We start from the raw sequence: 72,089 nt of genomic DNA, 5'->3' as shown, positions 1-72,089 counted from the left end.
GGTTCTCTCAAAGATTATGTGGTGGAGTTCCGCCGATTGGCGAATCGCACTAAGGAGATCAGTCCGGTGATGCTGAGAAGCTGTTTCATTGGTGGGTTGAAGTCCGAAGTGCGTCACGACTTCAAATTACTCCATCCATCCGATGTTCATGAAGCAATTGCCTTGGCTTTTCAAGTGGATGCCAAATTGGCAGACATCAAGGTTCGGAATTTTTCTAAGAACCCAAATTCTTTTTCCAACAATTTCACAAATCAGAAATCTTCACCTCTGTTAATTAGTCATAGCTCTTCTTCTAGCAAAAATTCTAAGCCTAGTAATGTGAGAAAAATGTCTTTTGAAGAACTTCAAGATCGTCGTAAGAAGGGTCTATGCTATTCGTGTCCGGAAAAATGGGTTAGGGGTCATGTTTGTGCGAATCAACAATTCCTGTTATTAGATGTATTGGCTGAACGATCTGTTGATATGGAAGTCACTGATTGTGAGGATCAAGAAGATCAACATGTGGAAATCACAACTTGTGCAGTCTATGGTATTTCGGCCCCTCAACATATCCAAACCATGAAAGTTACTGGTTTAATAAAAAATTGTCCTGTGATTGTCTTGCTTGATTCTGGAAGTTCCCACAATTTTATTAGCCTATCTGTTGCCAAGAAATTAGGCTGGAGTGTTGATGCCAATAAATCTTTTGAGGTCATGATAGCAAATGGGGGTACTATTTCGAGTAAGGGTTGTTGTTCACAGGTCAAATTACAGATTCAACAGTATGAGTATACTTCTGATTTTTATGTGTTACAACTGGGTGGCTGCGATGTTGTTCTTGGAGCACAATGGCTTAGAACTTTAGGTCCTATTCTTTGGGATTTTGACAAATTAAAAATGGAGTTCAGTTTAGGGCAGAAACATTATTGTATTTCCAGTTATCCTCCCCCCTCACCAATGACAGTTTCAGCATGTTTAGTGGAAAGATTGCTTTCTCAGGGTCCTTTTGGTATGATTCTATATTTTGTGGAACCGGAGACACAAGTGGCTGTGGTTGGGACTCTTTCTGACCTTCAACAAACTGAATTAGATGCCTTACTCTCTCAATTTGCTGCTGTATTCCAGACCCCTACCACTCTACCTCCTTCACGATCTCATGACCACCGCATTCCATTGTTGGAAGGCAGCAAGCCTACAAGTGCAAGGCCTTATAGATATGGTCCCTTTCAAAAATCGGAGATTGAAAAATGTGTACAAGACTTGCTCGATTCTGGTTTTATTAGAGCTAGCAACAGTCCCTTTTCTTCACCTGTTCTGCTAGTCAAAAAGAAGGACAATAGTTGGCGGATGTGCATGGATTACAGGGCCCTCAATTTGTTGACAATCAAAGATAAGTACCCCATTCCATTGATCGATGAGTTGCTAGATGAATTGTTTGGTGCTCAATTTTTTTCCAAGTTGGATTTAAGAGCCGGGTATCATCAGATCAGGGTTCATCCGAGTGACATTGAAAAGACATCTTTTCGTACTCATGATGGTCATTACGAATTCCTCGTCATGCCATTTGGACTTAGAAATGCTCCGGCTACTTTCCAAAGTTTGATGAATGAGATTTTTCGGCCTTACTTGAGGAAGTTCGTCTTAGTTTTCTTCGACAATATTTTAGTCTATAGTCCTTCTTGGGCAGCTCATTTACACCATTTATCCTTGGTTTTAAGGATTCTTCAGACCCACCAACTCTTTGTGAAGAAGACAAAGTGTGATTTTGGTAAATCCCAAATTGAATACTTAGGTCATGTGGTTTCCAGGGAAGGTGTAGCTGCAGATCCAGCTAAACTTCAGTCCATCCAAGATTGGCCCGTTCCTAAGTCAGTAAAGGCTCTAAGAGGATTTCTTGGCCTTACCGGTTATTATAGGAAGTTTATTCCTAATTATGGGAAAATTTGTGGACCTCTCATTGTGCTTACAAAGAAGGATGCCTTCAAGTGGACTAATGAGGCAGATGTGGCTTTCCAAACTCTCAAGGCTGTTATGGTTTCGCCTCACGTACTTGCCTTGCTGGATTTTTCCAAGGCTTTTACCATTGAAACAGATGCTTCCAACACTGGGATTGGTGCTGTTTTACATCAAGATGGTAAGCCTATAGCCTTTACAAGCAAGGTTTTAGGTCCTCGAGCTCAAGCCATGTCTATCTACGAAAGGGAGATGCTAGTTATCGTCCATGCAATCAAGAAATGGCAGTCTTATATTCAGGGAACACACTTTATTATCAAAACTGATCATCACAGTTTGAAGTTCTTTTTACAGAATAGGGCACACACCCCGTTTCAGCAGAAATGGATCTCTAAACTTCTTGGTTTTGATTACGAAATACAATATAAACAGGGTTGTGACAATGTGGCTGCTGATGCTCTGTCTCGAATGCATTCTGAGGTAGAATTACATGTCATTTCCTATCCTTATATGGGCTGGTTAGATGATATTCGAAGACATGGGGAACAAGATCCTTGGGTTGTCTCCAAGATTAAAGAATTGTTCTCTCCTGGTGCTACAACTTCCCATGATAAGTACCATTTTGACAATGGCTTTCTCAGATACAAGGGACGAATTGTTTTGGGCCCATCGAGTTGTTGGAGGAATAAGGTCTTCTATGAACATCATTGCACTCCGGTGGCAGGACATTCTGGTTTTCTTAAGACCTACAAACGCATTTCCAGATCGTTTTATTGGCAAGGCATGAAATCCGACATTATGCAATGGGTGGCAGCATGTCAAGTATGTCAACAAAATAAGAATGAGACCATTGCTTGTCCGGGGCTGCTCAATCCTCTCCCTATTCCTTCTACTGTTTGGACAGATATCGCTATGGATTTTATAGTGGGTCTTCCTCCTTGTAAGGGAAAAACTATTATCTTTGTGGTGGTCGATCATCTTTCGAAGTATGCTCATTTTTTGCTGATGTCTCATCCCTACACTGCTCACTCAGTAGCTCAGTTATTTGTTGACCATATTTTCAAACTTCATGGAATGCCCTCAACAATTGTAAGTGATCGAGATCCTGTTTTTCTCAGCTCCTTTTGGAAGGAATTTTTTACACTACAAGGATCTCGGTTGTGTATGAGCTCCGGTTACCATCCTCAAACAGATGGTCAAACGGAGGTTACTAACAGAGGGTTGGAAACATATTTGAGATGTTTTTGTAGTCATCAACCAAAGAAATGGGTTCCATGGCTTCCTTGGGCGGAATGGCACTACAATACTACTTTCCACACCTCTTCAAAGCTTACACCTTATGAGGTTGTTTATGGTCAACCTCCGCCTACTGTGCCTACTTATGAATCAGGAGCAACAAAAATTGATCTGGTTGATAGGAGTTTACAAGAACGAAACAGGATTTTATCCCAGCTTAAAACTAATCTTGTTGCTGCCCAAGTACGCATGAAGCAGCAAGCGAACAAGCATCGCAGTGAAAGATCTTTTGAAGTGGGTGATATGGTATTTCTCAGATTAGTACCTTATCATCATCAATCTCTTGCTAAGCATCCTTTTCATAAACTACAACCGAGGTTTTATGGGCCATTCAAAGTATTACAAAAGGTGGGATCAGTTGCTTACAAGATAGATTTGCCTGCAAATTCCAAACTTCATCCAGTTTTCCATGTGTCTTGCTTAAAAAAGCAATTGGGCACTGGTCTTGTCCCTGCAACTCCTTTACCGGTGGTAACCGAGGACGGCATAGTGGAGGACTATCCCATGGCAATCTTACAACACCGGGTGCTCCGCACTGGTACTTCATCTCAAACTCAAGTTTTGGTGCAGTGGAAGCATCATTCCAAGGAAGATGCCACTTGGGAAGACTTTGCGGCATTCAAACAGAGATTTCCTACATTCCAACCTTGAGGACAAGGTTCGTTTTTAAGGGTGGGGTATTGATAGGATACTGTTGGTGATATTTGTACAAGGTTGTGATAGGTTGATATTGTTAGTGAGAAGTGTCTGGGAATCATTGATTGAATGTTGTGGTTGTTAATTGATGATTAGTTAGGAAAATATCGTGTAACTACCCTAGCTTGCAATCTAGTATAAATACTGGATAATTGTGCAAATGCAGGACCATGATTTGTAACAGAAGTTTGTTAGTAATACAAGAGGAATTATCAGCATATAAGTAAAGGTTAGAACAAGGGTTCTATTAAGTATGGGTGGACTTAAGGTACTTGGGGCTTGTTCCCCCACTCGAGAAATCCTGAACTAGGCCATTGATCTCTTTCGAGATAATATCCAAAAAGGAATGGGAAAAATCTCTTTCAAAACCGTCAAGGCCTAGAGCCTTTAAACACCCTATTTGGAACAAATCATCCTTGATCTCGTCATTGCTAATTGGCTTTGTATCATCATCGTTCACCTTCTCTGATATTATTAGAATAACATAGTCAAGGATAACCCCCCAATCTTGCTAACCACCAAACATGAACAAGTTGATGAAATGCTCCTCCACTGTGTGCCATGTAACATTCGCCTCCTCCATACCCTTTGAATGTTTTGCAATTTTTCAATTGTATTAAATCGTCTATTCTATATGGTGGTCTAGTGAAAGAACTTTGAGTTAGAATCCCCAACCTGCATCTATTTGATTCGAGACCTAGTTAAAACTTTTTTTCTCTTTCTTTCAATTTGTTAATACACTCTATCAAGGCCTTAATCTGCTCACCATGTTCCTCCCAATTATCTTGGATGCAACCCAAATAATGCATTGGATGATCAATTTCCTCCCTTTGTTAAATTTTCTTCTGCTCTATTTCATCAAATTTTCACTCGAAAAGTTTAATTCTCGTTGCCATTTCTCCAACCATCCATACCTACTTTGAATACTCCAACTCTTTTCAACAATCTGTTGACTTTTGTGTATATATTCCTGTAATTTTGGGATTCGTAGTTTATTATGATTTTATGTAAATTATTTATTTCCTTAGTGATAGGATTGTAACATCTTATAAATCCATCCTTGAGAGATGAATAGAGAAAATAAAAAAACAAAACAAAAGCATTCTCTTATTGGCACCAGAGCTTAGGTTAAACAGAAAAAAAAAAAAAATCAGTCGCGTAGCCAGTTGTGCAACGACGTCCGACTAGCGAGCGACGCCGTCGTTGCTGACCGATAACTCAGAACCACCAGCCGTGCAACCATTTGTGCAACGCGCCGTCCGACCATTGAGTGACGCCATAGTTGTTGGACCCTAGTCTGCCGCACCGATCTTTGCATTCACCTACCACAACCCGCTGGGCCATTTGGCTGCCCAAGATCGAATAGCCCACAAACTTGCAGGTTGCTGCTATAACAGTCGCATCTGCATTCTCGCCATCGTACCACCGTGCCGCACTATACTTGAACCGTACCCGCCGTCTACCAACCACGGCTGCTTCTTCAAAGTCCCAAACTCGATACCACACTCTGCTACAGATCCGCACTCACCAACTGTTGTTTTTCGTTCCGTCGTTCACTGAACTTCTGCGGTTTTTTTTTTTTTTTTTTTTTTTGGCGAAAGTTCCGCAATTGTTTGTCAGAAGAGGAAAAGGGAAAAGAAAAGATACCAAAAAAAAAAAACAAACAAAAACAATTTTTTGGTTTTTTGGCCCACACGGGCACGACATAATTGATTGGGTCCTTTGGTTTATTACCATTAATTGGTTGTTTGTGGTTGTTAGGCTTCTTTCTTGTTGGCCCGTGTTGATTGAAGCTGCTTGGAAACGGCAGTCTGGAGTCATACCGCTCCCAATCGATTCAACCGAATCGAACATGAGAATAAGACTATGCGTACCATGTTTGCTGATGCGAACGTAGATTTTGAAAATATAGTTGAAGAAGTGTCTGCCTCTACTAATGCAGGTATCAATGGTAAGGCTTTAAAGGTTTCTGCCTCTGTTACGAATAATACATGGATAATTGATTCTGGTACTACTGAACATATGACTTGTGATTCTAGACAGGTACAAACCCTAAAACCGTCGTGAGTGGCACCAACGGTAATCCTGCCCCTATTATCGAGGAAGGAACTATCTACCTTTCAGATACCCTTAGTCTTGATACCGTGCTTGTTGTTCCTTATCTTGATTATAATTTATTATCCGTTGCTTAAATAACCGTCGCCCTAAATTGTCTTGTGATTTTTTGGCCTTCTTTTTGTGTCTTTAAGGATATTCGGACTCGCAAGACGATTCGTTATGGTATTAGAAAGGGGAAGCTTTACTACTTAGAGCTAACACCGAGCAGTACCTAGATGTTGATTGAAGCTCTTACTGTGGAAAAACCTCAAAGGGAGCAGAACAAAGCTTCGGAGGTTTGGCTGTGGCATCGTAGACTTAGACATGCTTTTTTCGGTTATTTACAGAGATTGTTTCCTAGCCTATTTCTTAAGAATGATGTTTCTAGCTTTAGATGTGGTGTTTGTGAATTGGATAAAAGTCATCGTACTTCATTTCCGTCCAGTTTTACAAAAAGTTATGTTCCATTTATGATAATTCATTATGATGTTTGGGGACCATCTAAAACTACTACATTTGGTGGTGCTTATTGGTTTGTTACTTTTATTGATGATTGCACACATATGACTTGGGTTTGTTTGATGAAGTCCAAAAGTGAAGTTACTTCCTTGTTCCAGCAATTTCACAAAATGGTGCAAGTGCAATATAAGTCACGAATACAGGTTCTCAGAAGTGATAATGGTGGCGAGTATGTGAACTCTAAACTTCGTACTTTTTTGGATCATCAAGGTATCGTTCATGAAACTACATGTCCTTATACTCCACAACAAAATGGAGTTATAGAACATAAGAATCGTCACCTTCTGGAGGTTGTTCGTGCTTCCTTACTCAAGGGACATCTCTCGTTGTCTTATTAGGGAGAAGCTTTCACTTCAGCTGTGTATCTCATTAATCGTGTTCCATCCTGGTCAATTGATTTTCAGACACCACTTCAGGTTCTCTCTTCATGTGTTGATGCTCTTACAGTACTAAATCTTCCACCTCATGTGTTTGGCTGTGTGGCCTTTGTTCATCTCCATAAATAGCAAAGGAGTAAGCTTGAACCTCGAGCCTTATGCTGTGTGTTTGTGGGTTATGCCTCAAATCAGAAAGGATATCGCTGCTATCACCCTCCGACTAAGAAGTTGTTTGTTATTGTGGATGTTGCATTACATGAAAACTATCTGTAATTTGCCCATTCCAAGTCTGGACTTCAGGGGAAGAATTAGGTAGAAGTTCAAACTCTTGATTATACTATTCTTGATATAGATATTGTGAGTCATTTGGATTTAAGTGGTGATGTCTTGGAGACATGTGGTGATAATTCACAAGAAAATAATGATATGAATAACTTGGAATTAAGTGGCGATGTCTTGGAGTCAAGTGGTCATCTTCACATGAAAACAATGTTGAAAACTTTGAAATAGACGAATCGACACAGTCAAAAAATTCCCTACCTTCCTCACCATTGGACAACTTATTGCCAGTTTCCTCACCGTTGGACAGCTCTGTGTTGCTAGCTACCTCACAGTCGGTCTCACCATCTTTGAACCCTAATATCCATAATCAATCGTCTTCGCTCTCGGATGCACCACCACCATGTCGTCTCCCTAACCGTGTCAACCGAGGTATTCCTAAACTTACTTATGAACCAGACCCTAAATGCAAAACTAGGCACCCAGTTAATAGACCTAACCCAAAATCTAATGTGTTATACCCGTTAAGTAATTATATGTCTACCAGCCACCTTTCAAAATCAAATAAGTCATTTATATATCAATTATCTACTGTATCTATTCCTAACAATATGCAGGAGACTTTAGCTGATCCATGTTGGCAAGTAGCAATGAATGAAGAATTGAAGTCTTTGAAGAAGAATGCTACCTGGGAGATCACAGACTTGCCAGCTAGTAAAAAACCTATGGGATGCAAATGTGTCTATACTGTGAAATACAAAGCTGATAGGACGATGGATCGCTTCAAGGCAACACTGGTAGCAAAATGGTAAACTCAAAAATATATAATCGATTATAGAGATACATTTGCTTATGTGGCCAAGATCAACAAAGTCCGTGTTTTGTTGTCCTTGGCTGTAAATCTTAATTGGCCTTTACAGCAGTTCGATTTGAAAAAAGCCTTCTTGCATGGAGATTTGACAGAAGATATTTATATGGATCTTCCACTAGGATGTAATTCTCCAGATAATTATAAGAAAAAGGTGTGCATGTTGAAGAAATCCTTGTATGGTTTGAAGCAGTCTCCTCGAGCATGGTTTGGAAGATTCACAAAATCTATGAAATCGTTTGGTTACAGACAAAGTAACTCCGATCATATTCTATTTTTGAAAAGGTGAAATATGAAACTTACTTCAGTCATTGTGTATGTAGATGACATGGTGGTAACAGGGAATGATCCAGAAGAACGTGCGGCCTTGCAAAGATACCTGTCTACAGAATTTGAGATGTAGGACCTTGGATCCCTGAAATATTTTCTAAGGATTGAGGTGTCAAGAAGTAGTTCTGGAATTTTCTTGTCTCAGAGGAAGTATATTATTGATTTGTTGCACGAAACTAGAATGTCAGCTTGTTAGCCAGTAGCTTCACCATTAGAGGAAGGATTGAAGCTTAGCATTAATCCTAAGCAAGTGCTAGTATACAAAGGAAGATACCAAAGGTTAGTAGGGTGTTTAATGTACTTGGCACACACAAGACCAGACCTTACCTATGCCTTAAGTGTAGTGAGTCAATACATGCATGATCCTGGAGAACAACATATGAATGCAGTGATGAGAATCTTGCGGTATTTGAAGGGAAGTCCAGGAAAAGGAATTTTGTTTAAAAGAAATAACCATCTTAGCATTGACGGTTATACTGATGCAGATTGAGCAGGTTCAATGAATGATAGACGCTCAACATCAGGTTACCTTACATTTGTTGGGGGTAACTTGGTTACATGGAGAAGTAAGAAACAAAATGTGGTTGCTCGTTCCAGTGTAGAAGCTGAATACAGAGGTATGGCCTTGGGGATTTGTGAAATTTTGTGGCTTAAGCTTTTGCTAAGGGATATGGGTATAGAACATGCTCAACCCATGAAATTGTTTTGTGATAATAAAGTTGTCCGTGACATTGCACATAACCTGATACAACATGATAGAACAAAGCATGCTGAAGTTGACCAATTCTTCATCAAAGAAAAAATGGAAAGGAAGATAATTGAGGTACCGGCAATAAGAACAAACGATCAATTGGCAGATATCCTCACAAAGGCTGTTTCAAGTCATAAGTTTTCAAGTTGGGTATGTGTGATATATATGCACCAACTTGAGGGGGAGTGTTGACTTTTATTCCTATAATCTTGAGATTTGTAGTTTATTATGATTTTATGTAAATTATTTCTTTCCTTAGTGATAGGATTGTAACATCTTATAAATCCTTCCTTGAGAGATGAATAGAGACATTCAAAAAACAAAACAAAAGCATTCTCTTCTCAATCTCCATACATCCTTCTTCTGTCAGTCAAAAAGCTTCAAATCTAGACAACTTCTTCCCTCTAAAAGCTCTTGGTTCATTGTTGACAAATAACAGACAATGGTTGGAAACCCTCACTGCACCACGAATGACAGAAGTATTTGGCCAACACCCCTACCATATTTCATTTAGTAAGCCTTTATCAAAGCACTTTTGAACCAGACTATTATCCCGAATACCTCGCCACGTAAATCCCGGCCCACTAAAACCTAGACCAACTAACTCCATTATTTTCATTAATTCTTGCAAAAACTGAGGACAAATGTTCGATTCCTCACTACCACTATCTTCTCGCAATCCCACAAAAACTCATTCCAGTCTTCCTTACAAAATTATGGTGAACCAATCGGCTCCAAGACCTCTATGAACCATCGTTAAAAATCCCTTTTTCGGCTTTATAAAGGTTACCATACTAATAGGATTAAAAGCACACCACAAAGTAGCACACAAATGTCCTATTGATTTTCCTTATTAACACTAAGATTTGTCAATTGTAGCATATGAAAATAAGGGTCTTTCCTGCAGAAGATTGTTTTATCTAACTACTTAAAATGTCACAAAAACTGGGCTGCTGTCACTACTGACCAGCCACCGAAAAATAATTATTAGACCGACTTACACTTATCTAAAGTCTACGAAATTTTATATGCAGATACTAGACACATAGAGCTACACTCACACAAAATTTTGGGATTTTTGGAGTTGATTTGATATTTAAATTAAATGGAACAAAAATAAGACAGAGACAGATTTTTAAGTAGTTCACAAATTAAGAAAAACGAGTTAGGGGAATTGCTATCCACCACCAAATAATCATGCAAACATGTTATGTTTCATTCAAATTCCTTTCATTTTCAGATGAAGATGCTCAAGTTGGCTCAATGTTAGAACCCAACCTATTACTCTTTCTTATGTAGTATGTTAAGAGAATGGCGTTTTCAACTTAAACGTAGTCCCTAACATGCAATCTAGAAGGGTGTGTTCATAGATTTAACAAGTAGAAATCATTAAGAACGAAAAGAGTTTGAGTCATCACAAGGCATCGTAAGTACTGGCGTTGTCTTACTTATCCTAGAAATTGGTTCATATGTCAATCGCAATTAACAAGTACTACTCTAGAACATATGTAGGTCCTCATTCGACAAGGGTAGGCACACACATATTCATAGCATTAGAATTCTAGATATGCTTACTAAGTATGCATCCATAGAAAACACATAAAAAATTCATCAATGAGACAAGTAGTGAACCAATTTTCATCCATTCGTAAAAGTAATTCAAACGAAATGTCATAACAAACTTGCAATCATATTAGGGGTTTCAAAACAGCCCCTAACTACTAAAAATTAGTTACACATAATTCTCAAATTAAACCAAAAGAAAGACATGAGTTTGAGAAGATAAAACCGAGAGAAGAGAATGCCAAGATTTCCTCCTTCCTTTCCTTCCTTCCCCAACGCAGCAGCCTTGCCTTTTTCCCTTGCTTTGCTTCTTTTTTTTCTATCTTTTTTTTTCACTCTTTCTCCCTTTTTGTTGCTGCAACTTGTAGGTCTTTTCTTCTTTTCTGCTGCCACAGTTTTTTCTCCATAACTCACCCCACTAACAGCCATTTAGTGATGACAATAAGTGGGAGGAAATGCTAAAACAATTGTAACTCTTTGGGCAGCCTTTATGCCCATTACTCTCACTTAATTTTTCATTTCCTCTGATATTTGAATAGGTGTTAGCTGGCTTGTTCTTGGCTGCATCAGTTTTGGCTGTTAGTTTTATGGGATTTATTGCTTTCAATGCTTTCGTGTCAGTTACAAACTGCTCAGCCTCCTGGGAACCTTTCAGTGTTAGAATGACCATAACTTTTTCTAGAAAAATGATATTAACAATCCGCGAAATGCTCCAAAAAATAGACATCCTTAGCTTTCCAAGCATATAAGGATCATTCTCTAATTCATTCTGAGCTGTCCGCAACTTGCTTCCAAAGTCAGCTGACCTGCACAGGCAGTTTTGACGAATTTATTACTTAAAACTCCACTTGTGTTATTTTTCTTTTACTTGACAAATCCTACAAAACACAAAAACAAAGTAAATAACTCAAAAATATAAGGAACTAACTATTGGAAGAAAACATGGGTGTATGGTGACCTTTACTTTTCCATGTTTTCCTCACCTTTACTTTTCCATGTTTTATGCTCCATGTTTTCTGCTTGTCCTCCCTTTCTTTCGGCTTCTGTTTTTCTTTTCCTTTCTTCCAAAGCTCATTTATATGAGCTTCCCTTGTACATTGTTTTTACATAATACAAAATATAGACATTCAAAATTCAATATGGTATCAGAGCAGTGACCCTAACCAGCCTGTCTCTGTGATGTTCTCTTGAGAGATTTGTGAGCTTCTTGTCCTTCAATCATGGCTGAAGAAAGCTTAGTAAATTTGGAAGGAGACGGCTTTCATGCTACTCCACCATCACCACACTCAGATATTGATATCAACCCAAATCAACGTCTTAGTTCTGTCTTGCTAAATGAGTTTAACTATCTTCCATGGGAGAGAGCAGTTTCTCTTGCTCTGGGAGGACGATCAAAGCTTGGTTATGTTAATGGTGCTATTCCAATGCCTGAGACTACCTCACCGGAGTATGATGCTTGGCTATGCAAAGACCAGTTGGTCATGTCATGGCTACTCAATTCCATGGATCGTAAGATTGCAGAAATTTTTAGCTATGCTGAATCCTCCATGACTCTTTGGAAAAATCTCAAGGAAATGTATGGAAATCAGAACAATGCGGCTAGAGTGTTTCAGTTAAAGAAGGACATTGCTGGTTTGCAACAGGAAGGGAAGCCATTTGTGCAACATCTTGGAAAGCTGACCACTATGTGGAACGAGCTGAATGTGTATCGACCACACACCATCGACGCTGCTGTGCTAACTAAAAGAGCCGAGGAAGACAAAATATTCCAACTCCTAGCAAGTCTGAGTCCTGAATTCGAAGATCTTCGAAGTCATATCCTCATGAATCCCGACCTGCCTTCTTTTTCAAGTGTGTGTGGCACAATTCAAAGAGAAGAGGTTCAAAGGAAAGTCATGACCTTGGACATGAAGGCAAATATACCAGAAGCTAGGGCTTACTTCTCTAACCAAAAACTTGGTGAGGAGAGAGGCTACAAAGGAAAGAAAACTGGCTTAAAATGTAGCCATTGTGATGCTGGTGGGCACTCAAGAGATCGATGCTGGATTCTTCATCCAGAGTTAAAACCAAAGTTTCCTAGGGATAACAAAGGTGTCTCGAAAGGCTCGTACAACCCTTCTTACAAGGCAAATCATGTTGCCACAACTTCTTCTGATGGAGCACTGAAGTTCACCACTAATCCAGCTGCACTGATCAACGAGTTTGCTATGTTTCTTCACAAGAAACAAGGTCTTGGAGATAGTGAAGGACCACTAAATCAGTGTGACAACAATCAAACTGCACTACTAGGACAGTTTGCTGGCTTCCTGGCTGGAAATGAAGGCGTGGTACAAAGGGACATCTCAGGTATCTTACACTCCTTCTCAACTGCTCTCAACATTGGTAATGTGCATGATTATTGGATTATAGATTCTGGAGCCACTGATCATATGACTAACAAGTCTACAAACTTGCATAAATTTGAAAAATTTTCTATTCCATCCCAAGTGTCAGTTGCCAATGGAAAAAATGCTATGGTTGTGGGAAAAGGAAAAATACATTTGATCTCAAGTGATGTCGAGTCTGAGGCTCTTTATGTTCCCTCATTCCCTTTTCAACTTTTATCTGTTAGCAAGATCACAAACTCATTAAATTGTCTTGCCATTTTCTCTCCCAAAAATGTGATCTTTCAGGATGTAGTCACCAAGAAGACGATTGGTGAAGGATTTTTCTTAAATGGTCTCTACTATCTTTCCAAGCATATTCAAGTTCCCAAGGTTTTTCAAGTCACTTCAAGCTTAGCTCAAGAACAACAACTTTGGCACCAACGCCTAGCACATCCTTCTGAAAAAGTTCTATCCACCTTGTTCCCAAATATGTGCAAAGTTACAAGTCCTTGTGATGTTTGTCATTTTTCTAAGTTTACTAGATTACCATTTACTTCCTCTTTGTCTAGGGCTAGTAAACCTTTTGAAATTGTGCATTCCGATGTTTGGGGACCAACTATAGAGTCTTTTGATGGATACAAATATTTTGTAACTTTTGTGGATGATTTCACAAGGATTACTTGGTTGTATCTTTTGAAATTTAAAAGTGAAGTGATGGAAGTTTTTCAAGATTTTCATAGACTTGTGGCCACCCAATTTGCTTCAAAAATTCATATTTTACGATCAGATAACGGCACAGAATATATGTCTCATAACATGTCACACTACTTGAGCACGCATGGTATATTACACCAAACAAGCTGTGTTGGAACACCTCAACAAAATAGGGTGGCCGAGAGGAAGAATAGAGATCTACTTGAGAAGACTATAGCTCTTATGTTTCACATGAATGTGCCTAAAAAGTTTTGGTCTCAAGGAGTCCTTACTGCGGCATATCTCATCAATAGATTGCCTAGTAAAGTGTTGAATTTTAAATCACCTTATGAGGTCTTGAAAAATAGAAAGATCAACTTTTCCCATTTGAGAGTCTTTGGGTGTACATGCTTTGTTCACATTCAAACTCAAAATCGTGACAAGCTAGACCCAAGGGCTGCCAAATGTGTCTTTCTAGGTTATTCATCTACCCAAAAAGGTTACAAGTGCTATAATTCAACAACTAGAAAAATGGTTGTTTCAAGGGATGTTAAATTTGAAGAACTTGTTCCTTACTTCTCACAATCACTGGATTACTCTAGACAGGGGGAGCATTTGATGGACTTATTTCCTTTTCCATATCCAAACGGAGAAGATGCAACATGCATTCCTAGTGATCATGTGCCGGATGATGTTAACCTTCACTCGGTGGAACATCTTGAAGATGAAAACCCTTCCTCATCAGAGATTCACACTGCACCCTCCAGTGATCCTTCCAACCATGATGTTGTTCAAATACCTGTAGTTCAATCTCCTACAGTTCGTCGCAATCCTGCACGAGAAAGGAAACTTCCATCCAAGTTGCATGATTATGTGACCTACACTGCCAGGTATCCCGTGACTGATGTTATTGATTATAGCAAAGTCTCATCTTCTTTTGCTACATTCCTAAGTGCCATTAATGAAGCTCGAGAACCTCAAAGTTTTCAAGAAGCCAATCTTCACAGTGAGTAGAGAAATGCTATGGCATAGGAGCTTCAAGCCCTCCATGAAAATAACACATGGACTATAGTGAAACTTCCAAAAGGAAAGAAGGCAGTGGGGAGTCGTTGGGTGTACAAAACTAAGTTTCATTCAGATGGCACAATCGAAAGGAATAAGGCTCGCTTGGTTGCTCGAGGTTTTACACAAACCTATGGCGTCGATTATAAAGAGACATTTGCTCTGGTGGCAAAAATGAACACTGTTAGAGTATTGTTGTCGGTTGCAATTAACAATGCATGGCCTCTCTTTCAAATGGATGTTAAAAATGCTTTCCTGCATGGTGAACTTGAAGAAGAGGTTTACATGAAGCTACCCCCAGGTCATCCTCAATCAAACAATCCAGAAATGGTGTGCAAACTCCATAAATCCATTTATGGTCTCAAGCAAAGTCCACGTGCATGGTATGCCAAGCTCAATCATGTTCTGGAAAGGGTTGGTTTTTGTCGAAGTATTGCGGATTCTTCCCTATTTGTTCATTCTAGCTTAGTGGGTAAACTAGTTGTGCTCATTTATGTTGATGATCTAATTGTGACAGGTGATAATATGTCAGAGATTATTGCTCTTAAACAGTATCTCAACAACAAGTTTGCTATCAAGGATCTTGGCACTCTCAAATACTTTCTGGGCATCGAGATGGCACACTCTCACAAGGGTTTCTTCCTCAACCAACGCAAGTATGTCATGGATCTTCTTCACGAAGCAAAAATGACAGATTGCAAGCCTGCTCGTACCCCCTTGGATAGCAACTTGAAGCTAAAAACTCACGGTGATCCAGTTCCCAATTTAAGTTACTATCAAAGAATGGTTGGCAAACTCAGTTATCTGACTATCACACGTCCTGGTATATCATATGCTATCAGCATTGTTAGCCAGTTTATGCACTCTCCAAGCATGGATCATTTGAAGATTGTTCATCGTGTGCTACGTTATCTTAAGGGTTCCATTGGTAGAGGAATTCTTATGCGCAACAATAGTCACACTCAGATCTCAGGCTATACCGATGCTGATTGGGCAGGCAATTCTCTCGATCGCAAGTCTACCACTGGGTTTTGTACGTTTGTGGGAGGCAACCTAGTTACCTGGAAAAGCAAGAAACAAAGTGTTGTTGCACGTTCTAGTGCAGAGGCAGAGTATCGTGTTATGGCGTCCACTGCTTGTGAACTTATTTGGCTCAAAAGCCTTCTGTTGACTTTAGGTTTTCCTCATCAACAACCTATGTCCCTACACTGTGATAATCAAGCCGCGATGCACATTGCATCGAATCCTGTATTCCATGAGCGAACTAAACATATTGAAGTTGATTGTCACTACGTCAGAAATCAAGTTCAGTCCAAGGTGATCGACACTCACTACACGCGCAGTCATGATCAACTTGCGGATATTTTCACAAAAGGATTACCCTCTGCTGATTTTCAACGTCTTTTGTTCAAGCTTGGATCAATTAATCCCTTTGATCCAGCTTAAGGGGGAGTATTGGAAGAAAACATGGGTGTATGGTGACCTTTACTTTTCCATGTTTTCCTCGCCTTTACTTTTCCATGTTTTATGCTCCATGTTTTCTGCTTGTCCTCCCTTTCTTTCGGCTTCTGTTTTTCTTTTCCTTTCTTCCAAAGCTCATTTATATGAGCTTCCCTTGTACATTGTTTTTACATAATACAAAATATAGACATTCAAAATTCAATACTAACTAAGAAAGGACAAGTGAATTTGATATAAAATATATATAAATATGAGCTTATCACATACATTCATGATGCTTGGATCCAATCGCTATTACTTCCAACTCACACATTTGTATGAATTATATTTTTTTTGTGAAAACTAATATCATTACCTCAATTGGGTAGTTCCACCAGAGACTTAATCCACCAGCTGCACCAATATGAGGCACCTTAAAACCATAGCTATAATCCATTTGTCGTCTTACACCTTCGATTCTACGGCTTTTCATTTTCGTTTCTGGGAGAAAACCATAGAGGTTCTATGTCATCTTATGAGCCTATGGAGCCGTGTCTGACACAAGACCATTCCATAGTAACTATATCATTGAAATCTTGCGATTGTTTCAGGACAGCTGTTACTGTCCCAGGTTTCCCTACCCCTACTTCTTGCCTGCATTCGCAGTTTCTCTTAAGATAGGCCAATATATCCTCACCTTGAGCGACCGACACCTCTTGTAGGTCATAATAAACTCCATTCAGCTTCTAAGCATCGCTCCCTCAACCTCTTGAGGAACTACCGTCACCCTTCTTTGCTTTCTTCTAGTGCGATTGATAGCTACCTTTCTCTTTTTTATCTGATTTTCGTTTCAATCTGATGTCCTCAAAAAATTTTGGAGAAGCAGCTCTACCATCTAGGTGGGACGTCATCTCCGTCAGAGCAGTTGGAGTGACCTCATGTGGTGTGGATCCCTCAGCCCTACTCACAGTCTAAGGTATATTGTAGTGATCCACATAGTCGACCCTAATCGAGTTGTTTTGAATCACTAGAGTAATCCACTTCTCACAATCCATGAGCCTTGGTTGTTCTGTCACCCAACCTTGAGTTATCGTGTCTCCCAACTCTTCAATAACCAATCACAATATTGGCCTGGTCTTGCAGCCCAAGAAACTGCAAGGCTTAGCTTTCGAGTATCCCACTTCCACAACGAAATGGTGCATACAAAGTGATGCAACCCTTCTATGATGACTTGAAGAGATCGTTATTGTCGCTCATGTTGTTGGTACCTACAAAAAAGGTTCTAGGAGAAATTCCTCGTACTGTGAGCCACTACTTGGGTCTTCACTTCTCCGGTAGGGCCCCCACTACAACTATTGTTCCCTATACGATCAGCTGATCGTGTGTTACCCCCATTCCTCTGAAACTCTGCTCTGTGGTACTTCCCTACCGCCTTAGCATGCTGGTATTCACCTTGGCTTGTCACTACGAATTTTCTTGCATATCTCAAACTTTCCATAACCTACTGCACCTCCACGGCTGGACTGAGCTGATATGATCCAAATCTCTAACCCCTTAATCAACCTACAAGTCATAGAGGATAGAGAGGGAAAGGGAAAGAAGAGAGAAAGCAGAGCTTTTGAATTGTTTTTTGGTTTTGTATTTCTGTTTGTAAATTCTAATCTCCTTACAATTGAGGGAGCTCAGCTCATTTTATAGACTTTACACCTTTAGTGCCAGCTGACATTTCTAACAGACTTCACTAAAATATTAGGAATAAGCCTAACAAATCCAATATTAAACTCCTAATAGTGATTAAGCCAATCACTAAATCCTAAGTTCATAACATTGCCTACCCCTTAAGAACAACCTTGTCCTCAAGGTTAAATTGAAGAACTGGTTGTACTTCTCAATCGCTTGCTTATCCCCAATGAAAGGTGTAATTGTTCTAACAGTACCAACTGCTAGTTCTACTATATTAAGCTTGTCCCTGAATCCTGTGAGCTGAAGAATACGGCTGATCTTGTGTTGCGTATTGTTAACCTTTGTGAATTCCCTAGTAGCACGTTTGAGATCATCTTGGACCTCATCTTCCAAATCAAATTGGCTCATGCCCTTCCTGTCTTTGAGATAGTAGAAATCAATAAGGTCATGGGGTGGTGCAATCAATATATAGGCCTTAGCTTTACTTTCTTTTGTCTCCCAGAGCTGCCTATTTGCTAGCATTTTCACAATGCTCTGTCTAAATGACTCTAGCAATATCTTCCTTACTTCACCTTTGTGGCATAGTAAATCGATGCACAACACAATTCTATCTTGAGAATCATTATCAATCAGATGTGGCAGTACTAAAGATTGACTCAGTTGCAACATAAAGACCATGATCAACGATGCATGTGTGGTTGCTTTGTTTGCTACAACCTTTGAAGGCTGAATCTCTTCCAATTTCACAACAAGCTTCGTTAATGTGCAAACCGTAATCATCTCAAGGGAAAAATCACTATTAGATGATGTAGTCTTTTAAATTGTACAACTGAATTTTGTCAGTGATGCAAAGCAGCTACTCATGGAAGAAATGAATTTTGTGTGTTCGAGATGCTAAGGCCCATCCATCTGGTTTGTTAACTTGAATTTAGTAGTTTGCAGTTGGCGCATCCATCTGAGAGATTTAAAGGAGTTGAGCAAATCTAAAATTTCAACAATCTCCTTACAATTGAGAGAGCTCAGCTCCTTTTATAGACTTTACACCTTTAGTGCTAGCTGACATTTCTAACAGACTTAACTAAAATATCAGGAATAAGCCTAACAAATCCAATATTAAACTCCTAATAGTGATTAAGCCAATCACTAAATCCTAAGTTCATAACATGAGCAATCCGAGTTGATGTAGCCAATCCTCTCACACCGATAACAAAAGTCTTGGAGACGTTCATACCGGAATTTCAATTCAAGAATCAATATTCCCGGACCGTAGAAGCCAACATCCAGTGACGAAGGTATTTTTTTGGTATCAACCAAGATCCTGACCCTTAGGAATCCCCGAGCATAAGTCATATCTTCAAACTCCATGAACTCGCCTACTTCCCTTGCCTTCGTGTTCAGATTTAAGGGGACACCCTTTGTTTGGTCCCATAAAGGGATCAAGTTTAGCTTCACTTCCTCCAAAGCTGTCATTGGGTCATCTTTTCACTGAAAAGTTATGGTTCATGACTGCCCAAGAATCTGGTTCTCCATCTTTTCATCCCTAAAAATGATGACGAAGGTGTTATCCTGGACCTAGTTGATTTTGACTTCCTCTGTTATCTAAGAAGTTCTTCTAGACAGTTAGTTTGGCCCCCAAATTGTCTGTTTGTATACACTCTGACACCTTACTTTCTCCAGTTGGTGGAGACTCTTGAAGCCTTATAAGATACAAACCCAAAGAATAGATCTTGCGTAAAAGCCAAGTTTGCATTGTAAACAGAGTGGAGAGTAGTTTGATTGACTTAAAATTGGGAGTAAAGGCCATTGTTGGACAATTAATGAAAATATGTTGGTGGGTGGTAACTCTTTCTGAATAAGCAACATCTCATGTTACTCCCACCATAAATGGCTCGAGAAACAGAGGACAAAAGGTCTCGTGAGGAAGAAACTAAGTGGAACGAGGAATAAACTTAGTTGGTCTGAGGATTTGTGGGTATTAACTAGGTGAGTGGAATGAGTGAAACAAGTAGGAAATAGGAATCGAAATAGACTCTCACGACAGAGATAAGTACTCTCAATTAGTGAGAAATTATATTGTTTTGATCTCTAAGCATTCGATAGTAAAAACTGCATGCAAAATGAAAAGAAAATGACGATTTCGGGTGTCTAGAGTAATTTCAATGGAGCAAGATTCTAATTAATTGTGTCAAGCCATATGCATTACAGTAAGAAGATGAGATACAACGATTTTGAAAATCAAATTGACATGGGAATGTTTTTAATGGATTTTAGGACAAACTTAACTACTAATTTTTATAATTTCCGTTTTTTTTTTTCTTTATTAAGGGCTTAAAATCCGTTATTGTTAGGATTTTAGTGGGCTTTCCTTGCCATGCCGTCGGTTTTAAAAGGAGGATTATTTCTTCTACTTAATTTAATTTTTGGTTTAATTCAAATTTTTTATATTTTTCATTAAAGCTTCTCAATTAAAACTAGTTTCAATTTAGTTAGTGAGACTTTTAAGATCATTTCATCTTTGTGGGACGATATCCGTGCTTATTTGCTATGTTATCATTCGATTTTTATTCTTACGAGTACTAAAATTTGAGCCTTAATGAGAATAATTTTGGTTTAATTTTCGCAACAAAGAGAAAAGACATGAGGAGTTTATTTTGTTTTTAGAATGACACTAATGTGTTTAATCAATTTCTCGAATGATATTGATTAATTAATCACTGCAGGGACTAAAATAATAACGGTAATGCTAGGGAGATTAAATTTATAGAATAAATGTTATAAACTAAAATAATAACGGTAATGCTAAGTTGATGATTGAATTATTGATTAGTGTACGTATTTATTATTAGTTACGCATAAAGTTCAATTGGTACGAAATGACTGTAGTGACCAAACAAGAAAGGCAGAGAAGAAAGTGAAGTGGAGGGCATGAGATGGAAAAGGAAGAGGAAAGTATGATAGCTGCGAGGTGTGATAAAAGCTGCCGGGTTGCAGTAATAAGCTCTCACTTTGTTACTCCTCCACTCCCCATGGCTGAGAAGGAGGCTGCTCTCGCCGCCGTTCCGTCAGATGCTCCTCTCTGTTTGGTTATAATTTTTTAGGACTGAAAAATGTTGAACTAAAGAATCTTATATCTGGTTCTTGTATGTTAATGATTTTACGCTACTCCTTTTTCGGGTTCTTCACCCCTTGATTTTTTTCTTTATTTTGAACAAGTCCTTGCTTTTAGGGACACTAGTCCCCAAGCTCCAACACACATTTTAATCATCCCCAAAGTTAGAGATGGATTAACTGGACTGTCTAATGTATTTGCTTGTACAGAATGAACTTTGTTTCTTTTTGTTTATGCGATTCCCGTCTCTTTCTCCCTATAGGCGATTACAGTAAGCAATAATGCTCCTTATTTAATTTCGGCTGTTATAAATGTACAGTATAAGCAAAGACTTCAGTGATCAGTGTCTTTGTTCTGCTGCAATCTTGTCCAGTTTGACGTCGCCTCTTTGCATGATTTTACGAATGAAGTGATATTCCTCGTCTCTGTGCTGCAACTCTTGTGGTTTGTTTGATCTTTGCATTGTAGCCCCTCCCCTAGTATTGTGATGTAGCACAACAGGAGAGCTTGCACATGCTATAACTCCTAAATCTTAGAAAGTGTTGAAAATGCTGATGGGTAGTGAATGCCCACAGTGTTTTGGTGGAGTTTTTCAATGCCCTCACAGATTGGTTTTTAACATTTGAATTGTTTATGACTACACGTACAAATTGTCAATTCCCATAACAGATTGAAAACTGACTTTGGGAATGCAGGATATCATATTGTCAAAAGTGTGTTGTAAATTTCAAATGTAGTAATACGAGTTACTCTATAAATAGAGCACTCAACTACAATCAAAAGATACAGAAAATATAATAAGAAGAGAACGAGAGAAAAGATCAGTAACATCATCTATTCCTCTGTCTTTTATTTGTTATCCTCTTGTGCTATAGTTTTAGTGTGACATTTTACATCTACCTCGCACCTACCATTAAAAAGGTTCTCTCTAACTTTGACCCATTTATAACACGTTATCAGCACGAGTCTCTAAATATAATTATTCTCTCATCTCTCTTCACCGAACGAAAGAAAGAAAAAATGTTTCCCCTAAGGTTTTTACTGTTCATCTTCTTCCTCTGCCTCAACTGCGCGGTATACCCTCGCGACGAACTGTTTGCCCCATGCCTGCTCTTAGTTCTCAATCTAACGGTTACATACATCTTTGATTACTTGTTTGGTGTAGAGATTGATTACTAACCCAGTATTTATTTATGTTAATTTTACTACAATCCAAGATGGTGCGGTATAATCGCCCATCTTGAACTGCAAATTTATTCTTACTGTGATCCAAGACGGTGCGGTATCATCGCCTATCTTGGACTGCAAATCTAATTTTAATGCAAATTTTAGGTGGAGCGGTATAATCGCCCACACTGCTCTGCGTATTTAATTTTCCTGCTACTTGAGTGGTGCGGAATACTCGCCCATTCTGTGTTACATTATTTCAATGAGAAAAGTACGATACAATCGCCCTCCTCATTCACCCTCAAAATCTCGAGCCAGAAGTTTCGAGTGCTTATCACTTTGGCCTGAAGATCAAAATGAAAAATTTGTAAGAACTAGAAGTTTTAACATCATATTCCTTCAGGAATACATATTATTGCAAGTTCTTACACATCTCATTTTCTTTCAGAAAAGAAAATGGCGAACTTGGCGAAGCTTGAATTTGCTGCCCTGGATATTACCGGGAAGAATTACCTGACCTGGGTACTAGATACCAAGATCCATCTGGAAGCAGGGAATCTTGGAGATACCATTAGGGAAGAGAGCAGCTCATCCTCTCAAGATCGGGCAAAGGCCATGATTTTCATTCGTCGCCATCTTGATAAGGCGCTAAAGAGCGAGTACTTAACAGTTGAAGATCCGTTAGCTCTCTGGAATGCCATGAGAAACAGATACAATCACCAGACAACGGTGACTCTTCCAAGGGCCCGCTATGAGTGGACTCATCTGAGGATTCAAGACTTCAAGTCAGTGGCAGAGTACAATTCTGCGTTGTTCAGAATTACCTCTCAGATGAAGCTCTGTGGGGATATTATTACTGAGGAACATATGTTGGAAAAGACTCTCAGCACATTTCATGCCTCCAACATGCTCCTGCAGTAGCAGTATAGAGCGCGAGGCTACACTGAGTACAACCAGCTGATATTTGTGCTTTTAGTAGCTGAACAGAACAATGAGCTCCTAATGAAAAACCATCATTCTCGACTTACTGGATCTGCATCATTCCCAGAAGTGAATGATGCTTCCCTCGAAGTGAACGCCACATCCTCTAGTGGTGATAATCATAAATGAGGACGTGGCCACAAGCGAGGTCGATGGAATAGGAAAGGCAAGAACCATGGAGTTCAGTTTCACAACCAGGTTTCGAGGTATAATTCAGGCCCGAGCTTCAAAAATGTGAATCGCCACAAAGGCAAAGCTCATATGAACAATGCTCCCAGGAACTCTGAAGGAGTCTGCCATAGGTGTGGTGGCAATGGGCATTGGGCACATACTTGTCGTACCCCAAAACATCTAGTGGATCTGTATCAAGCCTCCCTCAAGGAGAAGAGTGTCGAGACCAATTTTCTCGACCAGGCTAGACCAATGGATATACCTGATCCAGTGTTTGACTTATCAGGGCAGTTGAACACAACCCACCTAGATGTTCCAAACTTTATTATGGAAAGGGGAAATGAAGTATACCGGTCCGATTGAATCATTGATGTACTTTTATTATGCTGAACTTGTAGTATTTCAGATTCAATAAAAGTGGTATGTAAATTTCTTGTTATAACTTGCTTTTAACTCTGATTCTCTTACTCAGAGAGAATGGATAAAAACTGTGGTTATTCTCACAACATGAGAAATGGCGGAGATATTTGTCTTGCAGACAATGCAACCACACATACAATACTTCGTGATTGAAAGTATTTCTCAAGCTTAATACTTACAAGAATAAGGGTAACAACAATATCAGGACCTTCAGATGTAATTGAAGGTTCAGGGAAAACCCAGATTATGTTACCAAATAGAACAATATTGTCCATACAGAATGCATTGTATGCTACTCGATCTACTCGAAATTTGTTGAGTTTCAAAGACATACGTTTAAATAGATACCACATTGAAACAAAAAGTGCAGAAAATGTGGAGTATCTATGTATTACCTCCAATGATAGCCAGAAGCGTATATTGGAGAAGTTGCGTGGTTTGTCGAGTGGATTGTATTATACATACATAAAGACAATTGAATCACATACTGTCATGAACCAGAAGTTCATTGATTCCAAGGTTTACATGCTTTAGTATGACCGTCTAGGTCATCCAGGATCTACCATGATGCGTAGGATTATTACCAACTCTAATGGACATCCATTAGTGAGCAGACACATTTCTATCTCAAATAATAACCCTTGCGAAGCTTGTTCTCAAGGGAAGTTGGTAATTAGACCATCACAATTAAAGGTTGATGCTGAATCCCCATCATTTCTGCAAAGAATTCAAAGGGATATTTGTGGGCCTATTCAACCATCATGTGGACCATTTCGATATTTTATGGTTTTGGTTAATGCATCTACCCGATGGTCACATGTTTGTCTCTTGTCTACTCAGAATGTAGCCTTTGCGAGACTTCTTGCTTAAATAATTAAGTTACGAGCACAGTTCCCAAATTATCCCATTAAGTCAATCCGACTTGATAATGCTGGTGAATTTACGTCTCAAACCTTTGATGATTATTGCATGACATTGGGCAATGATGTTGCACACCCTGTTCCTCATGTCCATACTCAAAATGGTTTAGCAGAAGCATTGATCAAGCAGCTTCAGTTAATAGCTCGCACTCTGCTTATGAAAACCAAATTGCCAGTCTCTACATGGGGACATGCCATCTTACATGCTGCATCATTGGTTCGATTAAGACCTATAGCCAACCATCAATATTCTTCAGTACAACTCGTGTTTGGACATCAGCCAAACATTTCACATTTACGAGTTTTTGGTTGTGCTGTTTATGTGCCTATTGCACCGCCACAACGCACTAAAATGGGACCTTAGCGTAGACTGGGAATTTACGTGGGTTTTGATTCACCATCTATTATTAGATATTTGGAACCCCTAACAAGTGATATGTTTACAGCTCGTTTTGCTGATTGTCACTTTGATGAGACAGTCTTCCCGTCGTTAGCAAGAGAAAAGACCGTTCCAGAAGAACGGAAAGAGCTGACATGGGTTGTTCCCACCTTGTCTCATTTTGATCCTCGCAGCATTCAATGTGAAAATGAAGTGAGAAGGATCGTTCATCTTCAAAGCATTGCCAATCAAATGCCAGATGCATTTAATGATGCTATGAAAGTGACAAAATCACATATACCAGCTGCAAATGCACCTGCAAGAATTGATGTCCCTGTTGGACAAAATAAAGTGGCAGCGAATGATTCATCTGGTGCACGCCTGAAGCGTGGTAGACCCTCAGGTTCAAAAGATTCAGCCCCTCGAAAGAGAAAGTCGAAGGCACAACTGAATCCAAATGAAATCATTCAGGGAAAGAAAATGAATGATAAATCCATAATTCATGATTCTGGACTTCCAGAAAAAGAAAATGTCCTTGATGAGACACATGTCCCTGAAGAGACAGAAGTACATGAAAGCAAAGAAATCTCCATAAATTATGCATGTACAAATGAATTGTGGGATCAGAATGAAATAATCATCGATGATATGTTTGCATTCGCAGTAGCCACTAAAATCATCTTAAGTGATGATATTGAGCCCCACTCTGTTGATGAATGCAAACAGAGACAGGATTGGCCTAAGTGGAAAGATGCAATCCAAGTAGAATTAAATTCCTTGGAAAGGCGGAATGTTTTTGGACCAATTGTCCAAACCCCGCCTAGTGTAAACCCCGTGGGTTACAAATGGGTATTTACAAGGAAACGCAATGAGAAAAACGAGATCGCAAGATACAAAGCACGACTCGTTGCACAAGACTTTTCTCAAAGACCTGGAATTGATTATGAGGAGACATACTCTCCTGTAATGGACACAATTACGTTCCGTTACTTAATAAGTTTAGTGGTTTCAGAAAGACTTGACATGCGATTTATGGATGTCATCACCGCGTATCTATATGGAGAATTAGATACTGACATCTATATGAAAGTCCCAGAAGGACTTAAGTTGCCTAAAACAAGTAACAAACCACGAGGTATGCTTTCGATCAAATTAAGGCAATCATTGTATGGGCTGAAACAATCTGGACGAATGTGGTATAATCGTCTCAGTGAGTATTTGATTAAAAAAGGGTATATCAACAATGTCATTTGCCCTTGTGTGTTCATTAAGAAATCCAATTCTGGATTCGCTATAGTGGCAGTATACGTTGATGATATGAATCTAGTTGGAACTCCTGAAGAGCTCAATAAAACTGCTGAATATCTGAAAAGCGAATTTGAAATGAAAGACCTTGGAAAAACAAAATATTGTCTCGGCCTGCAGATCGAGCATTGTGCTAGTGGAATTTTGGTCCACCAATCAGCTTACATTGAAAAACTTCTGAAGCGATTTGGTATGGACAAGGCTTATCCACTCAGCACGCCAATGGTCGTTCGTTCTTTAGACATTAAGAAATATCCATTCCGTCCAAAAGAAGATGATGAACTGGTCCTTGGTCCACAAGTACCATATCTGAGTGCAGTAGGTGCTTTGTTGTATTTAGCACAATGTACTAGATCAGATATAGCTCTTTCAGTTAACTTGTTAGCAAGATGTTGGTTTTCTCTCTGATCCTCATAAAGCCCGCTCACAAACTGGATATGTGTTTAAGAATGGAGATACAGCAATCTCATGGCGCTCAACCAAGCAAACATTAGTTGTTATATCTTCAAATCATTCAGAAATACTTGCTTTACATGAAGCAAGTCGTGAATGTTCTTGGTTAAGATCAATGATCCATCATATCCAGAATTCATGTGGTCTAACTTCGAAGACAGACAATCCAACTGTCATCCATGAAGATAATGCAGCCTGTGTTGCCCAAATGAAGGAAGGATTCATCAAGGGCGATAAGACTAAACACATATCTCCAAAGTTTTTCAGTGCACATGAGCTTCAGAAGGCTAAAGTTATTGAAGTTAGACAAATCGGTTCAAATGAAAATCTGGCAGACTTGTTCACCAAATCTCTACCAAAGTGCACGTTTCAGAAGTTAGTGCAAAGCATCGGATTATGTCGACTTACCAAACAGCTAAATTTGGAGTATGCGGAATCAGGGGGAGATACATATCAGGGGGAGCATCCATGATACATGCTTATTGTACTCTTTTTCCTTCGATTAGGATTTTTCCCACTAGGTTTTTCCTATCAAGGTTTTAACGAGGCAACATAAGCATACTTGACACTATATCAACGATCCAGGAAAAGTTGTACTCTTTTTCCTTCGCTATGGTTTTTTCCCACTGGGTTTTTCCAAGCAAGGTTTTAACGAGAAAACTCATGTTTATATGTGGGCATCCAAGGGGGGGTGTTGAAAATGCTGATGGGTAATGAATGCCCACAGTGTTTTGGTGGAGTTTTTCAATGCCCTCACAGATTGGTTTTTAACATTTGAATTGTTTATGACTACACGTACAAATTGTCAATTCCCATAACAGATTGAAAACTGACTTTGGGAATGCAGGATATCATATTGTCAAAAGTGTGTTGTAAATTTCAAATGTAGTAATATGAGTTGCTCTATAAATAGAGCACTCGACTGCAATCAAAAGATACAGAAAATATAATAAGAAGAGAACGAGAGAAAAGATCAGTAGCATCATCTATTCCTCTATCTTTTATTTGTTATCCTCTTGTGCTATAGTTTTAGTGTGACATTTTACATCTACCTCGCACCTACCATTAAAAAGGTTATCTCTCTAACTTTGACCTATTTATAACAGAAACATTAATTTCTGGGAGCCAAACAACCTCATTTTGCCTTTGAAACTGAATAGTTTTTGGTCTCCTAGTGCAATAATACCCAAAAAATGACTAGGAATCCTTATTTGACCAGAATAGACTGTTGTAAAAGCTGTGGGAATTGAATGCCTACGTGGTTTAGTCAAAAGTGAAAAAATAAGGAGGACTAAAAATAGTGGTACTGTCAGATTTCATTGTTGTTGGATGGCATGGTTTTCAATATGCATTAATTTCCCTTGTAGACTTCTGCATGTAAATGGCTCTATATAAAGAGCATGCAGTGTATGATCAAACAACACACAAGATCAAGAGGGAAAGCAATAATACCTATTTCTCTCCCCTCTCTTTACCTGCATTATTTGTGTGATGCAGTTACGAAAATAAACAATGTGATACATTGCACCCATTCCAATTCTCTCTAGCAAAGGTTTTCTCTCTCTTACTTTTCCCTATTTATAACACGTTATCAACATAACTCTCTAACCAAGAGCAAAGCTACATAGAGCCAAGGAGGGGCGGCCGCCCCTCCACTCATCGGAAATCTCCATAGGCAGTAAGAACTATGCCCCTTTGCTCTTCTGAACTTTTTAGATTTCTGGGTTTGGTTGTGTAGCAGCGCTGCACTGGTGTGTTGATGGCTGCTATGTTTTATTTTTTGGAGAACGAAATTGGGAAAAAAAAAAAGTTGCAGAGTGGCAGAAGTTGTGAAGAAGATGAAGGTTTATCTATTTGATATTCGTACACCTACACGGCGTTGTTTGGCAAAAGAAATTGGATTTCCCTCTACTGATCTTTTCTTTACCCTTTTTCACTTGAAATTGATTGTACTTTTTTTTTTTTTGTCAAACGATAGATTTTTGTTAGATTAAATTAGAAGGAAAACTAATGAAAATGGCTTGAAAACTTTGAGTTTCAATGATAAGGACAAAATAAAGGGTAAAGTGAATAGTACCAGGATTGACTTTTTTAATATAAAAATGTGGTTTTTCGTTAAACTGAACAGTACCGGGAACTTTTCATTAAAGTTCCCTAGATTAGATGTTAGATTAGCCACCGACGAGATTCGAACTCTAGCTATCATGCAAAGGCTCAACACCTTTCCACTACTGTGGTTAAAGGTCATTTGCTTTAAATTGAGTGTGCTGACCCTTCTTTTTTTAACTCTTCTACCCCACTCGTTTGTTTACCCTTTTTTTCCCTTTTTCTCTTCTGACCCCACATTTTTTGTGGCTTGTTTACCCATTTATCTTTTTTTATTTATTTATTCTTGTAAGTTTTATTTTTCTCTTTTAAGACACCTATCATATTTATCTTAAACTCTCACATTTTATATAAATATAGTGTTTTTTTTTTTTGATTTGAGCGATAGCGTTAGTAAATTAGATGTTATATTAGCTATTGACGGGGTTCGAACCTACGACATCATGCAAGGGTACAACACATTTCCATCACTGTGGTAAAGGGCCACTTGCATATAAATATAGTGTTATTCTTATTAAAAAAAATACATAAATATCATTTAATACTTATTTGTACAACATATAACAAATTCATTTAAATCTGTCTAAGCTCCCGCCTAGATCACGCTTAGGCGTTAGGGCTCAACCCGCTGGCCGACTAGCGCCTAACACTTTTAAAATCTAATCATAGCCAATTTAAACTTCTTACAGTGGATTGATGTTATTGTTTATAACCGTTTCGATGAAGAGAGTGTTTTCTTTTATAAATTGTCAAAACTTTGCACTCTTCAATGTGAAAAGCTCGCTTCAGTTGAACTTGGACTCTTTTGAATTTCGCCCTCCTCTTGGAAAATTGTGGCTTCACTACTGTCTCTAACCATAATCAGTTTTCATTTCCTTTGCCGAAAAATGTTTCCCATAAAGATATTATTGTTCCTTTTCCTTTTTTGCCTCACCTGCTGTGTGTTTCCTCACTAAGAGCTACTAGCACCATGCCTTCTCCTATTCCGCAATTTAATAATTGATTATATTTCTTATTTCTTATTTGGTGTAACTTCTTATTACTAATCTTGTACTGCAATTTTAGATGATGTTGTATAATAGTTCATCTTGAACTGCATATTTAATTTTACTGCAATTTTTGATATAGTGGTATAATCGCCCATCCTAAGATGCATATGTAATTTTCTGCTACTTGAATGGTGTGGTATAATTGCCTATTCTACACTATATTATTTTAATGAGAGTGGTGCGGTACAATCGCTTTCCTCATTATTTTCTTTCTTTTTCATAGTAATACTCAATACTGATGTTAGTGCCTGTGTAGTGAGTACAACTAACTACTTAATTTTTTTTTCTTAATTAATGTCTAATTTATGTAAATTTCAAGCCTAAAGTTTGGAGTGCTAATCATTTTGGCCTGAAGATCAAAATGAAAAATTTGTAAGAACTAGAAGTTCTAACGCTATATTCCTTGAAAATCCATATTATTGCAAGTTTCCACATCTCATTTTTCTTTCAAAAAAAAAAATGGCGAACTTTGCAAAGGTTGATTTTGTTACCCTTGATATCATGGGAAAAACTACCTTACCTGGGTTATGGATACCATGATCCATTTGGAGGCAGGAAATCTTAGAGACAGAGGGAAATACTGCATCCTCTCAAGATCAAGCAAAAGTCATGATCTTTATTCGTCGCCACCTCAATGAAGGATTGAAAAATGAGTACCTAACAGTTGAAAACCCATTGGCTCTCTAGAATGCATTGAAGAATAGATATAATCACCAAAAAACGATGATTTTCCCAAGAGCTCGTTATGAGTGGACACACTTGAGAATTCAGGAATTTAAGACGGTTGCTAAGTATAACTCTACAATGTTCAGAATTAACTCCCAAATGAAACTTTGTGGGGATACTATCACTGAAGAATATATACTGGAAAAGACTTTTAGTATTTTTCAAGCCTTCAATATGCTCTTGCAACAACATTATAGAGAGCAAGACTTTACATAATACAAACAGCTGATATCATTGTTTCTTGTGGCTGAACAGAACAATGAGCTCTTGATGAAAAATCATCAGTCCCAACCAACTGGTCGGTGCCATTCCTAGATGTGAATGCTGCTTCCTTGAAGCAAACACCACCTCCTCTCATGGAATAATTACAAACGAGGACGTGGCTGCAAGCGAGGCTGATGGAATGAGAAGGGAAAAATCATGGTGTCTAGTTTTACAAACAGGGTTTACGGCATAATTCAAACTCAAGCTACAAAAATGTAAACCACCACAAGGGTAAATCTCATATGAATAACACTCCTAGAAATCATGAAGGAGTTTGCCATAGGTGTGATGGCAATGGGCACTAGGCGTGCACCTGCCGTACCCCGAAACATCTTGCGGCTCTGTACCAAGCCTCCATCAAAGAAAAAATGGTCAAAACCAATTTCATCGACCATGCTAATCCAATGGATATATTTGATCCAGTGTTCGATTTATTAGGTCAATTGAACTCAACTCATCTGGATATTTCAGACTTTGTTGCGGAAAGGTGAATAAAAGTATATCAATCCGCTTAAATCATTTTTATTTTTAATGTACTCTTAGTTCATTATCTGAACTTGTTGTTTAAAGTTTGTATTTCAATTCAATAAAAAGCGGCATTGCAATTTTCTTTTATTATGAATAAATCGTTTTTAACTCTGATTATTGTACTCATAAAGAATGGATAAAAACTATGGTTGTTCTCAAAACAAGAACAATCGCAGAGATATTTGTTCCAAACAGCGCAACCACGCATACAATACTTTGAAATTGAAAATATTTCACAAACTAGCTTACAAAGGTAAAGGTAACAACAATATCAGGCCAATCGGATGTAATTGAAAGCTCAAGAAAAGCCCAGGTCATGATACCAAATGGGACAATATTGTCCATACAAAATGCGTTGTACGCTACTCGATCTACAAGAAATTTGTTGAGTTGATATACAAGTTTTAAACTACAAGTTCAGATAATTAAAAGAAAAGTACATTAAACATGAAAATGATTTAATCAGGTTTGAATTATGCCTTGGACCCTAGTTGTAAAACTGAACACCATGGTTCTTACCCTTCCCATTCCATCAACCTCGCTTGTGGCCACATCCTCGTTTGTAATTATTGCCACGTAAGGAGGTGGTGTTTGCTTTAAGTGAAGCATCATTCACTTCTAGGAATGACGATGACCCAGTTGATCCGAACTAATGATTTTTCATCAAGAGTTCATTGTTTTGTTAAACCACAAGAAGCATTAATATTAGTTGGTTGTACTCTGTAAAGCCTTGCTCTCTATACTGCTATTGCAGAAGCACATTAGAGGCATGAAAAGTACTATAAGTCTTTTCCAACGTATCTTCCTCAGATATAGTCTCCCACAAAGTTTCATTTGGAAATAATTCTAAACACTACAGAGTTATACTCAATAACCATCTTAAAATCCTAGATTCTCAAGTGTGTCCAATCATAACGAGCTCTTGAGAGAATCACCATTTTCTGGTGCTTATATCTATTCTTCAATGCATTCTAGAGAGCCAGTGGGTCTTCAACCGTTAGGTATTCACTCTTTAATCCTTCGCGACAAATAAAGATCATGGTTTTCGCCTGATCTTGAAAGGAGCAGTGTTTCCTTGATGGTGTCTCCAAGATTTCCTACCACCAGATGGATCTTGGCATCCACAACCCATGTAAGGTAGTTTTCCCATGATATCAAGGGCACCAAAATCAAGCTTTGCCAAGTTCACCATTTTTTTTCTTTTTTTTTTTTTTTTTTTTTTTTGAAGAAAAATGAGATGTGTTAAAACTTCTGGTTCTTACAAATTTTTCATTTTTGATCTTCGGGTCAAAATAATTAGCTCGAAACTTCAGACTCGAGATTTATATAATTTAGACGATAAGTCAAAAATTATTAGGTAGTTAGTAATACTCTCTACACAGGCACTGCCATCAATATTGAGTACTACTACTAGAAAGAAAGAAAATTAAAGACCGCACCACTCTCATTTAAATAATAGTGTATAACGAGCGATTATACCACACCATTCAAGCATCAAGAAATTAATTACGCAGTTTAGGATGAGCAATTATACCGCACCATAAAAATTGCAGTAAAATTAAGTATGCAATTCTAAATGCGCAATTATACCCCTCCATCTAAAATTGCAGTACAGATTAGTAATTAGGAGCTACACCAAATAAAAAATAAAAAATAAAAAATATATAAGTAATTATTAAATTGAGGACTATGAGAAGGCATTGTGCTAGCAACTCTTGCCGAGGAAACATAAAGCAGGTGAGACAAAGAAGAAAGAGGAACAATAATTTCTTTATTGGAAACATTTTTAGGCGAAAGAAATGAAAATTGGTTAGACAGTCGTGCTGATAACATGTTATAAATAAGAAGGAGAGAGAGAGAGAGAGAGAGAGAGAGAGAGAGAGAGAGAGAGAGAGAGAGAGAGAGAGAGAGAGAGAGAGAACCTTTGCTAGAGATAGAAGTGGAACGGGTGCAATGTATCACACTGTTTATTTCACAACTGTATCACACAAAGGGTTGCAGGTAGAGAGGGAAGAGATATTGGTACTATTACTTTCACTCTTGTTTTTGTGTTGTTTGATCATACACTGCATGCTTGAGCCATTTACGTGCAGAAGTCTACAAGGGAAATTAATGTACTTTGAATAACATGCCATTCAACAACAACAAAAAATCTGACAATACTACTATTTTTAGTCTTTCTTCGTTTTCACTTTTGGCTAAACCATGTGGGCATTCAATTCCCACAGCTTTTACAACAGTATGTCAATTGTGATAACGTAAAATTCCTTTTCTTGCGATTATAATCATCGTATCAGAGCTTCGTCCCATGGAGATTGTTGACCATTTCACTATGAGTGCGAAATCACATAAACTTTGATTTCTTTCATCATGCATTGCCCTCCAATATTCAAGATAAACCATAGCTATGACTTTTACTCATTTATAGTCTAGTGCAAAAGCATGACATACATACGGCTTCCTGTGGGCTACCTGCCCAAGCATAGGGAACCTTCCTTAGGTATTTCTATTCTTATTGTGTCTTTAAGCACTGGTCCTTGAAAATGGGATTTCTGTGAACGATAACAGATCTTTCTTGATTCATGCATAGAGAATTTGACCAAAAATTATGATTGGATGACGATTGTGATAGGTTTAATATTCTTTTCTTATGATCTTGCTGGAGTTTATCCCAAGGACATAGCTAGACCTTTACTATGAGGGGTAAATTCTTTCACTGTGCAGTTGTCAACGCTCGACGTAGGCCTTTCTATACGAGTTGTTGATACACTAAAAGATATTGATCCGGTGATATAAAAAGATTCAAAGACAGTGAATGTAAGGCTCCGAAGCAAATGATAAAAAAACATCGTGTAAGCTGCCTCACACTTAATCATGTGGTGCATTGTACTTGTAGAATAGTTTGAACTATGCCCCCCTCACTATTCATATAGTTCTTGCAATATTATGGTGTTTGTATGTGAGTGATTGTTTTTATAAAATAATATCTTGTAATGATTTTAGCAGTAATATGTTCCTCAAACGAAAAGGGAAAACGACAGAATATGATAGAAACTTTTACTGCAGTAAGCTGCTTGCAGCATCACTCCCTCTCCAGTCAGTGTATGCTTTATCTGTATAAAGTTATTTACGGGCGGGAAACACCATTAGCAAGGTTTAAATTTACTGAAAACATAAGCTTACCTGAAATGTTGTGTGAAATGGGATGTTTTGTGGCCATCTATCAACGTTTCTTTTCGGAGTTCCCTTTTACAAGAAGAAGTAATTTTTGTATGAACGTATGCTCGTTTAGCCTTGTAATTTGTTGGTTGATAATCGACTTATTGGTGGAATTTAACGTTTTATTGGTTCTTTTTTGTTTTCCAGGCAGAGGAGAGACACACTGAGATTCTTGGTCAGCTTCTGTACGCTGCCAAGCTGATTGCCACGCAGGAGGGTCTTGATGACGGCTTCAGGATTGTGATTAACGATGGGCCAAACGGATGTGCGTGTTCTTTCTTTCTCTATATACTTGGGATTGATGACATACCATTAAGTACTATACCTTCTAACTGTTGGTGTTTTACTTGATGTATCTTTATAAACATAATATAGAGGGATGTCTTCCTGCAGGTCAATTGGTTTATCACCTTCACATCCATCTTCTTGGAGGGCGGCAAATGAACTGGGCTAATTCCTACTGCGTAAGTGTGTTTAGATTGCTAATGAGAGGATTCTGTGTTTGTGAAGATTATACTGACATGGGTAACTAGTAGTTTCTTATGGTACTGGAGATCTGGAACCTGTTGAAAGACCTTCTCTCTTAATAAAACTATTGAACTGGAAGAAAATAAGCTGGTTTCTTACATAAGTTGCATTTGGTATCTTCTTAAGAACATGCATGCCAAGGAAAATAGAAATACACACAGTTGTCCTGCCTAAATTTATCGGAGAAATATTACATACCGGATTAAGCCTCAAAAAAATGTCATTTAGTACTACAGTCTAATGGTTTTCCTCTTCACTTGTAAGTAAGATGTCTTTGGTTCAGTTCTCACTAAAGGCGAATTTGAACCACATTATTGCTAGCCCATTTTGAGCCTAAGTCCACCCCCTCTCCTACAATATCTTTTGCTCAAGAAAAAGAAAAAAAAAATACTAACGATTTTATGTACCCTGTATGGGTTAGGATTTGGAGACATTCTTTTTGCAAATGTTTTCACACTCCTGGTTAGCTCTGGCATTAATTTACGTCTAATGGTTGTTCATTAAATATAAGTGGCGGATTATCCTGGTGGATAAGAACTTCCTTTAATTCACTGTGTCCAAAGTTCTAACCCTCCCTCTCCCTATAGTTTAAGATGAATTTAATCTAGATTATCTATAGTCTGTAAAAAAAAAAAGACGGTTGTTTGTTAAAACGATTGTTTCCATTCTCAATCCCCTTGTTATTATCAGCAGACGAAGGACACATTTGGAAGTCGAATTCTGTATCAAGTTTATTAATGACAAAAGTCGTCAATTAATTTGTTTCAAAATCATATGCAACTCCAAACTTTAGAATGCCTGAAAATTTTTGAAAAGTATTAAAGTCATTAATCACACCAAACAATGACGAGGAAACAAAATAACTGACGAATTTAAGTAAAATTAAACAGGTGTAATCCCTAATAGAAAGAAATTCAAATATAAACAGCAAGTATTTGGGTAAAAACTGAAAAATGACGTTTTTGAAGAGAGCTTCATGATTGAGTTGATGATACTGTGAGATGAGTGATCGATTGGACATTTTTACTCAACTGTGAGGGGCCTTCAGTCCAGACTATATACACATTCATACACAAACACACACACACACACACACACACACACACACATATATATATATATAAATAATTATATAGCAAGTACGGAAGTAGAGAGACAATAATATTCCTGAGGAAATTAAATAGAAAAAGAGGAAAGAAAATAATGGAGAGATGGAGAGTAACGAGAGGAGGTGTCAGATCAGTATCAGGAAGCAGCAGCAGCAGCAGCACCATCATCATGCTCAGAGACAAAGATACAGATCACGCTGCAACTGCAACCGCAAATGTTGATCGACAACCGCGATACTACTACAACAACAACACCATTAAGCAGCAGCAGCAGCTTCATGTAGACGTGGATCGATATTCGAGTACTACTAGTGTCAGTGTTACTGCTGATCAAGAAATCAGCATTTTTGACGCCCACAAATACTTCAACCAACTAAGCATCAACAACCACATTGACGGCCAAAACCATAAGGTAGGTCACCAATACAGGTTAAGAGCATTTACCTCTGCACTCGAGGTCATAGGTTTGATTCCCTATTCCTTCTATTGCTTGTATAAGAAGGAGAAGTAATGGCACTATATTAATTAATAACTCATGCTTGTGGATTCAATGTGATGATTGAGTGACGATGGATGTATGGAATATTGGTAGGTGCAGGTTTCTGATGGGCTGTCTGGAGTTTCGAGATTCTCTTGGGCTGCTGGCTCTCCCTCAGTATCTTCAGTTGATGACGCTGCTATTAACTACCCTCTGCATCTCCGAGCTCGTTCTTTCCATGTCGTTTCTTCCAGTGCCACCCCAACGGCTTCCTCCGAAGCCAGTTGGAACAGCCAGACTGGCCTCCTATCCAATCCTCGCTGCGCTACCACCGCCACCAATAGTAATGTCGCATTCATGGCGCCTTTGCACAGTCGGACTAGTACAAATCATCCTCCTCATCCTCATCATGATGACCATCAGATTACTAATAAGAAGAAATTAAGAGGATGGTCCAAGACAATGTCATTGAGTCCAAGATGGCTTACTGCTTTTCCAAGGAGGTCAGCGAGATGCCCCTGCTCGGGAAAGAAATCAGTTCAAGTTGTTGCTCAGGAAAAGAAGTCAAGCATGTCATCATCATCATCAATAGTCGGAGTTGGAGGCGGAGATATTTATAACATGCCGGCCCAATTAATTCTCACCAAGGATGAGATACCACTAGCTGCTCCAACTACTAGTGTTGTTACAGCTGCCAATCTGAACCACTCTTCGATTGCAAGGCCGCGTGACGACAGTCGCCATGTGCTCTGGGGTGATGAACGTCGTCGGAATTGGGAACGCCAAGTCAACAATACAACCATCAATGTGCAACCAGCCGCAAACTCTACCGCTACTACGACTAGCTGTATTAGTACTGCTGCTGCTGGTGGCGGATTTAGCTTTCCGATATTAAAATTCAATGGGGACGGGGGAACTTCCTTGCCATCGGCAACAACTTCAATCCGGAACCCATCAAACAGTACTACTGATCATGTTCAATGCGGCCGACTAATTGGTGATGTTAATAATAAAGATGAGGATGTGGGAAGCGATGCAAGCTCTGACTTGTTCGAAATCGAAAGCTTCTCAACCAGTACTACTCAAACGCTGCAAGCAACTAATGCCGATATGCCCACCTACCCTCCACCATCGTCATCCATGTTTGAAAATTACTACCGCACTCGCCGGGATTCTTTTTCATTGGTTGAGGATGCAGTTAGCTTCACTGCTACTCGACGTTTGAGTGCTAATAACAATTCCCGTCGAACAAGCTTAGATCGTCGTCAACATGACCCGCCTATGGCATCGTTATCGACTGATCAATACTGTTACGAACCAAGTGAGGCCAGCATCGACTGGAGCGTCACTACGGCAGAGGGCTTTGATCGATCCGACCAATACGATCACGAACACCACGATAACCATGATGATGCTGACTTGGGAACTAAGGTAATGACGAGCAGCAAACGACGGCCGCCTTCACTGGGAAGTAATAACAATAATATGGGGTTGTTGAGCTGTCGGCGGGAGAAGGCCGTCAGTGTGGGGCCCAACCCAGTGAGACTAATGGCCATGCCTGCTGCTCCTGCTGATCATGACTACTGTCAGAGTCGACATAGGGGTGTAGGAGTGGGACCTACTAGTCTATCAGTATGTTCAAACAACTCCAGAGCTACGGTGCATGTGGGAAGTAGGTCCGCAGCCTTAGCTCGACAATAAGAAGGCACAGCATGGAGTTGCAGCAGCTCGATCGGTTGTCTTTTCCTTTTCCACCGCCATCCTAGAAGGATTTACATGAAACGGGTTTACCGTCATCGTAGGCCGGATATTACATGCGTTGCATGCATACAGATAACGCACGCCATCTATATGGATCCACTCCTCCAATCCAAAGTTCCTAAAGCCAGACAGCATCTCTCTCGTCTGTATTCTTTTCTTCACGTTATTCACTTTTCCTTTGTATAATTCGAGAATAATGTCTTTCTTTTTTTTGTCTTGTTGTTGTGGGTGCATGTGTGTTTTTGCTGGATGCCATAATAATTCATTCTTTTTGTTTTTGTGTAAGTAGCTCTTCTTCTTGGTTTTTTTTTTTTTTTTTTTTTCTTTTTTTTTTTTTTTTTTTCTTTTTTTTTTTTTATGCTAGTAATGTTATATTACTACTCTAAGGTATACTACAGAGAGAGAGAGTAGGGTTTGGACCATGAACGTAGTAAATTGAAGAGAACGACTCAATCCAACATGCAACCTACACTTGTTCTGCATTTGTTTTTCTTTTTTTTTTTTTTTTTAATTCATTTTTATTGGTTTCGATAATAATAAAATATGCAATACCACTACTCTAATCTACACTACGGAGAGGAGGTAGGGTTTGGACCATGTACGCAATGGATTGAAGAGAGAGACTAAATTTAGCAGGCAATCTAAAGTTGTTCTGTGTTTGTTTTTCTGTTCATTTTTATTGGTTTGAATAATAATAAATCATATAAGATAAGATAATAACTAGCAATCAATCAAGCTTGGTTGAGAACATGTCAAATGGTACCCCTTGGGCACTGTCTATGTTTGTTTGTAGCCAATTGAGAGTGGACACCAAGTAAAAAAACGTACCCTTTTTGGTGTTTTCCTTAACAAGGGGCATTTGGAATTTGGATTATTAACCCGCACCTAAAACTACAAACTCCGGCAACAATCTCAGATTGAGTTGCTGCACCTTGTTTCGATTTAGAACGAGTTGAACTAAGTTGTTGCGCCTTGTTTCGGCTCATCTCGAACTGCTTTACAAATCCGAGCAATGCAACCCTTTAAGATCACATAGATCTGCAAAACCTAGCATCCATCGCAACCGCCATCGAGTAGATCAGGGCAAAATTGCACCACCCCGCAGTAATTATGATAATCTGCTTGCCAGTCCGATATGAAAGCTGTTCCGATCACCGTAACCGCTATCAGCGTTGTTCCGATCCTCATCAACCGACGGGTAGAGAGACTCAACGTTCGGAGAGATTTCTATCAATAGTAGCACGCGCATACTTCAAAGTTGAATGCAACGATGTCTTCGTGAATATTTGCAAAACATCATAAAAATCAATCGCTTCAGGCACAAAACCATGACAGTTGGAACGTCGTCGATGAGTGTACTTAAACTAACAAACATATTTTCTGGGGAGTTGGAGTTTACATGCTACTAGTACACTAAGGAAAATTCATACATTGTATAATTACAAGTCGATGGCATGTATATTTACGTGGTACAGATAACATGGTTTCTAATTCATTGCACAAAGACTGCTTCATCAAAGATTACCAACAATGGTGATTCCTTCCTATTGTTTTGAACCACACAAGGGATCTAACTCCATAGGTGCTTTCTGTGCAGCACCGCCATCTCTTTCTTTAAACTCTGTTTGCAAGCCAAATCCATATCCACCGTCACTTCCATACAGGTCTCGATCCCACTGACCCACAAATTCGTTCTTCTGGTCAGCTTTTAGAGGCAGATTAGATGTGGTGCAACCGTCTGGCAACCCTTCATCCACCCTTTGTTTCTTTCGGGGAGATGAGGGAGCGGCCGATGCATCGACCATTGTCTCCAACTGAGCTGGCTTCTGCTTTTCCTCGGCTGATGGTAACGCTTCTGACGCTTTGAGTGAACCACCATACTTTTGCTGCTCCTCGATGATCTTCTGCAAGTATTTACCCTGAGCTTCTATTCTCATTTGCAACTGTCTTTGAACCTGAATTGGTTTTCAGACATTAGTGAATTCTTCGTATAGCCACAAATGCGTAGACACTGACCAGAACAAAATGACAATAACCATCCCCCTAAATCGGATACATGAACCGCTCATTACAAGTTTTCATCATATTAAGTGCCTGCACTTGATTCTGAGAGGATAGGAGATCAGGAAACAGTTCCTGAATCATGCTCTACTGCGGAAATGAACAAGCAACACAATGGCGGGATCTAAGAACAAAAATTGAAGAACACAGATATAAGATGGGCATTTGCAGAACTTCCACCCACCGATTTTCCCATCTCTACAACATTATTTTTATTGAAAAACAATTATTACTCGATCCATATTCCCAAAGCCAGAGCCAAACTCAGGCCCCGGAGAAGAAAAATGCCATACAAAAACCTTGACCTCTGGGCTAAGTAATTGCTGGATTAACTATTTTCAATTTCTGCAAAATAATTTTCAGCATAAATTTAAAAACTTTCCTTTTAGCGCTCGAGTAATTCTTTTTCTGCGTCTGTCAGAAATAATTTTCTTTCTATGAGCATTCCTTCAATAAAGATATTGCGGGGCAGACTACATCTCTCTTCCAGCAATTTAAGGTGAAGTGAGAGAAAGAGACCTTACCTCAAGCTGTTCATGAAGACGCTTCTGAACTTCCATTTGCATCCTCAATGCCTCATTAATTTGCACTCCACTGAACAATTGAATGTTTTTTCCAGAACGTCAGATGTGGAGAGGTATAATGATATTGGTCATGAAAGCTTAAGACACAAAATGTGGTCCTCGTACAGAGGTTTAACCAATAAAAGGTAAAGGAAAAGGTACCCACGGAGAAGAATCTGAGCAAGATAGGCTGTCTCCAGAACCCTTCTTCTCATCCTTAGAACCTATAAGTCAGAAACAGTACTCCAAATTCAAATTAACTCATATTTTTATAAGGTAAAAACAAGTTTTCTATTGCTAAAATAACATCTATAGGAGGGAGACGCCTTTACCATCAGCTGGAGACTCTGGCAGGTACTTTGCAAGTCGGTATTTCTATACAAAAGAATAATTGCGTAGTTAAAAATAAGAACATTAAATGTCCCTGAATACGTAATATAGTATAGCAAGGTGACCCGCACCTGTAAATGACTCTTCACATGATAAATAGTTAGTCCTGGAACACCCATCACTCTCAGAACACCTTTAGGTGTTGCTCCTATGTAAAATTGCAAAAACCAAACATTTGTGAAATATTAATTAGGTAATGAATGTGATTAGAAACACTAGTTTGGGTGCGACCGGATATGGAAAAAAAAAATCATCAAATCCCTGTGCTGTGGGACCGATTTGTCCATTGGACTACATGCCACAAATAAAGGATTGGACAATTCAATCCGGTCCTACGTTTCTTCCTGGGTTTGCAAAGCACCACTAGCTATCACATATAAACTAAAATACATCCACTTCAACAAAAATAAATAATTTAAGCACAAATGAATCATTAACCAAAAGTGAAGACCAAGCAGTCAATTATTTAATGAAACATACAGAAAGTAGATGAAATTTATAAACCACCCTGCCAAGAAAATAGGGGAAAAAAAGCTAAAAGAGAAATTCTTTTTTCAATGGTTTTCGATTTATTAACTCAAAAGAAATGTGCAAATCGTGGATAAGGAATCGAACATTGACTTTTTGAAGAAAACACAGAATCATTACACTGCTAGTCTAGGAAAATATTCAACATACCAATAATAATCGGAATTCCTTTAAATAAATTAACCGAAAGCAAACAAACCCTCATCCCAGTGAAAAGTTAAAACCCTCACTAGTCCTAGAAGTCCTTGACAGGGTTGGTTATACGATTATCCAAATGAATATCCTTTACAGTACAGCATGATAATTTCAATTTGCAGGTGGACTGATCAGATGGTTATTAGTTGATATTCCCCACCTATACAAGTAGTATAGATGGTTATCCATAGAATATAATAGAAGATTACATGTGAAGGGAAGAAACAAGGGAACTAATCGTTGAACACATCTTCCTTGGCTCTTCTTCAATCCATGCCTGAGCAAATTTTCCACCGGAGAATTTCAAAACTTGGCATCAACGGAAGGCCAGAAGATACAGAAATTAATTCAGTAGAAGACTATGGCCTTCTACTTCAACCAAAAGCACTGTCAACGCAATAGAAGTCAGAGCACCACTGATCCAGACTAGGAGACTTTACTAGAGTTTACAAAAATGGATATCTCCAGATCTGCTTCTTTCACGGAAAAAACAGTTACTAAAAATAGTCACCAAAAAAGTTCTGTGTTTCCTTCATCTAATCGAAGAACAACATTATACACATGAGAGTTTATGTTTGAGCTTTTTTTTTAAATGAAAACAAAAAAAATTACTATTTCCTTTGGGCATTAAATAAAGGGGTGTGATATCCACACACCCCATTTTACTTCTCACACACCATTTTAATTTTCGGCTGTCGGATCAGATGAATTAAAGAAGATCAATGGACATAAATTATCAAGAGGTGTGTGAGAAGTAAAATGGGGTGTGTGGATAGCACACCCCTAAATAAAAAAAAATGTGGACATGTTACAAACATGCATTTAAAGTATAGCTTTTAATGTTTTTACATTTTTATTTTCTTTTTACAAGAAGCATATCATAGTGGACAAGATATTCACTACAAACGTTCTAGAAATTAACAAAAGCTCTAACAACCACATAGTGAAAAATAAAATATGCTGTCAAAACCTAAATTAATACCACTCCCTAAACACTGACTTTAATCTAACCTAGGGTTTCTAGAGTTAGAGACAAGTAAAAAGATTCAGTTATGATATTCACAAAGAACGAACAATGTGAATATGTCCTTTTACTTTATAAGAAACATAATTCAGTAAAAATAAAACTTCACAAAATTAGTGAACAAAGAGTCCACTTCTGTAAGAATCATTATAAATACTAGGAAACAACCAATGAGATTGACAGTGCCAGTTAGTTGGAACTTTGCATCACCCTGTCTCCCATGCAACAGTCCAATGGAAAGTGCAACAGGAACTTGTAGCAGGAGTCACTGCTCAAGAGTGGATTTTTCTTCTTTCCTGTACTAATCTCGAAGGCATCCCAAAGTGCTCACAAGAGCAGATGGTTGTGCTAAACTTAAAGAGGAACCGCCAAAGAATAAGTAAGATCAACGAGAAAGTGGTTGCAGAATCCTCCTCGGGCCCAAACAAGACAGAAAAATAAAGTGGCTGAAACAGACCTTTACTGAGAACCTCTAGATCATGTGTCTTGGATGACTAAAAGTTCGGTAGTATTTCCAAGAACCCCGACTATGAGGGGAGCCTCTAGAGCACCAAGATACAGGTAAGTATTGTTCCTTTCAGAATAATATCTATCAGACAACTAACAAGTGCAGGACATTGAGGGGGCAAGTGGAGGCCATGATAAAAAAAAAAAAATGACAATGCTCCCTAGACACGTGGCCAATCATTCATAACTGGTCGAACAAACGAAGTTCCCTAAGCAGATTGCTCCATCAATGGCGCAACTCCGTCCCAGATTATAACCATGATTTTATCAGAAGCCCGACCCAGGTGAGGAAATGTAAGCTTAGAGATGAGCAAGACTAGAAAAGAAATCATTAAAAGAATCTGTAGGGTGAACAGCCCTGCACTTTGTCATTGGAAATCAGTAAAACAAAACATAATCTCTCTCAGTCAGAAAGGTGTAGAATGTATCCAGCTCTTATACTATGACAATGGGTAATAACACTCATGGTGTTAAACTGACAAATCCAAGAGTGCAACAGGAACTTGTAGCAGGAGTCACTGCTCAAGAGTGGATTTTTCTTCTTTCCTGTACTAATCTCGAAGGCATCCCAAAGTGCTCACAAGAGCAGATGGTTGTGCTAAACTTAAAGAGGAACCGCCAAAGAATAAGTAAGATCAACGAGAAAGTGGTTGCAGAATCCTCCTCGGGCCCAAACAAGACAGAAAAATAAAGTGGCTGAAACAGACCTTTACTGAGAACCTCTAGATCATGTGTCTTGGATGACTAAAAGTTCGGTAGTATTTCCAAGAACCCCGACTATGAGGGGAGCCTCTAGAGCACCAAGATACAGGTAAGTATTGTTCCTTTCAGAATAATATCTATCAGACAACTAACAAGTGCAGGACATTGAGGGGGCAAGTGGAGGCCATGATAAAAAAAAAAAAATGACAATGCTCCCTAGACACGTGGCCAATCATTCATAACTGGTCGAACAAACGAAGTTCCCTAAGCAGATTGCTCCATCAATGGCGCAACTCCGTCCCAGATTATAACCATGATTTTATCAGAAGCCCGACCCAGGTGAGGAAATGTAAGCTTAGAGATGAGCAAGACTAGAAAAGAAATCATTAAAAGAATCTGTAGGGTGAACAGCCCTGCACTTTGTCATTGGAAATCAGTAAAACAAAACATAATCTCTCTCAGTCAGAAAGGTGTAGAATGTATCCAGCTCTTATACTATGACAATGGGTAATAACACTCATGGTGTTAAACTGACAAATCCAAGAGTGCAACAGGAACTTGTAGCAGGAGTCACTGCTCAAGAGTGGATTTTTCTTCTTTCCTGTACTAATCTCGAAGGCATCCCAAAGTGCTCACAAGAGCAGATGGTTGTGCTAAACTTAAAGAGGAACCGACAAAGAATAAGTAAGATCAACAGGGAAGTGGTTGCAGAATCCTCCTCGGGCCCAAACAAGACAGAAGAAAAATAAAGTGGCTGAAACAGACCTTTACTGAGAACCTCTAGATCATGTGTCTTGGATGACTAAAAGTTCGGTAGTATTTCCAAGAACCCCGACTATGAGGGGAGCCTCTAGAGCACCAAGATACAGGTAAGTATTGTTCCTTTCAGAATAATATCTATCAGACAACTAACAAGTGCAGGACATTGAGGGGGCAAGTGGAGGCCATGATTAAAAAAAATGACAATGCTCCCTAGACACGTGGCCAATCATTCATAACTGGTTGAACAAACGAAGTTCCCTAAGCAGATTGCTCCATCAATGGTGCAACCCCATCCCAGATTATAACCATGATTTTATCAGAAGCCCGACCCAGGTGAGGAAATGTAAGCTTAGAGATGAGAAAGACTAGAAAAGAAATCATTACAAGAATCTGTAGGGTGAACAGCCCTGCACTTTGTCATTAGAAATCAGTAAAACAAAACATAATCTCTCTCAGTCAGAAAGGTGTAGAATGTATCCAGCTCTTATACTATGACAATGGGTAATAACACTCATGGTGTTAAACTGACAAATCCAAGAGTGCACACATCACATCGTTGGAATAACTGCAGAAAGATACAGTTAAATGAAGAGATTATCTTACTCAGATCCAGCTAGAAGGAAGTAATCACTGGAGTCCCATGGATGATCACTGTACTGTTTATTTCCGCCCATAAGACAAAAGTGGAGTTCACACTGGCCACTCTTTTTCCGCATAGAACTTGAGTAGGGAAAAGATTGGGTGCATCCAGTGCAAGGGATTCCTTCAACCTTGCACCAGATCATCGTAAGTGTTTTTTAGAGACAGACAAAAACCATTGTCATCAAAGAAGACCAACAATGAAACAGTATGACGACAAAAGTCATTACCCAAATGGTTACTAATACCTTAGAGGAGTTGTTTCCGAGTGGCATGTGTAACATTCCATTAACATTTATCCTTCCTCCGTCCCTCCTCAACCCCCTCTGCTCCCTCTTCCCCTATATTTCCATCCAGTCCCCCCGCCCTTCTCTATCTTTAACTAATAAGACAATAACTGAAAACCAAAAATGTAGTGGCAATCAAAATGGCCCTGAGTAGCTGAGTCTGGACATGATTTGGATAAAAAAAAGAGCATGAATTCTTGATACGGATAGAAAAGGAGTACAAATTCTTGCGGTCATACTAAAAGTTCAATACATTTTCGAGGTCAAACTAGACAAAACAATTTCTCTATTATCTTATTTTCTGTTTTTTAGAAATCAACTACAAAGAAGGCAGAAAGAAAACAAACAAAGACCGAATTAATAAAAACTCTTGTAAAAAACAAACCAAAGCCATCTCAACCACATAGGTGCACTCACAAACATTACAAAAGAGTTGGAAACATTCGATCAACGATTTCTGTGGATGATTCCAACAATTTCTTCATTTCGTTCGCCGAGCATCTTGATTAGAGCTACATAACCTTTTAATTTACAAATAAATGAAGCCCTCTCTAAACCAAGTGGTACAGAATTAAAAGGATCACCAAACAGCACAATTAAATTAATCATGTAAAAATTAGAGGAAATAAATTTGAAGGAAGGCCATGTCAAGATTGCAAAGGAATCAAAGGACATAAATATAATGAATAAGTAAATAAATTGAAAAAACCGGTACTGAAAAGAAAATACGCACTGTCTGGTCCGCCAAGCTGAGTAATGGCATCGACAAAGCGGTCGTGGAGATCTGAAGTCCAGCGGAGCCGTTGCTTCCCGCTTCCCCCGCCGGAAGGCGTTGGGCTTTTCACGGAGGAACCGCCGCTGACAGCCCCAACGTTCGCAAGCTCTTGGGAGCTCTGGGGCTTGTGTGGGACCAAGCTCGCCGTTGAAAACTTCTTGGCGTGATACATGTTCAAGATTCTGCCCAATTACCAACACCCAATCGGAGACGGAGAGAGAGGGGGAGAGAGAGTGAAGGTGCCGGCGGTGCAGAAAAATCCTGTTGAGGGAGTTGGAAATGGTAAGCTTTGTCTGTCTGTAATTGGACTGGACGCGATTGGAGGCCTGCAATTTGGTAAACGGCGCGTTTGGACGGATACACAAATAGGGTCAAAAGCCACGACACCCGGCCACCCAAAGCTTTTGGTAATAAGTGGTGTTACAACTTGCTTCCATCAAATTCTGCATCGATCACCACGGAATCACCTAGTGGTTTGGGATAAATTTCACATGTATTTCACACTGCACATCTTAAGTTTAATTATTGCCGCTAGTAAATTGCATGATGATGACAAGAGGAAGGTTGAAATGCTTACGTAAGCCTTTCCAACTTCCGAAAGAATAGACTACCGTAGTAAAACCACCAACTGGTTCCTTTTAGAAATATATATATATATATATATAATGTTGCACGAATATTACCAAGAATAAGAGCCTTATTGGTTGATGTCTGCATAAGCGCTTAGAAGGACGTCGATATTCGTAACGACCGTTATGAAAAGGCTCAATTTACATGTTCAAGGGGAAATGGGGATGCTTTGGCCCTTAGGAGACCTAATTTTCATATTTGAAGATCTTGAACAAATCAAGCAGTATCTAAAAATTAAGGGCTAGTTTGAGATTGATGTACTTATTTTTAAAACTGTTTTTACTGTACTTTAAGAATGATCAACTATAAAATAAAGTAGCTCAGTATTTGGTAAACTGTATTTTTAAAACTGTTGTGAGTACAAAAAGAAGTATAAAAGTGTTTGGTAAATACTAATACAAAAAAGGTTTCCCTTCATATTATATTAACATCTGTAGTTGCATCACCAAAACCTACTTTGAAAAAACAAATATAAATAAATAAAATTTGAGAATTGTTATCAGCACTCCAATAATCTTATTTGGCACTCCAAACTTTCTATAATTATAAAGAAAAATACATTTGTGAGGAGTGTAAAATAAGATTTTTGGAGTACTAATAACAGTTCCTAAAATTTTCTTCAATGTCTTCAAACAATAATAACATAAAATAAGCATACATTAAAAAAATTATGAATGCATCAAACTTGCAGCAATGTTGTTCCTGAATGTCTCTATTTCTTGTGCTCCAAGTCCTTCGATAATATGATATTCTTCTTGTTCTTCATCCGAGTTTGAGCCATCATTCAAGTTAACCTTCATGTTGTCAAAATGAGTATCACACTAGGCATGCCTTCTTATATAATTGTGAAGCATCATAGTTGCGACTAGTATTTTTACTTGCTTCTTAAAAGGGTAACTAGGCATGTCCTTTAAAATGTTCCACCTCTTTTTTCATACACCAAAAGTGCGTTCAATGACACTCCTAAGTGAAGAGTGTATGTGGTTAAATACCTCTTTAGATCTCATTGGTTCTCTGCCCCTATGAACATCAGGAAGATGATACCTTTCACCTTTATAGGGTCCTAAATAGTCACTCATCTGTGGGTACCCAGCATCCACAAGATAATATTTTCTTGTAATGTTCAAAGCATGCTACTATGATATAAAAAGAAACTATAAAAAGTGCCTAATCAAATGCAAAATTCCAGACATATGCACAAGTTTGAGGCATTACTATTTGGAGGCTTAGAAAACTTTAAAGCACTATTTCGTAAAACATATAAGAATATCCTTGTATCAGGTGCAATTCCTTCCCAACCTCACATGCAAAGATGAATTGCATGTCAAAATTGTTGGAGTTTTGAGCTCCTTTAAGTCCCACATCAGGGAACTCAAGGGAACTTGAGGTCCTTATATTATTTTAGTCTTCTTTATTAGTGATTAGGTGTTGGACCATTTGGAGTGAGGATTGAGGCTTGAGCCACTAATTATGTGGATTACGCTTGATAATTATACCATAATATTAATATTAATTAATCAAGACAAGAGCCTTGGGCCTCACTTGGGGTTAAAATTAATTTGATCAATTAGTTTTAATTTCGAATTAAGTTTTTAATTAAATTAATTAAAAACGTTTTGGTTAATAGACAACTTTTTGGAAAGAGTTGTATAGTTTCAGATACATCCAAAAAGTATTTGAAGAGGTATGAAAGAGCCTATATAACTGGAGTCCTCAGTTCCATCGTAAATCATCTTTTCTTCCTCCTTTTATTCCGTACAAAATTCCTAGAGAGTAAACACACAAAGCAATTCGCTAGAATTCTATAATCCAGTGCGGGTTGTAGAATTAAGTAGTTGTATCCTAGTCGAGCAGACGTTGTAGAACCACAAGCACAAGAGTGGGACTCAAATACTGTTCGAAGAACATAGCTTTTGCGCACCTCAACCTATTGTAATCAAGTTGGTACCATTTTAATTCTTGTATTTGTTTCTGTAATTTCATTCTGTATGGCAAGTATTTTTAGTTAATAAAGTATTAGAATTTCAAGTTCTATTATTTTTGTTATTTTTATTTATTTCTGAATTGTTCTCCAACAAAAATTACATGCGGCCATTACATTTTGAGTTAGTCTCCATTTCCTCTCAATATATAGTACCTGATCTCCAGAAGGTATTGTGGCTTGAACATGCACACCACCAATAGCACCAATTGTAACATCCCACATTGCCCAGGAGAATGGATCTTGTAAGCCTTATATGTATATTCTCATCTCTACCTAGAACGAGGCCTTTTGGGAACTCAATGGCTTCGGGTTCCATCAGAACCCTAAATTTAAGCGAGTTTGCACGAGATCAATCCTAGGATGGGTGACCCACTGGGAATTTCTCGTGTGAGTTCCCAGAAACAAAACCATGAGGGTGTGGTAGGGGCCCAAAAAGGACAATATCGTGTTATGGGTGACCCACTGGGAAGTTCTCGTGTGAGTTCCCAGAAACAAAACTGTAAGGGTGTGGTAGGGGCCCAAAGAGGACAATATCATGCTACGGTAGAGTTGGGTCCGGTATGTTGTGGGGTTCCGGGCCAGGATGTGACAATTTGGTATCAGAGCCAATCCCTGGCTAGATGTGTACCGACGAGGACATCGAGCCCCTAAGAGGGGTGGATTGTAATATCCCACATCATCCAGGGGAGTGGATCCTGTAAGTCTTATATGTATATTCCTATCCCTACCTAGCACGAGGCCTTTTGGAAACTCACTGGCTTCGGGTTCCATCGGAACTCCGAAGCTAAGCGAGTTCGCGCAATAGCAACCCCAGGATGGGTGACCCACTGGGAAGTTCTCATGTGAGTTCCCAGAAACAAAACTGTAAGGGTGTGGTAGGGGCCCAAAAGGGACAATATCGTGCTACAGTAGAGTCAAGTCTGGGATGTGGCAAGGGTCCGAGCCGGAATGTGACACCAATACAATTATGCAAATAATTATTATAACACAATTTTCAATAAATATAATTTAATTCATAAGACAAAGCAAGAAGTATCATATCTTTCTTTTTTACCTTAAAATGGGGCATTCATCTAGAGTCCCTCCATATCTCTACAAGGACACCATTAAACTCAGGATCCAACAGTTTGATAACATCAATAGTCATAATGCATACAGTATCAATTAACTTCCTAAAGTATATGCTCAGAGTCTTGCCAGAGTGTTGAATTCGTTCCTGTGCTGACTTATTCTTTCACCTTGTCCTAGAATAAACAAAAACGTTCCTAACATTTCACTAGGACACGTTCTCCTTGAACCTTTCAATCCATACTTGTTTTGCAGGTCACTACACAATCTCATAAATACCTACTTGTCCATTTTGAACATCCTATGACAACACCTCTCATTTCCTCTTAATATTTCCATCAACCACTTGTATCATGTTTGAGATGAATCCAAACAAGGTGTTTTTTGGATATATGTTTGATAATAATGTTGTATAATACGAACACAAAGGCATTCAGTTTGGTTGAACTATTCCTCATCTTGCAAGATGTCTATATCTTGAAAGAGATATGCAATTTTGAAAAGAAAAAAAATCTCATCATTATTCCTGCAAATAGGAGGAGTACATGCATGAAAAAAAATTATTCTTAAATAAAGAATCCAGATAACAACCATCCAATTATAATCCCAAGTAAAACACAAAGAAATCCAAGTAACCATCCCAAATGACAAATCAAAATATAAACTCAAGTTCTAAGATATTTTAGATTATATTGTCTACCAAGAAATATAAAACTTTGCAAACTAAATGCATCACATGGCACTTAATTTTCGGCTTGTTCATAGTTAAGCAATTGAAGCTTGATGTGCGGATCTTCTATAATTAAGAACATATCTCTCATCTCTGGTTTTAGAAATAATCGAGTTGCAAATAACCACAAATGGGTCTCAGGCCATACACCAGGCAAAAATGAAACAATCTTCATCACTTCAGCAATGCTACTGTTTTGTAAGTCCTTTACCATGTTCGAAGTTGTATTCCTACTCTCAATTACACCAATCAGTCAATTTGTTCTGACAACTTAGCAGCACCTCCCACTTTCCCTTTCTTTGCAATAACTCCTTTTTTTCTTATTCTCTTTCTTAACTTGTGTATCAAATTGTCAAGTTATTTTTTACTTCTTCCCCAAATACTCTTCATTAGCTTGAGTGTTTTTGAGTGGGATAGAATCATCAGAATCACTACTTTTGAGTTGAATGTCGTCATCCTCATTGGATTCATCATTATTTTCATATGGAAGTATACCAGACGAGGGTGCCCAAGCATGATCACCAGTAGCAGTGGTATTCATGAACATCCTATCTAGCTTCTCTTCCATACCAGGGCTAATTCGTTTTCTACACATACTTTTATATATATTTTTTTTTCTTATCTGCAATTTAAAGAAACAAGTGTTAAAATGCATTCATGCTAAATAACAAACAGACAACGTCTAAAAACTACAAAGAAGCTCACAAACCTGAATTTTATTATGCTACCACTAATGATAAGCATCAACGGTGTTGAGCTTAGGATTCCATCCGAGACCACTTTCTTTTCCCTTTAGTTCTTTTCACAATTTCCATTGCTCTTTAAGTGCATTCCACTATTTTTTCAGTTGTTGTTTACTATACGAACCTGGCGCTCAATGCGTTTCTGATGGGTGCAGCTTGTGGGTCCCTAATGGTTATGGTGCTCATGTACTGAGAGATGGATCTCAAGGAGAAGGCCTTCGCTTTGTATTAGTTTTACTAATTATCTTTTATTATAGTATGAAATTATGAACTTTTGTTATATAATTTCATTATTGTGGAATTGGAATACGTTATATCTGGTTATAGTTGTATTTCTTTCAATAAGTGCATTAGTTGGATTAGCACTAAAGAAACTAGCTGGCCTTCAGTTAGGGTAGAATGGCAGAATAGGGTCAATGTAGATTTTGCGAATGAAAGGCTTTTACAAATATTAGCTTAGTTTTTCATAAAAACGTGGGAGATAGCAGGGATTCTTAAATGAAGACAACAATTAAGAAGCATGATTACTTGTATTTTCAGCTTGTGGGTGTTGTTACAGTTGAAGTCACTGGAAGCCCCGCCATTGTTCTTTCTCCAGGTAGGAAGGTATGTTGAGGCCAATGATCACTTTAAAAAAAAAAAAAAAGAAAAAAAAAAAAGAAAGATAGCTAGTTTCTTATCACTGTTTTCAAGTTTTCATTTGTTTTTTGTACTATTTTTTAGGATTCTAAAATTTCTCCGAATGAAAGATGACTTTCAAATGCTAAACGAGGTTTATTCCAATACCCAAGAATCTTCTTCAAGTTTTATTTTTTCCTGTTATAACATTTCTCATATGCTAGTATTTTAGTTGGATTATAATTAAAAAAATATTATGCATTTCCACATTAGTGATTCAGAAATTTTTTGTTTAGACTAGATTGAAAGCTCGCTAATAGCGTCTCTATTATATTTTTTCAGTGTTTTTTGCTTTTTCTACTACAAGATAATGGAGAGCACCATTTCAAGCATTTCATTTGGTAATCCATTCTTTTATTCTAATCTCTTATATTTTATATACATAGAATAAGTTTCCATGCAATACAATTTGCAATTGTAAGTTTGATGGCACGAGTTTAATAGTAATTTTATCTTTACTATATTTCAAGTGTTAGTTAAATATCATATGGTGTCATGAGGTTTATAGAGTGGTAAAATAGTTTGCTTGCACAATGGTAACATACACTGGTAATTCTTCCTCCTTGTTTGGATCTATCAGTGGTCTCCTTTGTATTAGATAGACATGTTAACTCTGTGTCATTTGCCCTCGTTTTATAGGGAAGGGACATTCAAATAGTCTGGTTTTTATGGTCCTTGACTAAGGAACCTCTGCAGTTTGATAAATCATACTTTGTGTAAGACTCAAAAAGTTTTGTGAAAACTGATCATTTTATATCATTTTGTTTGCATGTGACTATGAACATTTGTACCTACTCATTGTTGATAGTGAACTGTTGAACGGGAAATCAAAGGGGTTGCTGAAACTTCCGACAGATGTTGCTTTAGTAGAGGATGCTGAGTTCTGTAAATATGTTGACCTGTATACAAAGTTAATTTGTGTTCGAGGTTGTTTCAGTCCTATTTATGGTTCCAAAAATGTCACTTATTGCAAGTTTGGGACAAAGACTACATGATGTTATCGATGCATAATGTATAGAACCATTCAACTAACTTTAAATAATAGGGAAATGTTGCTTTTGTAGTTTTGTTGGTATTTGTATATGATAATACAATGTATTATAATTTACATAATTTATAGTTCATTATACATAACAATTCACATCTAGTTTATATATATTCACATAACTTACAGATTATTCATTATTAATAATAATTTGTTTTTAATTTGTATATGGTGTCAAATATGACGTTTGATTTTTTATTACACATGGCATCTATTATTAACGAAGGTTCAAATAACGTTGCAATGTAGTATTTGCCACGGTCATGTCTCGTCGTATATAGTTGTCCAAACATTTGCAATATAAGTTTGTTGCGACGTGTCCATCATCATCGCCAAAAGAATTTTATGACATTTTTAACTCCTTTTTCGATGCATCCCTTTTGTTTGCAAAATTTTTTTTGCAGCCAACGAATGATTATAGCTTGGCTACATAGAATTTTCCAAAGGCAATTGGTGAAGTTGACAGTTTGGTTAAACACTAGAGTTACCGAATCAGCTCGATCTAGGACTCTTGACAATTCGGTTCAGCATCAAGCTCTCATTTTTCAACTAGTTATCTATCCTAAGTCTCAGCCGGTGAAGAGTCTTTGATTCTTTCGCTTGAGGCGATCACTCATTAGCATTCTTAGCGAATGGAGTGTTCTATGTTTGGTTACTCCCAAGTCATATTCAGAGTTAGGCAGTCAGACGACCAAACAACTTTTACCATAAAGACATTCATTTCCTTTAAGTAAATTTATCCCTACAGCTTGATACTGATTTGGTGCACCCATATCCTCACCAATAGAGTTGAGGTTGCCAGACCTAGTGCAAAAGATCCAGAACTTCATAGTGATTTGCATAACCTTATCTTTAGCTTAAAGGACCCTAGGCCGATAGTGTTCCTAGGCCAAAGTCACTTGGTGCAAAAGTTAGCAACGCATTTAATCACCACTTGACCACATTCATATTATTTGCATTATCTAACTTAGTAATGAGTTTGCATGCCCGCATTAGCAATCAACCACATAAGAATATAGCTAGCAAATTAGTTACTCAGCATGTGCGTCATGTAAGCTTTGTAACTTTTAAAGTCAACAATACTAGATTTCTAAAACTGCAACCTGGTTCGCATACAATAATCGCAAGCTCAGCTCACGACGATGGGATTTTTCCCTTTCTTTAGCTCGCCAGTTTTACGGTTTTTTGTAGCTTTATATGTAATTACCCAATTATCAAGCAAATATATATGTGAACTGATAGTGGAAGAGTTTGATTAAGGCACAATGAGTTAGCGTGTCTTGATTGTGGGACTGGAACTTAAGTTCACCCTCTTACCAAGTAGCAAGTAGTTATAAATATCCATTTACAAGAATCAAACTTAAAGATCTCGTACTTTCAAGTAGAACAGAGTTGAACATCACTAGATTGTAATACTAAGTGATATAATCAAGAATTATCTTTTAAGATGTGACTTCAGTGTTGTATAGCCCTAAGTGATGCGCAACTATTAGATATTCTATTTTTAGTTTCATTTATTAACTTGGCAGAATATGGTCGAAATATTAATATCGACCTAAGATATAATTCAATTCGAAATCAATTATGAACTAATTTAAAGAACAAATAAAAAGGAATTGAAGCATCTACCTAAGAAATAAATTAACATCACCAACTCGTCCAAGTTGACGGAACCTGGCTGGAATTAAGCTTGCCGGTTCTTTGTAAATTCGTCAGAAAATAGAGTAGTTAGGGTTTGAACTGGAAATCACAAATATGAAGAGTCATTTCATACCAACCTAGAGGTCGGCCTTGTCGGAATCGTCGAAGTTGTTGCTAGCTGCCATTGTGTATTCAATGAGTCTCAAAAAGAAGAGCAAGAGAGAGAGGATAGAGAAGGGAGAAAGGAACATTTTTAGGAGAGAGTTTGGTTTTGGTTCATTTAAGGTTTGGGATTTTTCAGGCATCGCAAAGAGGAGCTAAGAGAGAAGGGGAAAAAAATTAAGTATATATAATTTGTATAAAGACAGACATACTTGAAGTAACATAAAATTAGAAGGGAAAAATTGTCACTCCAATGTGCTTTTGAATAGTGACTCAATGTAAAATGACTTCTAGTATATATTAAACTGTCACTCCAATGTTACGTATCATTGAAGAATTTTTTTTTATATATTTTTTTGATACAACAATATATTTAAACTAAAGACTGAAAAATAAATTAGTATCAAACTCGTCATGCACGAAGGTCGAAGTTATGACCTCATTTAAAAGTCAAAAGGATATCACTAGACTTGTAATACTAAGCATCAATCATTATATTAGATTGCGATTTTGTTATAACTTTGTTGTGGTCACTTTAGTACTACATTTTAGAGATTGCAATTTTGTTTTAACTTTATTTTGGTCACTTAATACTGCAGTCAAGTGACATTCATTTCTTTTCTCACAGAAAAGGTCTTATGTTTGAATCTCATGAACGACAAGTTTGATTAAAGCTCAACCTGACCCATCATTTATATCACCAAATTATCGACAACTTAACCAACTGTTATTATATCTAAAGTTGTATGATTAAAGCTCTCTTCGTTTATATTTCTAGTGTGACAGGACTAGGGTGGTGCTATCTACTCCTCTTTTTACCTCCAATACACCCCCTTCAATATTTGGCCACCTAATTGAATAGATTGAAGAAAATTAAAGAATATAAATTAACAAGCCATGTTTGAGAAGTAAAAATAAGTGTGTATGGATTTGGAATCAAATTTGTGGGGCAGCCTCTACTTGGTGACCAATCACTTCACAATATACAAAAATTCCAAAAAATAAAAAATAAAAAATGAAAAACTAACCAAAAGCCCCAAAAAACTTTCCTTTTAATCATCAGGACAAAACAATTCTATAATACCCAAATTGGGCATGAGAAAGAAGACAAGGGAAAAAGCATTTAAGGGATATCACATGCAAAAGCTAAAATTAGGCTACAGGAGACAGCCATGCAGGAAACTCACATGCATTTATCAAGACAAGTAGTTCACATGCAAAGCAAAAAAAAAAGAAGACAAATAAGCAGACCACGTTTCAGCAACAATAGAAGATGACAAGTACCAAGGAGATGTTCATACCATACATTTGTAAAAATTTTAAATCATAGTATTCTCACTCAATCTGTATAAGAGAAGTTCCCTTCATTATACAAACACACCTTAACATCTCAACACCAAATACACCATACTTCAATCCTCATACACTCAAGCATCCTAAAATTTCATAGCATCCTTTGTAAACACTAACCATACTTCAATCCTCATACACTCAAGCATCCTAAAATTTCATAGCATCCTTTGTAAACACTTCTTTGTAAACATTTCTTTTTGTAAACATTCCATATATCAATAAAAGTTCAAGTGTACAGATTCAAGCAATCTCCAAGTTTTAAGTAAGTTTTCTTTTCTTTCTATTAATGTGTTTGTTTAATTAGACTTGTAGTCCAAAACAGGGAAACACTATTGTAATTATATTATTAACCTTCTAAACTGACGATCATACTTTATTCGAGCACTCTGTTATAGTTGAATGCTTGGTATATAAATAACTGGACATTAACTAGGGTATCTCTAAATTCAGCCGTTAAGGCCTTATACTTGCATTGTGAGTGGTCGTCATACTAAAACATGTCAAGTTCCATATGCAAGGTTTTATGTCTAGTTGTTATAATGAACATCCGACTATTTAACCGGGCCTGCTTTGCTAATTTGGTATCAGAGTCAAGTTTAGCATTTTAATAGTATAATTATAATAGTAAAGTACCTTGAGGACAGAAGTCATTAACACAACTGATATCACACTTGTTTATTTTGTATGAACAACAGATATTTTTGTCCTTATAGACCTTGTCAATGACAACCACCAGATATTTATTGTCCTAGACACCTGATTATAACTCGCATAAAGAGAAGATTAGCACACATATCCAAAAGAATTATCATGACTTTGAAGAAGCATAAGTTTTATCTTGGTTATCTTGAACATCCTTCATTTATTAGTAAATATAATAATACAAAAATGCAACATAAAGTTTTAAAAGCAAAGAGAGCAATAGGTCAAACTTTAGAGACCTTGAGTGTGACATCACATATCGCCCAGGGGAGTGATCCTTATATGTATATTCTCATCCCTACCTAGCACGAGGCCTTTTGGGAACTCATTGGCTTCGGGTTCCGTAGGAACTCCGAAGTTAAGCGAGAAGAGGGCTAGAGCACTCCCATGATGGGTGACCCACTGGGAAGTTGCTCGTGAGTTCCCAAAAACAAAACCATGAGAGAATGGTAAGCCCAAAACGGATAATATCGTGCTACGGTGGAGTGGGGCCCGGGAAGTGGTCCCGCCCGGGCCGAGATGTGACACTGAGAGAAGAAAGAGAGTTTCTAAGAAATCAGTTAGCCGTAACTTTAGAGAAAGGTAGACTGTAGTTTATGATATATTATCTTAATTTAGAAATTAGTGAACCACCAAAAAAAAAAAAAAAAAAAAAACTTTAAACCATAATAGTTTAGTTTGTTATTTTTCATTGAGAAAACATAATCATATTTTGCATAATGAAGAAAATCCACAAGCCAATAGTATTATAGATCTTAATATTAGTCAAGTATAAAATATAAAATTAGAAAATCATAAGCATAATCATTTGTTAAACCAATTGTTAGAGCATTTTTAGACAAATTCCATAAAAACAATCAGACAAAATTTAGATAATATTACATCTCAGTTAGAAGATAATAATAAAAATAGTCAAATGTTTCCTAGCAAAATAGAGATAAAAGAGCTTGTTGATCTCATAGATAGTAAGCCTAAGCAAGTAGAACTCAAATCATTAGAAATAGTTGAGCAGTTAAAATTAGAAGTTCAAAAGATTCAATTAGTGCAAAAAAAGTTGAGTGAACAAGTAGATAAACTACATAATAACATAGATAGATTATTAGTTTAATGACCGATTCTAGAACTACCAAAAAATATATCCAAGTTTTGAAATAAATTAGTAAGCTAGATAAAGAACCAGTAGGTTTAACAGATTTTTCAACACAAGTAGCTACTAGTAATATTCTCATTAGGCAAAATAATTTAATTATTCAATTAGTTTTAAGTTTGGCTAAGAAATTAAATCAGGTTGAAGAACAAATAGCAGAAATAAACCAAGTTTTACATAACGCATCTTCATCATTCCACCATCTTTGTTAGAAAAATTAGAAAATTTAACTTTAAGTACAAATAATCATATTAGAAGATCTAAGATAAATCATTTTGATAATAGAAAATGGAACTCATTAGGAGAAAAGAAAAAGAAGTAGTTAGAGTTGAAGATATTTACCCAAATGAAGAAGAAGCATAAGAATTTATTAGAAAAGGTTTTGAGAAAACACAGAAAAATAAATACAATTTGTATCAATTAGGTTTATTTGAAAATAGAAGTAGGATTGTAAGTACCATCAGTCAATATGAATTTAGTTGTATTGATAAAGAAGTAACACTTAATTTACTTAGTAAAGAAGCAGATATGCATTTGAGAAAATCACATTTCAGTTAGATTCACATAGGAACAATATTAATTGGAATAGCAGAATTAACCATAGCACAAGTAGGCACAAAAACTTTAGTATACATAGATGATGATAGATGGGATAATCACTAACAAACAACAATAACAATAGCCGAAGTAGACTTAAGTTCAAACTTAGCAGTCATAGGATGTATTCCAAATTTTGTTATGATAATAAACGAATTTAGTAAATATATTAAAGTAAGTATAAGAACAAAAAATTATAATATGAAAGGAGTGTATAAAAATTAGTGTATTAGCTTAATGTATATGAAGAATGTAGTACCACAGGAGTAGAAAATCCAGGATACACGGGTAGAACTAATCAACAATTTTTGAGACAAACAAATGAAAAATATAATGAACAAGCAGAAGTAGATTATGTTGAAGAAAATATGATAAAGCCACCTAGAAAAAATAGGATTCCATATTTGAGAGGGTTAGAAAAAATTAATATAGCAGGAAATATATTAAATTTAGATAATGTAGATCCACAAGATTGGGAAAGAACAATTGAGAGATGGGAAAAAAGTTGCGTACATGCAGCATTAATGTTAGATTTTAGTAATTCATAAAATATGTTAGATTATTTTAAGCATACTTTAAATGATTTAGTTTTTGATTATTTTCAGTCATGGAAAATACAAAATTTCGAACAGCATTAGGTAGCCAAGACACATTTTAATATTGATGGTTTTGTTACTTTGATTAAACAAGAATTTTTAGAACATAATAGGTTAGATGACAGAAGCGAACAAGAACAAATAAGAGCAATTAGAAATTTAGAACAATTATAAATTTGTGATTTATAATATATAGCTGAGTATACTACAGATTTCTTTAAATATTTAGGAAGAACAGGTAGAATTAGTGGTATTAATTTATTAGATACTTATATAACAAAAATAAAATGACCAATAAGAGAAAAAATTTGGAATGAATGACAAAAGCATCCAAAGAAAAATGATATTGCAATAAGACATAGAATTCAACATGTATATGACATACTTATACATGAATGTAGTCAAATAAAATATAAGAGACAGATTAGGAAACAATTTTACATGAGTTGTAAAAATATAGATTTACTACAACAGTATGGTTGTAATAAGAAAAATAAGCATAAGAAAATATACAAAAAAAAATATAGGCCATATAAACTATACAAACAATATAAGAATTTCAGCATAAGACCTTCAAGAACGTATAAGAAGAGAAAATATATTCCAAAATAATTTAGGAAAAGAAGTGACAGACCTTGGATTAGAAAATATAAAGCACCAAAAGATAATAATAGTTGTAAATGTTATTTATATGAAGAAGTTGGACATATTAGACCTAAATGCCCAAAGTTAGCAAAACAGCCGAGAAATAAAATACATTTGATGGAGTTGAATATATAGTTTAGATAATTTAAGTGATAATGAAAGTATTTATAGTATAGAGAGTATTAACATGATAGATTCAGACTCGAAAAATTCAAGTAGCACAAATAGTGATATAGAAGAGTATATGTGTGCATGTCACATCCCCGCTCGGGCCCTCATCATATTCGGGCTTGACTCCATCGTAGCACGATATTGTCTACTTTGGGCCTCTATCACATCCTCACGGTTTTGTTTCTAGGAACTCACAAGAAAACTTCCCAGTGGGTCACCCATCATAGGATTGCTCTCGTGCGTTACTCGCTTAACTTCGGAGTTCCTACGAAACCCGAAGCCAGTGAGCTTCCAAAAAGTCTCGTGCTAGGTAGAGATGAGAATATACATATAAGGCTTACAGGATCCGCTCCCCTGGGTGATGTGGGATGTTACAATCCACCCCCTTAGGGGCCCGACGTCCTCGTCGGCACACCACGGCCAGGGTTAGGCTCTGATACCAAATTGTTACATCCCGGCCCGGGCCTTCACCACATCCCGGGCTCGACTCCACCGTAGCATGATATTGTCAGTTTTGGGCTCCTACCACACCTTCACGATTTTGTTTCTGGGAACTCATATGAGAACTTCTCAATGGGTCACTCATCATGGCATTGCTCTCGCACGCTACTCACTTAACTTTGGAGTTCCTACAGAACCTGAAGCCAGTGAGCTCCCAAAAGGTCTCGTGCTAGGTAAAGATGAGAATATACATATAAGGCTTATAGGATCCACTCCCCTGGACGATGTGGGATGTTACAATGCATTCATAGAAGAACAATATGAAGAAGAATATAAATAAATTAATTTAGGTTGGCCAAAAAATTGTCGTAAGTGTAGTAAATTAGTTGCAAATAAATACTATAATACATATTCAATATTGTGCGAAAAGTGTTATAATAATAAGTTATTAGAAATTAATTCAGCAGAATCACAAGAAAGTACTGAGATATTAGAAAATACTGTTCATAGTATAGAAAAGCCAAAAAATAGTTATTTAATTACCATAAATTGCGAAATAGAATTAGCAAACGAACTTAAGATACAAAAGACAACTATGATAGATTCATGGAGTACAAAAAATGTCATAAGGGAAGAGTTCGTATCAGAAAAATATAGACAATAATTAGAAAAACTAGTGAGAATAACACAATTTGATGAGAGACCAGTTTACTTAATACATTGTATTAATAACGAGTCTATTAAAGTAGAAAAACAACAATTTAATTTACCATTAACATTTGTTTTACCGGTAGGATCATATCCATTTATTTTAGGCTTAAACTTTTTGAAAAGTTTGGCTATCTTGATAAAATATTCATCAACCATGTCTCTCAACTAGAATTATTTCCTAAAAAACTTACAAAAGTATTAGAAGATTATCTAGAAAAATAAAAAGAAATTTGCATAAGTTTATTAGTATTCCTCCAGATTGGTATGTACATATGCATAAGGAGAAAGTTAGACATATAACCATGATTAATGAATAGTCTTTTAGACTATCCCTTATCTCCTCACATAGGTGAACTACTTTATACAAAAATATTCTAAAATCTCGAAGGATCCAAATGCTAGCCTTAGATGAATTTGAAGATTTTAGATATGATATGGTATTAGTAGCAGAAGAAGAAGAACTGTATATTTACAGTAAGACAAAGATTAGTCATCAGCCATATCATTTTAATTAAGAATGAATAGTGCTAGGTAATTTTTGTTAAAACTCTCAAAAAAAAAAAAAAAAAAAAAAAATATATATATATATATATATATAATAGTAATAAGAAATGCCAAGTGCAGCAATACAGCGACAATGATTCAGATAAGCATCGGAATGTCGATGTGAATTAAGGGGGCTGAAGAGACAGGAGAAAAAAGTGATGGCAAACCCTCGAAGGAACACCCAGAGCTCAGAGAACCCCTTCCACGCCCAAACCCTCACATCCTCTTCAGTCACTCACTTTCTCAAGAAACCCCACGCCTTCCCCTTCCTCCTCTCAATCTTCCTTTTCCTGACGTGGGTCTCTCTCCGACTTCAGCACTCCTCTTCTCCTTCTCGTTTTTCCATCAACAAAGACGACGCCCATAAAAAATGGAGCCAATCGAGCGATTCCAGAGCCAATCTCGTGAGGTTCGGTTCTGGGTTTCCTTCCCCGATTGCCAAAGACAAGAGGGGATGGTTGCTCGACCCCATCTCCCTCGCCAAAGATTCTCGTATTTCAGGTACACCCCCTTTCTCTTTCTGCATTTTTCGCTTCTGGGTTCGTCGAGAGAGTCGATTTTTCACCAAATATGCAATTGAATTTCTAGCTTGTTGGTTGTGTAGATTGATAGTTGAATTCGCATTCTTATCAAGTTATATTGTTGCAGGAAATTGAATTGCTTCGTTTTTGTTTTCGATTTTTTTGCATCGATTTTCTCTTTGACTTGGACTTCCAACTCAAATCTGATCCCATCACACAAATTGCATTTGGTGGTAGTTTGGAGGTTGACGGAATAATTGTGCTCCTTTGTAGGTGGAGCTCTGAGCTGTGTATCGCTTCATCTTGGAGAAATCCGGCCTGGCGGTTTAAGGGGGAATCACAGGCACTATTCTTGCAATGAAACATTTGTCATATGGGGGGCTGAAACAAGGTTTAGGGTAAGCCCTCGCCGCTTCAATACGAGTCTAAATGCCTTTACCATTTGTTTGTTGTTTGGAGTAAACTAAATGTCTAGATTATCTATCCTGGTATCTGGATGAATTGATTTTGGCGATCTACATGATTTTCTAGAGCAATGTGACACGAGTTGAAAAGTACCAAGTTGATAGAGGAGGATAGCATGCATGAAACAACTAAAATATGAAAACTTTGACATAACTTGCGCTTCATATCTAGATATGTGGACAGTTTGCCTTATTGTGTACCTGATGTCGGGTCAAAACTTACTTCTGGTGGAAAATAAATTTGCTGGTACTTGGTATTTTATATGTTTAAAACAAGACAACTGAAGGGAACTCACTTAAGTTTTAAATCCCCGCTTCATTTATATGGACAATCTCATTGAAAAAGGACGGGAAGATACATTTGTTTTTTCTCTATGTGCTGTAATTTTTATTCTAATTTCTAACATTGGCGAAATGTTGGACCTACATCTGATATGTCAATGTTTTCATCACTCTTTTGCAAGTTGTATTCCCAGATTTTATTTCCCATTTTGCCGATGTTACATGTACCGTTATGGCTTATATAAGTTTAAATTTCCTGATTTTATGGCCTTTTCTGCAGTAAACAGTCAAAGTGATGATGGACCTACACCTAGTAATTAAAGATTTGATTTTAAGGAAAACTAACGAAAAGTTAAAAAAAACTTCCCTTTTAATGAAAAGCCCTTTTTAAAGGTATAGTGAATAGTACCAGGGAAATGCATAAATGTGGTTTTTCGTTAAAAGTGAACAGTACCGGGAGTTTTTTGTTAAACCTCCCTTGATTTTAATGTGCATCCGTTGGGTAATTTGGCACTAGTTGTTGAGAGAAGGCTTGTAGGTATCTGTTGTTCACTATGGGTGATTTCTATGTAAACCACATGAATACAATCTACGTATAAAATAGTGACGTAATCGTAGATGTCTAATTTCAGAGTGTTTCACTTCATAACCTTGTTATATTAGTTTACTTACTCTTTTCGTTGTGAACTACTGAAGCTGGAGACTGACCAGGTGGATGAAGGCTATGCTGAAGTGACTATTGGTGCAGATGAGGTTGCTGTAGCTGCTAGCCCAAGTAGCACTGCCCATGCTCTAATAAATATAGATCCGGTACGGACTACATACTTTATAGGATGCCAAGACAGCATCATAAACTATAACAGCTCAAGTACAGATTTTAATGTGTGGAAAAATCTGTGAGTATAAGTTTTCTGCGAGGCGGCTTATACAGTAACTTAAAGTCTAACATTAAAAGTTGTTTTGTCCAACATGTGATTTGCAATGTTAGGGCAAAGCTTAGCAAGATTACAGATAGCCTATCTAACAAGATTCTCTTAGCTTTTACGTATATATGTACTTTCTGTCCTAGCATGTGATTTGCAGTGCATTGCAAAGTCACAAGTTTACTTAGGTGTTTTCGTTTCAACTAGCATTGCTTCTCAGCAATCATGAATAATGTACAGTCCATATCTTTAGCTTCCCAGCAATCATTCTTTTGTTTCCAGAAAAACTAGAATTCTGTTTTCGCAAACTTTTCTCACTTAATATTGGAATGGATCTTTACAAGTTTTATGTATCCACTGCCTATATAGTCTTTGTGCAATGAATGCAATGGGTTGGTAGGAAACGAATATCTAATTTTTGTTTAAAGTTTAAACTGTCTTTACATATTGTAAATAAGATTACATTACTTGAGTTATTTGATTTGTGCATAACGTGATGACAATTCTTATAAAGACTGAAGTCCTTTATATTGCTGTATAGCTATAATTACTCTTAAGTTCTCAGTTTCCTCAAGTGTAAGGTGAAAAACCTTTGAGCCAGGTTCGTAGTGATATTTCTCCGACGGACTTTGACTGAAATTTCATAGAAAAGTGAGGCCTAACTAGAGAAAAACTTTGAGCATTGAAGTATTGGTAGTTTTGGTGATGCTTTCCTGCAATGGTTGATTCTGGAACAGATCGCTTGGACGAAAAATATGAAATTTGGATACAATAAACGTCAATGTCTCAGTTTTCTTCTTCTCCGATTGACCTTGCATTAAAACCCTTATGGAAAATTTACGTACGTTAAAAAAAAAAAAATTAAAAAAAAAAAAAAAAATTCTCCATTTCATAGTGCGCAGAAAGGGTTGAAAACGAAAAAAAAGCAAGATTGTCAAGTTCCGCTGGAAGTGGGAGAGCATTGCGACCAACTCCTAATGAATTTTTATGTGAGTCAAGAAAGAAAAATTGATGATATTAAGATTTTACAAAGAAGCGATTGTGGGTTTGATCTTGGATGAAATGGGTCGGCCGTCCCATTTGTTAAGTGGGCTCGCCCAAGTATTGCTCAAGATCCTAGTCGCCAGCTTTAAATGACTTGTTATCTTTGCAGTCGGGATTTTTTTTTTTTTTGCAACGGGCTTCTCCGTCACAATTCCCAGCCTAAACTAGTATTAAGTGACGAAGGCGTTATCACATATAACAAAACTATGTAGTTATTTTCACCTAAAATTTTCGTGACGCCTCATACATGATGCTGACAGTGACATGGAAAATGTGTCACATATTATGAATGTGACGCATTTTATCTGTCGTCACATAATTTTCTTGTAATGAATATTAACATTAGAGGCAGTGTAAACACAAAAAATTCCTGAAACAAGAACACATGTACAAAATAATATTTGTAATATTAATGAATTTTGGGGTTACAATCTCTTTATAATTTGATCCTCTGATTCGATCTTCGTAAGGTGTTGATTTGTGGATGTGCGATTGATCCAAGGGCCGTCGAGGCTTGATCTTGGATGAACAGTTTGAAGTTTCTTCAAGGGCCGTTGGGGCTTGATCTTGAATAATGGTTGTGCGGATTTCTTCAAGGGCTTTTGGGCTTGATCTTGAAGGTTGATGGATGAGCGGATCTTCAAGGCTTTTGGGCTTAATCTTGAAGAACGATTGGATGTGTGAATTTGTTGAGGTTGTTGATCCAAATGGCCGTTGGGGCTTGATCTTAGGATGAACGGATGATGAACGATGAACACTTTCTTCAAGTGCCGTCAGGGCTTGATCTTGAGTTGGTGGAAGTTCTTCAAGGGGGCTTTTGGGCTTAATCTTGAAGAACGATTGAATGTGTGGATTTGTTAAGGTTGTTGATCCAAAGGGCCGTTGGGGCTTGATCTTAGGATGAACGGATGATGAACGATGAACACTTTCTTCAAGGGCCGTCAGGGCTTGATCTTGAGTTGGTAGAAGTTCTTCAAGGGGGCTTTTGGGCTTGATCTTAGGATGAACGGATGATGAACAATGAACACTTTCTTCAAGGGCCGTTGGGGCTTGATCTTGAGTTGGTGGAAGTTCTTCAAGGGCCATTGGGGCTTGATCTTGAAGGAGGATTTGACGAAGAACGAAGAGTGCTTTCTTGATCCTTCGGGATTTGCTTGAGAGCTTTAGAGTTTCAAGGCTTCAAGGTTTTGGTGTAATGTAAATTCCTCTCCTTTTTCTCTTGATGGAGAAGCCTATTTATAGGCTTTGAGAGTGAATCACCACCATCCATTTTTTTGGTGAAGTGAGTGGATGTTGTAGGTGAAGTAAATGGAGTTGGTAGGTGAAGTAAGTGTGTGAGGTTGGTGAAGTAAATGGAAGTTGTAGGTGAAATGAGTGTGTGATGTTGGTGAAATAAATGTGTGAGGTTGGTGAAGTAAGTGGAAGTTGTAGGTGAAATGAGTGAAGGTTGTAATTTTAATACATTGGTCAACATTTATTTCACTGAAATGTCTACAAATGCCCTCACTTCAAGGCGCATCGTATACATGTGTTTGTCATGTGTAGAAGATGCGTTTTGAAGTCCCTTAACGTAGATGTCGATCTAAGGGCCGTCGAGGCTTGATCTTGAATTCGACTGGAAGATTTTCTGATTTCCTCCAATCGTTGATTTTCCACAGGCTTAATCTTGAACTGGGCTGGAGGATTTTTTTGGTCTCCTCTGAAGGTCTGAACTTACTTCTTTTATCTGGAGTTGAATTTGATTCAAGGGTGGTGAACACTTGATTTTGAATCGGACTTGTGATTTCTTCAAGGGCCATCGAGGCTTGATCTTGAATGAAAATAGGACCATGAGCGGTTTCAGGATTCAGACACATGGCAGGCAAGCATGAGGTGGAGGTGATGGCCTGTTTCTTTGTTCAATCTTTCCAATTCATATTGAAGAGGGTTAGGGGATGAATCAGCATATGCAGTTGTTGCGTTTGCTGACGATCCACAAGATTGATGTTTCATTGTCACTCGTCTTAGTTGTTCTCCAGGCGAATATGGTATCTTCTCTGGAAGTGTATCAACCATTGAAGATGACTACTCGAGAGCAACGCTAGGTAAGCAACCAGGGAATAGATTCCAGGCAATCGGTTCCAGATCGGAAGACTGATTCCAAGTGCCGGCTGATTGCTCTCTTTCTCTTTGCCCTGTGGGTAAGAACAAGGACAAAGGAAAGGACATGGAGAAGGCATGATATGAGATACTTTTGCTTTTTGAAGAAGTATTGACGATTTAACGGCGTCGCGCGGCGATGCTTTGCTCTTTGGCGACGGCGCCAGCGGAGGGTTGTTGAGGCTTCTCGAGCTCTTTGATTAGAACAATGATGTCGAGCTTGGATTTGACTTAAACTCCTCTGTCTGGATGGTTCTGCAGGGGAAGGCGTTGCGCTCCAGCAATTTTTTCCAGCTCCTTGTACCGCATTCTTCTCTGCTTGTTTCTTTTACATAGCCAAGGTGGTGCGCAACCCTTTGCCTTTAAATGGTCTTTCAGGGCATCACTTCTCAGCAATTCATCCATGCTTGGCAGCTTCAGTGTAAAGAGCCGACACTCTGTCACCTGTCCTGAAGTATGCGCTGAGGAAATTCGAGACTCACCAACAGTTGAAGATGAGCACTCGAGAGCAACGCTAGGTAAGCAACCAGGCAAAGGTTCTGGGTAATCAGTTCCAGATCAGAAGTTTGATTTCGGGTTCTGACTGATTGCTTTCTTTCTCCTTGTCTTGGAGGCAAGAGCAAGGGCAAAGGAAAAGACAGGGAAAAAGCATGATATGAGATACCTTTGCTTTTGCCCTTGATGATATGAGATACTTTTGCTTTTGAAGAAGCAGCGAATGAATCAGCATATATATTTGTTGTGCTTGTCTCCACATGCTTCGATCTACCGTTTCCTCCTGCCTCATTTGTACTCCAGGCATCTGGTATTTTCTTTGGGGGTACATCAATAGTTGAAGATGAGTACTTGAGAGCAGGGCTGGATAAGCAATCAGGGAAGGGATTCCAGGCAGTCGGCTCCAAATGGGAAGCTTGATTCCAAGTGCCGACTGATCTCTCTCTCTCTCTCTCTTTGTCTTTCAAGGAAGAACAAGAACAAAGGAAAGGACGGGGGAAAGGCATGCTATGAGATACTCTTGCTTTCAACCCTAATGATATGGGATACGTTTACTCTCGAAGACTTGGTTGAATAGGTGTTCTCAAGGGAAGAAGAAAACTGAGCATATTGAGAGGTTTGGTTGCAGCTACATTCTCGGCCGAGAAGAAGAGTCATGCGTTTTTGGATGTATGCCTTACCATGAATGTTGACATATATAGGGATTTTAATGGCAAGTAGTAGTACGGGTGCGACTTTGTCACCCACGCTTGTCGACAAAAAGTGTGGTGGTTGGGATAATGACCTTCACGCGTTTTCAACTTTGTCAGAGATCTTTGACAAAGTTGCACGCGTTATCTAAAAAGCTGAGGTTGCGTCTGAAAAGCGTTGACGAACTTTACGCAGGAAAATCTGGTTTTTAAGATTTGAAGAGTGGTGTCTCTTCAATTTTTTTTTTGAATCGGTGTCTGTGTCGCCTCTCCTTTTATAGAGGTATCGATCACATGCACACTTTGAAGATTGCCCATTCGTGAAAATCGTCTCCGGTGTATTTTGTTTTTTTTTTTTTAGATTTTACTCCATCCAACCCTTCTCTTTTAACATCTTTGAAAATGGCTAACCCATCTAACATTTGCTTAGATTTGAGTCTCAGCAGTGATATGGGTGCGCCGCGTCAGGGTAATATATGGTGCCCGTCTTTCTTATCTTCTAATGGCCCTCTTACAAGTGAAGACTCCGTGATGAAGGATGCAACAACAGCTACGATAGTAGCTAGGAACCTCCTCACTCCTAGAGATAATAGGCTGCTTTCAAGACGGTCCGATGAGTTGGCCGTTCAAGAGTCCCTAGCTCTCAGTGTTCAGTGTGCGGGCTCTATGTCTAACATGGGCCAACGCCTACTTGCTCGAACCCGTCAAGTTGAATCATTGATGGCGGAGGTGGAAAATCTTAGACAAGAGATCAAACAGCTTAAGCGTGAGAATAGTAATTTGTACATGCTTGCAAATAATTATTCGACGAGCATGAAGAGGAAGCTTGATTAGCTGCAAGAATCTGAAGGTCGAATTCAAAGTGACCGTCAAAGGTTTGTGGCTTTTTTTCAGAGGCACTTTTTGCCTTCGTCATCTAGCGTTCAACCAAGTATTGAGGCCTCGAATAATCTATCTTCGATGCCTCCCACTCCTGGAGTTTTGCCAAGTAGTGGGGCTTCACGTGAGCAACCTTTGTGAAAGCTCCCTCTTTTCCTTCTTTGTTTGTTTGTTTTTTTATTTTTTTTTTTGTACGCATTTGTAATCTCCAATTTTCATTTTTTTTTCGTTGATTCCTCTGAAGATTTAGGGTTTGGTAATCTTTAGTTTGAGAAAAAGTTAAGTCATACTTAGAGAAGGGAGAGAGAGGGGACACGACATAGAGAGAAAGATAGAGATGGAGATCATAGGTTTGAGGAATTTAGGATTGGGTGCAATGTGCCTCATAACGCTATGCAATATTACATATCCGTACGCATAAAAACTTGAGGCTTGGTGAGCTCACTGCCAAGTGTCTGCATGATCATTGAAAGCAAATAAGGATCGCTTTCTACGAGACTGTGGGTGTGAACATAGGGAATCAATATGTTCAACCCAAGGGAAATGTAATAATTATTAAATTTTCGATATGAACTCTCTGAAATTATTTAGTCTTTTTGACTTTATGGTAATCGGGGTGGTGAGCCCGCAACCTAATAATTGGTGCCAAGAATCTAGCAAAGCAGCATTGGGTGTGGACAAACATATGAGCAATGTGTAGATATGTCAACCAAAATCATAAGATAATTAAATGGTTCACATTTTGGTTAGATTAGTCCACAAATATTTTCTTGAATCTGCTGTAGAAAGATGGAGGATCCGTAAAGACCATAGGCGAGTAATTGGTTTGCCTATTAATGATCTTAGTAATTGGGCTAAATAATTTGCTCAGTGAAGATTGGTGAGCATCCTGGGCAAGGCATGCTTTTAGGTACGATATCTTTACTTTTGGTAAGGGGATGTACTATACTGTGCATTACTGATCATCCTAGATGCCCCAAACGTTCGTGCCACATCAAGAATTCCTTTGGGGTCTCAAACTTCTAGCCGGCCACATACTGGGCCTTTACAATGTGAATGGTTGTGATGTACAATCTATTGGGGAGGTGTTCCATCTTTTCTAGAATATACTTCTAGACCATGTTCATAGGAAGTGGTACAAAAAGGAATTCTACTCCATTTTCTAGTGGTTTCCATGTGATGATAGTTTTCTCAAATATCCTTAAAGCTCAAAGGCATTCTTCTGGAACCAGTTGAGTATAAGGCTTCCCTTTATGGTAAAAATTAGTATCATTGGATAACATCATATAGGCATTGCCATGCCCATAATCAGGTTGGATAGGCCTGAAAGGGTTGTCATAGGGGGTGATTAGGTAAAAAGTTAGCATATGAAACCAAACAGCTAACTTTTCCACAAAACATACCTAAGCATGAGTTAATTGGATTCTTCACATGTATTAACTTGCATCAATTAACTCATATTCTAGAATAGTAATGTGATCCAGAACAAACACCAAACTTAAATTTGGGAACATAGAAAATTGTTCACATAGTAAACCAAAGTAATTAGAGGGGTTCGATCAATATGGCCTTCAATGTTAAAAATTTTGCTCTCCCAAATGTCTTAGGTGGAGCAAAATTATTCTCACATATTAACTATGGGAATGGTGCTCCTCAACAACATTGGTAGATGCATAGACAAGTGCATAACTAATGATCTATTCCGTAAAAAATGGAAGTAAATTATGAAGGGTTGAGGTTTGAAAGTATTGTCATGGATTCTTGAAGTTTTGGGTGCTAGGTGCCAAGGAATCACACTTCTAACTGTAATGACTCCCATTGGAAGGCTTTGATTCTACCTTATGTTCTAAATCAAACTCGAAAATAGGTGTGAGAGAAAGAGACATACCTTGGCTTGGGTTTGGAATGTTCCAACTGAAGTTAGAGGGGTTGTTTGGTACACTTTGCTGAAGCATAACATGTCATTCGATAGGTCTCTACCGAAGCAGAGCATGCCTTTCGGTGA

The 72,089-nt window shown here is 37.8% G+C and overlaps 4 protein-coding genes and 2 pseudogenes across 5 annotated transcripts; 4 read left to right on the top strand and 2 right to left on the bottom strand.

Annotated features, from left to right (window-relative positions):
- The first annotated feature begins 20,882 nt into the window (after positions 1-20,882).
- LOC137744415 (14 kDa zinc-binding protein-like) lies at positions 20,883-35,282 on the top strand. Its single transcript, XM_068484232.2, has 4 exons — positions 20,883-21,034; positions 21,110-21,254; positions 34,897-35,014; positions 35,143-35,282. The coding sequence occupies exons 1-4, from the start codon at positions 20,883-20,885 to the stop codon at positions 35,280-35,282; spliced, it is 555 nt and encodes a 184-aa protein (XP_068340333.2).
- Positions 22,642-23,743, top strand: LOC137736111 (uncharacterized; annotated as a pseudogene).
- Positions 35,283-36,390: 1,108 nt separating the features above from the next.
- LOC148692366 (uncharacterized) lies at positions 36,391-38,910 on the top strand. 2 transcript variants are annotated; one of them, XM_088681877.1, is made up of 2 exons: positions 36,391-36,798; positions 36,985-38,910. In XM_088681877.1, the coding sequence occupies exons 1-2, from the start codon at positions 36,481-36,483 to the stop codon at positions 38,563-38,565; spliced, it is 1,899 nt and encodes a 632-aa protein (XP_088538003.1). In that variant the 5' UTR covers positions 36,391-36,480; the 3' UTR covers positions 38,566-38,910. The 2 variants fall into 2 exon arrangements, with proteins under 2 accessions (XP_088538003.1, XP_088538002.1); XM_088681876.1 differs by having other exon boundaries at positions 36,979-38,910.
- Positions 38,911-39,954: 1,044 nt separating this feature from the next.
- Positions 39,955-47,497, bottom strand: LOC137745297 (myb family transcription factor PHL7). The gene is made up of 6 exons (XM_068485230.2): positions 47,017-47,497; positions 41,711-41,787; positions 41,582-41,624; positions 41,416-41,473; positions 41,211-41,280; positions 39,955-40,580 (listed from the first exon to the last, which is right to left on the bottom strand). Exons 1-6 carry the CDS (start codon positions 47,228-47,230, stop codon positions 40,170-40,172), a joined length of 873 nt encoding a protein of 290 aa, XP_068341331.2. The 5' UTR covers positions 47,231-47,497; the 3' UTR covers positions 39,955-40,169.
- Positions 47,498-48,356: 859 nt separating this feature from the next.
- LOC148692365 (uncharacterized) lies at positions 48,357-52,038 on the bottom strand (annotated as a pseudogene).
- A 10,672-nt stretch (positions 52,039-62,710) lies between these two features.
- On the top strand, positions 62,711-65,191 carry LOC137745609 (RmlC-type cupin). Its single transcript, XM_068485585.2, has 3 exons — positions 62,711-63,149; positions 63,443-63,567; positions 64,612-65,191. Exons 1-3 carry the CDS (start codon positions 62,807-62,809, stop codon positions 64,813-64,815), a joined length of 672 nt encoding a protein of 223 aa, XP_068341686.2. The 5' UTR covers positions 62,711-62,806; the 3' UTR covers positions 64,816-65,191.
- Positions 65,192-72,089: the final 6,898 nt, after the last annotated feature.

This window comes from Pyrus communis, chromosome 12 (genome assembly GCF_041283825.1).
Source record: "Pyrus communis isolate YQ-2024b chromosome 12, ASM4128382v1, whole genome shotgun sequence".
In the NCBI taxonomy this organism is placed as follows: domain Eukaryota; kingdom Viridiplantae; phylum Streptophyta; class Magnoliopsida; order Rosales; family Rosaceae; genus Pyrus; species Pyrus communis.
Note: the sequence above shows the minus strand (reverse complement) of the source record. Positions and strands in the feature narration are given on the sequence as shown.

Excerpts from the sequence above, each read along its gene's own strand:
- LOC137744415 (XM_068484232.2), top strand. The coding sequence starts at position 20,883 with ATGGAAAAGGAAGAGGAAAGTATGATAGCTGCGAGGTGTGATAAAAGC. Across the intron at positions 21,255-34,896 it reads GATTAACTGGACTGTCTAAT|GCAGAGGAGAGACACACTGA; the intron begins GTATTTGCTTGT and ends TTTGTTTTCCAG. Across the intron at positions 35,015-35,142 it reads TAACGATGGGCCAAACGGAT|GTCAATTGGTTTATCACCTT; the intron begins GTGCGTGTTCTT and ends GTCTTCCTGCAG.
- LOC137745609 (XM_068485585.2), top strand. The coding sequence starts at position 62,807 with ATGGCAAACCCTCGAAGGAACACCCAGAGCTCAGAGAACCCCTTCCAC. Across the intron at positions 63,150-63,442 it reads CAAAGATTCTCGTATTTCAG|GTGGAGCTCTGAGCTGTGTA; the intron begins GTACACCCCCTT and ends GCTCCTTTGTAG. Across the intron at positions 63,568-64,611 it reads GGGCTGAAACAAGGTTTAGG|CTGGAGACTGACCAGGTGGA; the intron begins GTAAGCCCTCGC and ends GAACTACTGAAG.
- LOC137745297 (XM_068485230.2), bottom strand. The coding sequence starts at position 47,230 with ATGTATCACGCCAAGAAGTTTTCAACGGCGAGCTTGGTCCCACACAAG. Across the intron at positions 41,788-47,016 it reads TCAGCTTGGCGGACCAGACA|GAGCAACACCTAAAGGTGTT; the intron begins GTGCGTATTTTC and ends AATTTTACATAG. Across the intron at positions 41,281-41,415 it reads TCTTGCTCAGATTCTTCTCC|TGGAGTGCAAATTAATGAGG; the intron begins GTGGGTACCTTT and ends TCAATTGTTCAG.
- LOC148692366 (XM_088681876.1), top strand. The coding sequence starts at position 36,481 with ATGGAGAGATGGAGAGTAACGAGAGGAGGTGTCAGATCAGTATCAGGA. Across the intron at positions 36,799-36,978 it reads TTGACGGCCAAAACCATAAG|GTGCAGGTTTCTGATGGGCT; the intron begins GTAGGTCACCAA and ends GAATATTGGTAG.